The sequence below is a fragment of the Chelon labrosus genome (assembly GCF_963514085.1).
Source record: "Chelon labrosus genome assembly, chromosome: 5".
Lineage (NCBI taxonomy): Eukaryota > Metazoa > Chordata > Actinopteri > Mugiliformes > Mugilidae > Chelon > Chelon labrosus.
In genome coordinates this window covers 20,633,551-20,696,445 of record NC_140341.1, presented here as the reverse complement: position 1 = coordinate 20,696,445, position 62,895 = coordinate 20,633,551, and the positions used below count along the sequence as shown (strand labels likewise).

Sequence of the window (62,895 nt, the reverse complement as noted above, 5' to 3'; positions counted from 1 at the left end):
TAGTGACGAAGGAACTGCATAAATTCCTTCACCCGGCAGCCCCCCACCCACTTGCTTTTGCTGACCCCATCTCCACGAGGGTAAGCCAGAGAAAGCCTCAGTCCCTCAGCTGTCATCTAGGCTCACCCCCAGCGCTCCACTGCACCTTCTCAGAGTCTGACTTCCCCTTTCTCCCTCCCCCTATAGAAACCCTGCCCCAGTCCTTGCACCTGTGCTGCAGTCCGATCTGAGCTCCACTATAGAAACTTAATGAATCCAGCAGCATGGTGGAGATGGGCTTTATTAAGATGTGATGGCAGGTCAATTTATGAACGGAAGAAAAAAAGGCACAGAGTCTCACATTTTATTGTGCGAATCACATACAGCACTGCATTACACACCAAATAACTATTTTCTGACAATTATTAGAGATTAAAATACAGTGTTTGTTGTTATATTGTCTTTTTTTTTTTATCTAACCCTACAATATTGTAATTATAGGGCTAATTTCAAGTTTGCAACCACATCAAATATTTTCAAATGTTTAAAGTTACAGTTAGTTCTGTGTCATTTGCTCCAGCACTCTGAACAAACGGGTTTCTAAATATGTTTTGGTATACTGTTACGGAGTCTTTCAGTGTATCACATTAGTGAAGATATACAATCTTCTCCCGACTAACCCTTTACTTATCCATCATCAGAGTCCAGCTCCTTTGAAAGAGCCATACAGTCAATGTGAGGTCAGATCTTTAAGGAGAAGAAGTGGCTTCAGCTGTACGGCACAGGGCACAGCCTTGGACATCTGAAGGTCAAATTCAACTACTTTTCTTGGTGAGCACCACTGCTGTCCATGATGGCAGAATGGGAGGAAATGGGAGGCAGTAATCTTTCTTTTGTTTCCATTCAGCAATGCTGCTGCAGGTCTTCTCAGAAATATTGTCTTCAGAAACTGGTGTTTTATCTATGCATCTTCTCAGGGGTACATATATTACAATGAAAATAGCTGTATATTTTATTATGCGCTGTGCTTCATCCAGCCTTCCTTTAGCACAGCTGAAGTCATATTAAATCCTACATCTTTACAAGCTACACAAAATACGGCCGAGGCAGAAGCACGAGAAATATATCTACCATTTATTTGTTTTTGCAGCAAGCTGTAGCAGCTTTTTAAAGCTGATATTTCACCATATGAACAGGAGAACAACTGCTCTTTAGTGCAGGAAAATCACAAAGAAAGGAGATGAAAAACAAGTCCATTCTGGTGGCTTTATAAGGCTGTATTTATGGAGTGCTAAATATGTGCTAAACTATAAGGTCAGGTTACTAACATACGCACGATGACAGTGCTAACATGATGATGCTAAACAGGTATAAGCCATACCACCGTGGGGTGCTTGAATGCTAACATTTGCTAGTTAGCACTACACACAGAGTACAGCAGAGGCTGATGGGAATGTCTTTAATTTTATTGATGTAACATTTTGACCAATAAGTTAATGCAATTAATCCTCAAAGCAACATGGCTGTGTGTGCCACATTTCGCAACAATCTAATAAACTGTTGCTGCAACAGCTTACTACAAACCAGGAAAACCTCCTCATGGAGCTACATCAAAAGTGTGGAGTTTTCCAGAATGAGTTTGCTGGGCACCATTAATGTCCAGTAATGGTTGAGTTATTTTAGGCTGGTGGGCGGAGCAAAGGGTTGTCACTGCCATCCTTGGCTCAAGTTGTACCTTAAACTAAGCAACTTAGTGTTATGTCCTCAATTCTCATCCTATAATGCATGCAAAATATGACATCTAGTATAACTTATCAGCCTCTAGTAATGGAAGAGGGGATGCTACAACCACAGAACATTCATTTAAATGAAACAGAGAGAGCCACAGACCCAGTTTTTATGGATCAGTAAACTAAAGATCAGTGAAAAAGACAGGACAAAGAAAATAGGCTGTTTTTTTTATTTTTATTAGTCCATAAGGTATGCAAGGTGCCAAGCTAGTCTGCCTTCTTCTTCCAAAGCTCAAACAATACTGATCTATAAATATCGTTCTTAGGTACATGGATGAGAGCAGTCAGCGCCACCAGTGACCCCTGTTCCTTCTTTGGTAGTCTGGTCTTCCAGTTGGCCAACACATGCTATAAAACTGGTTCTTTAGCTCATGTCTAATTCCAGCAGTTCTATATTTTTTATTCGTCGCGCAGCTGTGGATGGGTGGATTTTATTTTGAGTCAGCTAATACTACGACATGACGATGACAAGTACAAAATGTTGTAATGCTGTGGGCCACAAGATCTAACACACAAAAATAAAAAATTTGTTAGTCAAATGTAGTAGGGAGGATACTAGGGTTGACTTTCATCAACTAAGACAAAGGAGAATTTTTGGATTGCGTCGGTTTAGAATGAGGAATTGATGGTTGTGAGAGGAAGGCTTTTTGGGGGATATTCTTTCACAAACTAGCTTTGATCTGTCGTTTCCTCACCCTCTGGCGTTGCCCTTCGAGGGACATGCAGGGCATTTCACTATATCAACGCCAAGTTTGTTTCAGGCGGGGCGCTATAACGGTCTCCTCTCAGGAATGCCCGTGTGATGTGAAGCTTCGATGCCCGTTTGCTACGGTACGTTCGTAGGAATCGCTCACATTCTGTAGTTCACAGTATGTTCACAACACTACTACAAAACATTAAACTGTGAATTGTGCAGTTAAGATTATGTGAGGGAGTAATGACTGAGTATTTAATTTCAAGACACGGCACCTGTCCTAGACTTGAAGTTCTCTTGCGTTGTGAGTAGTGTGGCGGAAGATTCAGAAGATGGCTGAAGCTTGCTGGTCACTGACATTTCGCCTCTGTGGCAAGCTGAAGCGTCAAGACGGTTGATGTAGGGAAGGAAATGACTGAGAGCACCCATGGACTTCCTTTGCCACAAACCATGCGACTGAGGTCACCCAGTTAGCCATCTGTGATGACTAGAGAGTGGATTTTAGACTACGGTTCTAACCACTCCACCCCCTTTTCAAACCCTGAATGCTTCCTTCCCTTGCAGTCCATCCATGCCAAAAGGAATGAGGCTGTAACTGAGCCTGGGGGGACAGATGGCGCCTATTTATAGTCCCTACAGAGAGGTGTGAAGTTTCTTGGGATTTCTAAGAGCGGGGGCCATGGCTCCTTAAGGGGGCTGATGAGCCTCTGTGGCCCGCATGTTCTCTTTCCCTCCCTCGCTGTCTCTTAAGTCCACTGGCCACACAGGGATTAGATGGGGCAGGCTAAACAAAGCTACTCAATGCCCTTTTTACTGGAGGCACTACATCACTACAGAGGATGGAAATCCGATACCAGCCAAAAGGGACAGTCCCCTCCTTCTTTTTCTCAAGCAGATGACTTGGTCTTCCTTTAAGAATCTGGAGGCTAAAGTTGCTGTCGCAGGAGGACACTGTCCTGATCTCAGGAAGCCACCTAAAACAAGAATAGTGACGCTGTGTGTGGTTTTGACATAACATGATGTAGCACTGTATTGGAAGGGACAAAATCCAATCCAATTCATCCAATTCCAGTAACTGTTCACATCACAGTTAAAAATGAACCAATGAACCTGGGAAAGATCTACATTATGAATAATGTAGTACATTTCCAGGAATCTATGGAACTTTTCCTTGACATCGAGGCAGTTTTGCAAGATCTTGGGAATTTTTTGAAAGATTTTGAGAAACTTTTGCGAAATCTTGAGTTGTGTTTGCAAGAAAGTGTAAAGAGTTTGCATAATCTCAAGAAACTTTGCTTAGATTGGGAATTACTTTTGCAAAATCTCAAAAAATCCTGGCTAGATCTCAAGAAAGTTTTGCTTGATCTCAAGTTACCTTTTGAGTTAATTTTCCAGATATTGAAAAAGTTACCAAGATCACAAGTTATGTTTTGCAAGATCTCAAGAAACTGTTGTTGAGCTACAAGATTACGAGTTTCTTCATCAACTTTTGCTAGATGTTTTGCAAGATCCCAAGAAACTTTTACTTAGATTTGAGGAGCATTTGCAAGGGTTTGAGTTACTTTTGCATTATCTTGGGTTAAACTTGCAAGATTTAAGTTTTGCAAGACACTGGAAACTTTTGCTCGACATTGAGTTGACAAGATGTCAAGAAACTCAGAAGAAACTTTTGGAAGATCTTGAGTGACTTTTCCAAGGGATTTCAAAACTTTTGCTAGATTTTGAGAAACTTTTGCAATAGCTTGAGTTAATTTTGCAAGACATTGGAGATTTTTGGGAGATCTTTAGACCCCTATGTCGAAACTATTTTTCAACACACACATTAAAAAGTTTAGCTAAAACAAATGCATATTTGTATTCATATTTTTGCTTTGGCTTCTTGCATGCTACGACCTGTAACTGGCTCATATTAAGCATTTAAAGAGTACATCTGACCAGCTGCTGCTTTACGAAGCTAGTGGACCTCTAAAGTTTCCTATATCGTCACTCTGGTGATTCTAATCGGTCCTGCCCTTCACTGAACAACCATCATCATGCATCCTTGAAACAAACCATCTATTATTCCTGTCATCTCATGGCCAAGACTGTGCTTGGAAACCTGGCAAACAGAGTGACGAGGGAGCCTGCCTGTCTATTTACGTCCTCTCTTAAGCTTGGTCACCATCTGAAACTCAGACTTGGAACCGCAGACAATGTGGGATCCCTGCATCGAGGACAGACACTAGGGCTCATTAGGCTGCACACCAGCCAATCAGTGAAGGAATTTAGAAAGCATCTAATGACAACCCTCCAAGCAAAAAACGGTCCATACAGTACATAGCCCAGCCTTCACAGTCGTCGCGTTACACTTTTCCAGTAGATATTATTCTGACATTACTGACAGCAAACAGCCGTGGTTGTAGATTGATGGCATACCCTTAAAGAAAAGCCTGGGGCAGAGAAAAAGAAAGCACTAAATTATTTAAAGAAGAAAACCTTTAAAAAATTATTTGACTGCTAAAATTAGCTTATGTGTTGAGCTTGATGGCATGGCAGTATTGTGTGAAATAGTCTATGAAACAGTGATAAAACATCCATTCCACTTTGTGCACAGTTGACATGTGTACATTTGATTTAAATGACATTTTCTTTTCATCTGTGTCCATATACTGCTATATATTCTGTTCTTACAATGCTCTGTGTTTAATGGTGACAGAAATGATAGCCTAGTTACAGTGAGTGTTGAGTGGCTTTATGTTCTCGCTGTCTAAAAATATTTACACACTGCAGTTCCAGTAATAATTTTCATAGACTTACGGATCTACTGTTGACTCAAGGACAACTTCAGATACGAAGATAAATTACTAAGGGATCAGGAAGAAATTTACGTGGTGCAGTCTATCTTTTGACACATTTCAAATCAAAATTAAGTGCCCAGCTGAATTGTCCTATATTACCGCTCCAGCAGAAGCCAAATGTGTTCATAGCCTTGTTTAGCATATCATCATTATCTCTTTTTATTTTTTTTTTTGCATGTTTGTGAGGTACAGCCTCACAGCGAGAAGGTCCCAGGTTCGAATCCATGGGCCGACAGGGCCTTTCTGTGTGGAGTTTGCATGTTCTCCCTGTGTCTGCATGGGTTCTCTCTGGGTACTCCGGCTTCCTCCCACCATCCAAAGACATGCTCATTAGGTTCATTGGTGATTCTAAATTGGCCGTAGGTGTGCGTGTGAATGGTTGTCTGTCTCTCTGTGTTGGCCCTGCGATAGACTGGTGACCTGTCCAGGTTGTACCCCCGCCTCTCGCCCGATGACAGCTGGGATAGGCTCCAGCAGACCCCTGCGACCCTTAACAGGAATAAGCGGGTACAGAAGATGAATGAATGAATGAATGTGAGCTATAGCACCATCACATACAGTAGATGAAATGAACAAATATTTCCAGACATCATCATATTGTATCTTGAATTCTATATAAGTCGCAAGAGACTAGAGATGGACAGAAAATGCTTCAGTTAGAGCCCAGCACAGGTTGAGTTGGAATTTCAGCTTGTTTAATAGATTTGTAATCGTATTAAGAGAGGAATAAATATCATGTTCAGACAGTAGTATAGCTAAAAACTGTTAATGCATCACTTCCTCCATTACATAAATATATACTCTACACATACAAGTCTTAAGTGTTGGTGTCATGGCAACTGTAAAGCCGTTATAGCTTCGACTAAATGCTGGCAGCAAGTAGAAGCCTCTCAGTTGTTACTATAGCCCATATGTATATATAGAGCTGCACCGTCATCTACACATCACACCACAACATTGATTACTGAGTCCTCCAAAGCCTTGTAGCTCAAGCTGCCACTGGATGTCAGCAGTGTTCCACAGATCTGCAGGAGGAGGAAACCTGAATTGTGGTCAGCAAGGTGGCGGTTATTTCAGTCAAATGTTAAGAATTTACAAAAAATTAGAGAAAATATGAAAATAGTTAGTTATAAAAATGTGGCATTTAAGTCAATACTGCATAAATATCTGGTCATTCAGTGAAATTTTGTAGCCGTTTCTAATTTTTTTTTTTTTTTTTTTTAAATGCTGAAAATGGCTTCCTGCAAAGTTACCTATCAGAGAGCACAGTCTATTAAGACCAATTTCTGGTGTGTGTGTGGAGGAATTTCCTGATCTACACGGCTCCTAATACCCACACCCACTTTGTTCAGAGTGCTGAACACAGCAGAGTGCCAGTCAGACGTCCTTCTCCACAGAGGGCCAGTCTTGCAGCGATCAGCAAATACACGGGCTGCTCTAATCCCACCACCATGCACGGTCAGTTTGCCTTTCTTTGCGGGCAATTGGCCTCAGAGAAAAGGCTGTAAAGAGTTTGCTGCACAGATAGCACTTTACACGTGTTTGCCATAAGCAACATTTATTGCCAGGGGCATATTCTCTTGGTTCCTTTTCCAGGTTCTAAAACGCAAAGTACTTCCATGTGCACATTTTTAAAATGAGTTAGGGTAGCATTTTTTTTTTTTCTTTTATGAAATCAAAGCAGAATGCAAGACGTTAGTTTGACATGTTGAAAAAAACGATGATTTAGTGCAAAGTTCTGCATGCATGGTCGACTAATATTAATGAATTAATAGGTTACTATGCCTATAATTAATTATAGGCATAGTAACCTATTAACCCATAGTAACCTATTAACCCCAAAATTGAACACCTGTATAAAATTTTTATACAGGTGTTCAATCAATCAATTTTAGTGGTAAAACATGTTACTTTGGTGTGCAGAAAATTGTTGTTCACACCTACAGCGTGTTTCGGATTATAAACCGATGTGAATCCGATTGTAGCCGACTTTATTTGACATTAAATACAAAAAATGGGCGTTTTCCCGGTGGATTAACCTCAACACTTCCTGCCCGGCGGCCAATCCAGGTCGACGTTTCAAGCGCCCTCTTTAACTACCAGCGAGGACACGAGGGGCAGTTCCAAGCGAATTCATAGAAGAAAACTCGTAGTTTCTCAACTTTTATTTTATCATTTTTATATCGGGTGCCTTCTCGTCCAGGTCCCTGTCGAATTCCTGAAAAAGTATCTTCAGGCTAACATGACAAAAATCTTGTTAGCTTACAGCCTTGTTAAATCTCTGAGGCAAGGATGCGTGGTTGGCAGGAAAGTGGGAAACACGTCGGGCTGGCTGAGGCTGCAAACTGCAAAACTTTTTAGCGTGAAGGTAAGAAAACCACGCGTTCGTTAAACGAGTTGGTGTCAGTGACAGATGCGCGCGACGCACTTTTTATAGACTTTCTGAAGCGCTGCAAACTGAGGACTGACGTCGCAGTAAGCCGAACCCCGTAGACAAATCAACGAATTATGCGTTTCTTTGCTTGTACACACACTTCAAACATGTTAAAAGTCAGTGAGACCTCTTTTTAGAAACAGCAGGAGCTAGTCTTATATTCGGCATAGAACCTGGTCAAAAAACTGTTCTCTTTTGAACATAAACTACTCATGTGCCATAATTTACAAGTTGGGGCTGGTCAGTGTTGCATCAGAATGCCGGTTGTTTTTAAGTTGTGTTCGGTGGAGTGACAGTGCGCCGAATGAACAGATGAAAATATTTCAGTAAATGAAACACGAAAAGTAATTTGTCTGATATACGTGTTTGTGTCATGACGACATTTTTTCGTTATATCTCGATATTTGGATTGAATTTGGAACGGCGAAGGAAGATGTGAATTTACTGTGCACAGTGAAAACGTTTTAAAAGGACAGTGTTAGTTAAGGGACATACAGCTGCTGGATGTGTGCATCATGTGTGAAAATCACAGGGAGCGTTGCATCACCCGTAAACACCCAGACTGCCACATCCACAGAAAAGGACACATTTTTTATGAAACTGCACCTTGGAAGTCTCAGGTGCAATATTGGTCACTGGTTTGGCGAGGGAAGCTGCAACCATTATATTTATCTCACTCTCTCTCTCACACACACACACACATATATACACTCTGTCACTCACACACCACAGAAGAACAGATTTGTCTGTCTCAGCATTCTTGACACAATTCACAGTGGCTTGCAGTTTCAGCAGCAAGTCCCAGAGGCTCACCGGTTGCCATCACCCCTGAGCTCAAAATCTACAACATACGTGTTTCAGTGTTTTTGCCTTTGGTTTTCCCAAGCCCGCTTTATGAAAAGGAGAATGCATTATTCTTGGGTGAGGTTACACTTGTCATCCGCCTGCTCTCCTTTAACTCCCAGGCCCAGACAGCCCACCTGGTCTTGGAGGATGGCACCAGGATGACAGGGTTTTCCTTTGGGCACGACTCCTCTGTGTCTGGGGAGCTGGTCTTCAATACAGGCCTGGTGGGGTAAGAAAGAGATGAGATGAGTTATAACTCTGCTAGATGTAGGTCAGATTTTAAGAAACTGGAATCTGTCAATCTACCTATCATGTATTAATGTGACGTAAAACATTCTTTGAGTCAGACAACATTGTGAGTGTATCAGAAGTTTTAGGTTGACAGCACAACAACAGTACACTTCAGCGTCACCTCTTTTTAAAGACCTGGCCTGTCTGCCCTGCTTCAGTTATCCCGAGGCCCTGACTGACCCTAGCTACAGAGGTCAGATCCTGACCTTAACCTACCCAATTGTTGGCAACTATGGGGTACCCAACACCCACGAGCTGGATGAGTTGGGCCTGAGGAAACACGTGGAGTCAGAGCGCATCCAGGTAGGACCGGTTTCAGGCTTTGTGGAGGCTTCTGTCCTGCTCTGTATTTATTACCAATACTTGTTTTGCTATTGTCAACGCTCTGACCTGAGCTATTAGCAAAGAATATTTGATCAATTGATAAATTGACCGAATTATTATTGTTATTATTAATTCATCTTCCTTAACTCAACTTTCTTAATCTTAACTGATGTTTTCTTATTTTTCTGTGATATCAAACTAAACACCAAGTTCTGCTTTGGTGTATTAGAGCATTGTATCCGTTATATTTACAATCTTAAGTATTCATAAAATCAGACTTCATCTTTGATACAGTGTCAGTAATCAGCTTTTTTTACAATAGTCTTTATTAGCTGTGACTGGGTCTGCCATTCCTACTGAATTCAGATTGTCTACACATGAAGGATTCACGGGATATGATGTAATCTAGTGCAATTTTCTCTCACTGATAGACTTTTCAAAGGTTTTCAACTGGCAACACACAGAGGGACCTTTGAGCCATAGGAAAGGCTGTTACCACAATTCACTCTGACTTCGTTATTGATCTAAATTGCATCTTAAAACAAGACATGATCATTTATACGAGGCTTACTATATTAAAGAAGGCAAGATAAAACAAAGTTGCTGTTAAGATTATTATTGGCTAACCTAGAGCCCGGCTCAGACTTCCTGCGCCCACAACATTTTTGTCAAGAAAAAGTTGGTCTGGAGTCACTCCGTTGGGAGCTGATTGTGCTCTGGTAAAGATCTGTTGGGTAAATCAAATCAGTTGGGCTCGCTTTATACGGTGATGGACATATGAGTAACAGCAACATAGTCAAACGCCTCATTTGAGCGTCATTGAGTTGAATATGTTGACAACAAAACATCTCGGATTGGTTGTAGGACTATCCAATTGCGTGCAACAGTATTGTTTTCCTCTGTATTGGTTGAAACACACTCGAAATCCCAATGGTGTGTTACCAGACTCTTGTTCTGATAAGAATTGAGACTGGCTAAATATGTACTGCCTGTGCTTTGCTGCCTATAGGTGTCTGGTCTTCTGGTTCAGGACTACAGCCACGAGTATAGCCACTGGAACTCGGTCAAGTCTCTGGGTCAATGGCTACAAGAGGAGAAGGTTGGGTTTCAAATTACAGTGCTTGGTGCCATGTCAGAGAAATAACTAGGACACATCTGTGAATTTCCATTTTCCTTTCTTTTAAAGGTTCCTGCACTGTTTGGGATAGACACCAGAATGCTGACCAAGGTCATCAGAGACAAGGTATGGTACAAACAAAGGTCTAATAGGCTGCATCTTTCATGAAAGGATTTGCTGATCGACAACTGATGTATTTTGCTTTATTCCTCAGGGCACAGTTTTGGGAAAGATTGAATTTGATGGCCAGCCTGTTGAGATATCTGACCCCAACCAGATAAACCTGGTAGCAGAGGTCTCAACCAAGGTAACAGCTGCTAAACTGACTTTGCGTCTGTTAAAACTAGACTCTTTGTGAACAAATGGCCTTAATGAGTGCTAATCTTTCCTTGCTGTCTCCCTCCACCCGCTAGGAAATCAGAGTTTTTGGAAAAGGCAACCCAATCAAAGTAGTGGCTGTTGATTGTGGTATTAAACATAACATCATTCGGCTGCTGGTGAAGGTGAGAATGGAGAATTGGTTCATCCTGTTTAGATTACACACTAGGGTGTGTTTTTTGAGCCCCAAACGGATCTTCTCTGCACAAACATAGAAATGGAAGAACACGCTGTTACATGTTTTCTGACCTAGAAACTTTAGAGAGAGAGATTTAACATCTAACAAGCTCCAGAATTAAATATTTGAGCTATGAGAGGAAGTGGATTTCTTATGTTTTTACGTTCCAACTTAAGGATTTGTATGTAATTGGTTTTAATGGTAAGTCTGGAAAAGAAGCTAGTAGAATTTTAATGCTGTTCTCAGTTTATCTGATGTTTTTTCTTTGCCTTTGAATTGTTCTGTTGGTTGGTATCTGGCTGTTCAATTTTAATCATTTGTTAAATAATTAATAATAATAATAATAATAATAATAATAATAGTAACAGATAAATAATATTAGAGATGATTGTCACTTAAAATGTGATGATAATGTGATGATTCTTTATTGGTTGAAGTTAGTTTGTGACACAAATTAAGATCATTTTTTAGCTGTAAATGTAAAGGAAATTATAGTTTTCAGAATTTCAGAGATCTTAAGTCATAGTAACTGTTAACTATACTGATCAGCGATAATAATTACTCACAGGTAAAGTGTATTACACTGATTATTTAATTATAATGGCACCTGTCAGTGTGTGAGATATGTTAGGCAGCTAGTCAACATGTTTTTCTCAAAAGTGATGTTGGAAACAGGAATAATGGTCAAGCTGAAGGATTTGACAGACTTGTACACGTAGCATCTACCTACGCGTCGTTTTCATACAGTTTTCTTTCATGGAAACTGTATGAAAACAGACCTTTCCACAAAGCATAAATGTTTCAGAGATGGTTTGGGGAACACAACAACGGGTTCAAGGTGTTGACATAGCCTCTAAATTCCCCAGATCTCAATCCAGTCAAGCACCTGTGGGATGTTGAGGACAAATCTGACATAAGGAGGCCCACCTCTCCCAACTTGCAGGATTTAAAGGATCTGCCGATAATGCCATACATTCCATATTCCTGCTTACCATAGCACACATTCAGAGGTTTAGAAGAGTACATGTCTCAGTGGGTTTTGTTTGAATGGGGGGCTACACGATACACGATGGTCATAATGTTATGGCTGATCAGTGTACGTTTAGAGAAAATATGAATATTTCAATGTACCAAAAAGGGTAAATTCTATTTTGACTTCACATTAGTGTCAGAGTTGTTAAGCTATACTTTAATGTTAATAATGGCTGTCTAATGTCTCTGGGTGCAGCGAGGTGCAGAGGTCCACCTGGTGCCATGGGACCAGGACCTGCTGAGTTTAGACTATGACGGCCTGTTCATATCCAATGGACCTGGAGATCCATCTCTGGCTCAGTCACTCATCCACAACGTGCGCCAGGTAAGACTGTGCTGTTAAACTACTCTGAGCTTGAGTTGGTTTTAAATTGTATTTCTTGTATGTGCAACACATGATTTCTTTTTTAACCTTTGACCTGTAACTGTTGTAACTGCAGTAATTTTAAGAAAGGCTTGAAGGAATAATTTTGTGTCTCTTAAGTGAGGTTGTGTGAGGTACTCATCCATAGTCGGTGTGTGTCGGTGCAAATCAGCGGCCAAATTAAACAAAACTTATTTTAATAGATCAATATTACATTAACCCTTTATAGGGCGAGGAACCATATATGGTAACTTCCACACACATTTTAAATTGTGTCCCGTGCCTCTCAGTGAGGTCGAGAAGCATGTGGTTTTCATCCAGCCAATCAGTGAAGATCAAGACAACATTCTCAAGTCAAATGTGGTCTGCAAGGTCCACCTCTGCTTGTAACTGAGTGTAACTGTTTTATTAGGTACCATGAAGAAGTGGCCTAATGTTGGCTAATGTGGTAAGGTGTATGTTGACAAGTGCCTGATTCAGCAGTGATTACATGCACTTATGTTCTAATGGTCTAAATACACATTTACATTTGTTTACCACTTAAGGGCAAGGAACCATATAGGGTAACTTCATTGGCCTTGATATTTGACATGAAAATGGAAATTTAAAAAAAGTAAAAAGTCTTCTTATGCCCTACAATACTCAACACTCTAGGGTTATTAAGTATTTTAATGAGTGCCCTATAAAGGGTTGAGAGTACACTATATTTAGACCTTTGTCACTGCTCTAGCTTTCTTTCAGAAAGCATTTTCTGTCATCATCTTTGCACTGACCAGTAGCTCCTGTATTCTCCATGAGGTACAATTACTGTTTTTGTCTTTGAAGACTGAGATAGAAATAGTTCTTGGAGAAGGTTTTTCCATACTGGTTGCCACCATCTACTGTAGACATACAACCTCATACAACCATCAAAGAAACCTTCCAGTGTAGTTGGAAAACAAGATACCCATAAGCAACATTTAAACTTGATTATAACAACACTAACAACACTTGCTGAGACTAATTACACTCAAGATTATTTTTCTATCCTGATCTCGTATATCTTGTGCTGTGAAGGTGCTGGAGAAGGATCGTCCCCAGCCGGTGTTTGGGATCTGCATGGGCAACCAGATCACTGCTCTGGCTGCTGGAGCAAAGTCATACAAACTACCTATGGGCAACAGGTGACCTCTTTAATGGCTAGGCAGAGTTAAGACGCAATATGCATGCTCTTAAAGCGACCTCATAGAGATTGAAGTCACTGTGGACACACATACAGTTGGGTTGGTTATTGTTGGTTGTCTGGTTTCAGCAATTTTAAAATGTCACCTGCTCTAATGAAATAATTAAGAAAGCCCGTGGTTTTCCAGGGGTCAGAACCAGCCGGTGCTGAACGTGATGACGAGCCAGGCCTTTATTACAGCACAAAACCACGGTTACGGCATAGACAGCGCGTCCCTTCCCCCCGAGTGGAGCCCGCTTTTCATCAACGCCAATGATGGCACCAATGAGGTTAATTCCACTCTGCTTGACATGACATTTTGACATTTTGGATTAAAAAAGCACCAGCTTGTCGTACAAAATAAATGTTGTCAAGAAAATGAAGGCCTTATGGAGTCTGTTATAGGAAATAACACAGTGGAAAGACTTGCTTGTTTCTGAAATGTTAATGGTGTCTTTTTATTTCCATTTATGAACTGTGCATAATTTCCAGGGCATCATGCACAACACTAAGCCTGTTTTCACGGCCCAGTTCCACCCGGAGGCCAAAGGCGGTCCCACTGACACAGAGGTAATTAAAGACTGTGATGGTAATGCGTAAAGTACCTGAATACTATACTACAGCTAATTAAAGGTATATTCACTGGCTACAACTTACATAAAAGTCAACATCTTCCACTGAAATAGAACTCGGGTAAATGTGGCCTGGAAAAGTGATGTGATGTTCAGGTAGCAGCAAGAAAAGGAAATGTGGATGCAAAATAGGGAATAACTAATAATAAATACAAAGTAGGATGTGCAGAGTGGGAATAAGTATTGAATAAAAATGTGTAATTATGTAAATTAGCAAACTGAGGCAATTAACGTTTGAATTCGCTGGCATTAACATTTAAATTTATTTGTTCTTCAATTGTTGTAGGGAATGTATTTACTTTCACAGCCGTAGACCATCAACAGTTCAAGGTTTTATCTGTAGACAAAACAATAATACTCTTAATGCCTTTTGTACAAAACTGTGTCGCAGCAAAAATACCAATATCTAAACCAGAGATAACAGGAGAAAAGGAATATAACCACATTAGGAGGAGTGACAGGTATTAAGAACTACATGTGTATCAGGGACACAGGTGTTTAGGAAGGCTGCTTATAGTGCCTGTCGCTTTCACTGCAATAAAACATCAATGGCTTTGTGCCACAGATTTCTTTCACTCCGGCAAGCAAGATCTGTAGTTCAAGTCTCGGTCAAAGTATGCTGTAACATCTGTCATATGAAGGCAGAATAATAACATGTAGCTAGCGGCTCACAAGGTTATTCTCCTTGGACATAATTTCTTTCCTAAGTAACACAAATCACTGAAAGTTTGCCTGTCGGCCAATAAACAGTTTAAATGTGTTATAAAAGAAACACACCACGGCCGATTCATTGTATTGCAGTTTAACTTGTGACTTAGTTTACAGTATCTCTTCCTCTGGACAAATCGTCCAGGAACATAAAATAGTACACGTGTCCATTAAACCCAAAATGAAAATGATTTAAATACGCAAGTAATACAAAAGTACAATTTACAGTTAATTTTCCAGTGTAAGTGAAATTGTAATATGTTATGCTTTTTAATGTTGTCAAAAGATTTATTTGTTGGACAGACACAAAAGTTTCCTAAAATCATGTCAGAAGCAACTGTTCACAAAAGTAATGTTAGGACTCTGCTTTAGATATGTCTGCTCCAAACCCACAGTCTTGTACCTTTAGGCTGAGCATGGTCTCTCTTTATCAGCATAGTGAAAAGTGTCAGTGCAACAGTGGCAACAGAAGAGAAGCTCCTCCTAATAATGCTTTACATGCTGTTCAAACTGTGGCTGTATTGGTGACTTTTATTAACCTTCTCTGTTTCTATAGTTCCTCTTTGATGCTTTCATATCCCTGATCAAGAAAGGAAAGAATTCCAACATAGTCTCAGTCATGCCCACAAAACCCCTCATCCCTCCCAGAGCCAAGGTACAGTATTTGTGCGTTCACATGGTGTCGGAATAATTGGAAAGTTTTGTTTGCGGATTTGGTCACTCAATGTGAAATTCGGACAACAAGTAAATGTCGACTCGCTGAGTTGTTGACGTCATATACGCAGAAACATGGTGGACATATTTAACCCTTGACAGATGTTCCAGGTTTGCCACTTGCAAGCTGCACATCGATTTCCTGCAAAACCGTACTTCATGATTAACATGCGTACTTTTGAAATGAATCATATGTCATTGCTCTCCTGATCTCTTCAACAACTATCAGTGTGTTGGAACACAGCAAAAACACCCTGTGTGGCAAGTTGATGAACAGGTTCTGTAGGTTTGCAGCAGATGAGAGTAGGTGTGGCTCACATGGAGGAAGTGCAGGATATTAATTAACTCTCGTGGAGTGTTAAACTTAGAGAATGTGTCAGATGTGTCACTTCACAGAAAAATACCAGAGTATCTTAATGTTCTGCACAGATACTGAGTGAATGCTATTAATCACTATGTTCCACGTCTTTATTTGACTTGATGCAGGTGTCAAAGGTGCTGGTGCTGGGCTCTGGTGGTCTGTCCATCGGTCAGGCCGGAGAGTTTGACTACTCTGGATCTCAGGCCGTCAAGGCCATGAAGGTAAGATCATCCCGATGCAGCAGCTTGGATATTTCCTGTTGGCAAAACTGTAACCTACTCAAATATGGTTGTGACTAAAGATACAGAAGTTTGTTTTATATAACTTTACGTTGAAGGGCATATCAACCAGCATCTGTGTAACTACAGAAGAGTTTTGAAGAGACAGCTAATATGACACATCTTGTTCAATCACTTGTAATGAGCTAATTTGTCAGCATTTTGGTTAATGGACTTTTAAATGTGTCATTTATCCTGCTATACTGTACTGTATCAGGTATACTCTAGCTTATTCCTATGTCCCACGATCCTTCTTTGTTTTCCACACACTATTAAAAACACATCAGTGAAAATTATTATAAAAACATTGATGCACTGACATTTTCCTTGATTACAGTCAACACTGGCTCTCTAGTTTATGTAGGAGATAATTTAAACACCAAGTTAAACATCCTCTCAGACATGTCAGTGGGTTCTTCTCCACCTTCATCCATTATGGTCTAACGTGGAGCAGGCCACAAAACTAAGTGTAACTAAAAGTTTATCCACACCTTTTAACTGTCCAGGATCATGCAATACTTTGAGTGAATCCCATGTTTCTCACACGAATGCTGCTTTAAATACTGGCTAGTGAACCATTGTCTGATATAAATAGGTCCCAGTAAATGGTAAATGTACCATTTAGAACAGACTTTTCTGAAATCTTTCATACATAAAGGTGTGAGTAACTTGATGGGGCTCATTCTAGTCTCTTAATGGACCTTTTTTACAGAAAACATTCTGACATGTCTCATATGGAAAAACACAGGCTGAATTTTATTTAACTGGTGTGGTTTCAGGACGGTGCTATTGTGCATGCAGGTTCATGGTCATACTGTCACAGAGCTGTTGTTAATGTTATTAGTAACTCCTGTTTTTTTTTTGTTTTTTTTTTTACTACCGTGATAAGTCAACATGTCTTGTGTTAAAAAGGTTGTCCACAGTAGCGCAAATGACTTACTGTACATGATGTAAAGCGACCCTGAATATTACTCCTCATTCTTGAGTTTTACCAATTAAGCAATAATTACCCTTGTGGGTATGTCGTTGTAGGAAGAAAACCTAAAGACAGTGCTTATGAACCCGAACATAGCCTCAGTTCAGACCAACGAAGTGGGCTCCAAGCAGGCAGACTCTGTCTACTTCCTGCCTGTTACGCCCCAATTTGTAACCGAAGTCATCAAGACCGAGCGTCCAGATGGCATCCTGCTGTCCATGGGTGGACAGACTGCGCTCAACTGTGGTAAGATCTGTTCAGCTCTTTGATGGATGTGTGTGATGGATCAGTAAGTGTGGAGAACACGGATTGTCCTTGTAGAGTCAAAGTAAAAAATCTGTCATGATTAGAAATTCTGTTTTTATTTTATAGTAATGGCAACTGGAATACAGTATTTTTTTTACAGTATATTTTGCATGGTTAACCATACACCTGGATGTGTATTTGTGTTCAGGAGTAGAATTATTCCAGAGTGGTGTGTTGGAGCAGTACGGGGTCAAAGTACTTGGAACCCCAGTGGAGTCCATCATGGCCACAGAGGACCGGCAGCTTTTTGCTGATAAACTGATGGAGATCAATGAGAAGATCGCACCCAGTTTCGCCGTACAGTCGGTAAGGATCCAAGTCCAGTAACCAAAAAAGATACTCCATCTGTAACTATAGTGGCACATTTCCATATCCAGTTATGTCTGTGAAGGTTCTCAGTCATCCAGGTCATGGTATATCCAGTTACTTTTTTAGAAACCATATTTCGAGGGCTCAACATTTTATTTTTCTGGGTCTACTTGACTACATTCCTAAATCATAAATTTACGAAAACCAACATATTTGTCATACTGTACACTGCTTCGTCACCTATTTTCTAACCTGATGCGCCAGATGGTTTATTACACAGGACCATCTGGGAAGTTGTCCAGAAAAAAAGACTTGGCAAGTGATTGGACTATCGCTGTCTATCACGGGCTAACTTCAAACAATCAACAGCAAACCATATAACGTAGTAGGAAACCACAGTCTGAGGAGTGGCTGTGTAGTTGGCGTGTTGGACGACAATTCTTGGCATCTTTTTAAGAAAAATTTGCTCATTAAAGGCACTTTTGAAGTGGCAGTCCTTATTACATCTAAAACACACATGTAGCTGCTAGGGTCTCTCTAAAAGGCCTATTGGTTTAAATCTCTGAATCAGCTGCAAAGACAAAAGTTGAAGCCTGTCAAGAAGGATGTCCTGGGATATTTTGTATTTGGCAGCTATCTACCTGCTATCCAACTGCGATGAGCATGTAACTTTGCATTTACATAAAAAAAAAAATAAAAAATAAAACACAAAAAGACACAATGAAGAAAAGGGGGACAAAGTGTATTATGGCCCTTTTAGTTTTTTGTTGGGAATATTAAACACACCATGCATGATAAAATAAATGCAGTACATTTATTCTATCATGCATGGGTTCTGTTGGGTTTTAATGCATCTATTGGCTGTTTATGTTATGGGGGATTAATAAATGTGTGCATCCTTCAGGTGGCTGATGCCTTGAAAGCGGCAGAACACATAGGCTACCCGGTGATGTTACGCTCGGCCTACGCTCTGGGAGGTCTGGGCTCCGGTCTGTGCGCTAACAAAGAGAAGCTGGAGGAGACTGCCCACAAGGTCAGAATAAATGGTGCGGGGTGGGGATGACAGGCATCTGTGTACAATTATTCATGGTTATTTTCAGTTTTCTTTTCTCTTTGACATCAGTCTTCTGGAGTGGTGACTGATAAATGGGATTGTCATCACCACTGTGACATGAACATTTGCAATACACACATAGCACATGACGTCCTGAATCATGTTGATGGCTGCATTCACACAGAATCTGTCCATTTTTTCCTACATTGACGTATTCTCAAAAATCACTTTATTTATGGGTCATTCACAGTCATCAGATGAGGCCCCATCTAGCAAGCTACCTTAATATTTATGCATTTCCATTACTTGTCTTTCCTTGTTGCAGTAGAGGAAGCACAGGTGTATTAATGATGGCTGAGTTCAGTTAAGTGTACCGGTGAGACATGACAGTGAACCAGTACGCACAAAAATGGGGAGCTCCCTTAAGTGGAATGCAGCCACCTTTATCCACTCCTACCTGAATGAACAATTCTCCAACCTACCTGTGATTCCTCTTACATTTTCAAACTGTCATGTAACATCATCAGTTTGTATCATAAGATTCCACATGTACGCTTTAGTCAGATATGTGTATCTATGACAGATGTATGTTTATCTTGCTGTTCTCTTCTCTCTTTCTTCTGTCTGTACCCGGCTGGCCTTAGGCAGATGGGTCCCTCCATATGAGCTGGGTTCTGCTCAAGGTTTCTTCCTGTTAAAAGGGAGTTTTTCCTTGCCACCGTCGCCTTCAGGCTTGCTCTGTGGGTTTCAGGCCGGGTTTTTGTAAAGCGTCTTGAGACGATTTGTATTGTTATTGACGCTATATAAATAAAATTGAATTGAATTGAATTGAATTAATAACATGTGTTGCCCCTACTGTGACAGGTCATAACGTCTGCCATGAAAAAGTTCTATTGATGCCAGCTCTGTGGCGTTATCGCACATCATAATTTTTCCCTCACATTGCAGGCCTAATTCCATGTCATCACTCTGAATCCATCCAAATCATCAACCAGTCAAGAATACAGTTTTTTTCTCATTTTGTATCTTTACCCATGTGTACAGTATTCACCTGCACACACATTAAACCTTAAACAATTGTTAAGATTTATTTATTTGGTCCTATGCCAATATAGGAATAGTTTGCTGTCGCTAAGCAACAGCCTTCTGTGCTCGTCCCATTTCCAGCATTATATCTGACAGCTCAATTGGTTCTAATCTGTGATCGCAGGCTCCAGATCGAACTGTCTGTGCCAGCCTGTTTTAGGTTGACGCATACTTTTTATGTCAAGCTGAGTGTTAACACTGGTTCATTCAAGTGTTTATTTGTTTCATTTGGAAGTTTCAGTGGCAAATGTTTCTTTGCTGGAAGCTAGTCTGCATCCAGGCTGATACATACTGCAGACTGTCAAAAATACAAAGTAAAAGCCCAAGGACAGAATTTCTTTAACAGTTTATCCTTGTCTGTTATCAAAAAGAGGATAACGTTTATTTCTGTGTGTGGCATACAGAATGTACCACTTCAGACTGTCCTTGTATTGGGTTTCATTTACTTCAACAAAGCATTTTGAGCCCTCAACGAATTTAAAAAAAAATAAATCTGTGTTGTCACTTGCCTTGTACCTTACAGTAATTGGACTATTTCTGCACTGTAGACAGAATAATATTTAAGGAAGCTGCAAGCATGTCTTTTTGTTAGTTAATAGTTTATCGATATGGACGCAGTTACAAAGACCAATCATTGGGAAAAGTATACTCTTTATAAATAGGCCCAATACCACTCAAAATGCCTGTGTAAGTTTGATGCAGTTGTATACAAATATCATATAATAAATGCTTGTGTACTAACTCTTCAACCTGTGATGAATCCAATACTGAGAATTATGAAGGAATTCCTCTGTTTGTGGGTGTGTGTTCATTTCACGGTATTGTTAAGCATGTTCAAGTTATTCATACCGTATTTGTTGTACAGAATTGAACAATGGTTAAAGATTTGAAGTGGTCAGTGGATTGATTTCATACTGAAGCCTGCACATACTAAGTACAGTGGGAGTAAGTACTGCATCGTGAGCTAGTGCTAAAACATTTCATTTCATAGGGTAGTATTTACATAACAGAGCGTTGTTGTTATATTAAATGGATCTTGGTGCGTTGTGTCTACACATAAACTAAACTGATAAAATTGTGTGACTATTGCAGGCTCTGGCCATGAGCAGCCAGATCCTTGTGGAGAAGTCTTTGCTGGGCTGGAAGGAGGTAGAATATGAGGTGGTGAGAGACGTAGCTGATAACTGTGTCACCGTGTGCAACATGGAGAACTTTGACCCGCTGGGCATTCACACAGGTACCAAATGTACAAACCGTTAGATACTAATATGTCCTTCAAGCTACAACATGCTGTTTTGTTACATTGTTCACTGTTATCCTTTGCTTTTGTAATCTGCTGTCCTCATAAAATAAATGAATAAATAAAAAATCTTTTTATCTGAGTGAAGTTGCTCAAGGTGGTTGCTTAAGGTTATTTCTGTTGCCCAGACTTGTTGCGGGTAGCTGTTATCCTTCTCTAGGTGGAAAAAAAGCACTAATAATCAATACTTGAGTAGGAAACTTCCACGTCTGGGTTTAGTTCAGTTCTTGCTGCCAACATTAAATCTGATTTGAGAGCTCCTCGCAACCTCCAGAATATACCAAGAAAAGTATGTTTTTGCACTGATGAAATACCATCTGGCCTCAGAGCTTCTCTACAGTAACTGTGCAACGCTGGCATTCAGATGAGACAAGTTTTAATGGCTCTTTTTGTTTGTATACAATATTCCTGCCACTTTTGCATTAGCCAAAACCAGATCCAGAGACACCCAACCCTAACCCCCCCTTTTCCTCTTCTACAGGTGACTCAATAGTGGTGGCACCAAGCCAGACATTGTCCAACGAGGAGTATCACATGCTCCGTGAGACGGCTATCAAGGTGGTACGTCACCTTGGGATTGTTGGCGAATGCAACATCCAGTATGCTCTGCACCCTTCATCGCTGGAGTACTGCATCATTGAGGTTAATGCTCGACTTTCAAGAAGCTCAGCTCTGGCTTCCAAAGCTACCGGGTGAGAGAATATGTAGATATGGACATACTGTTGAAGTTCTGTTGAAAAAGTACTCCCATAACCAGTACGACCAGTACACCACAGCAATATGTGGGATTATTATTGAAGCTTTTACAGATCAGGTCATAAATAAAACCTTTTGTGTTACATTTTGTATCATATATTATTAAATGTATCATGCATTAATTCTCTACAGTTTTTAGGAATATCCGTGTCAGGTAGTCAGAAACCTACAGGCTGTGGCCTTGTAAAAATGTTTTTTTAATGCACATCACTGACAGTAAAATGTAAAATTTAAAGAACATTCTCAATCAGTTCAAAAAGCTTTTCCAATCAGCAGTATTAGATTCCAGCATTTTTACAATATCAAGAAAATGTTGGACCCTTCAGGTAGGACAGAACATAAAACAACATCCATTATACGACATACTGTTTTAATGAGGGTCATTACTCATTGAGGATTATAGCAAGTGTTTATTTAATGCAGAAACTATTTTTTGGTTGAACTGTAGTTGATTTTGGTTTCCCTGTCCTCTGGCCTGTATGTCACAGGTACCCCCTGGCATTTGTAGCTGCTAAGCTGGCTCTGGGAATCCCTCTGCCAGAAATCAAGAACGCTGTATCAGAGAAGACCACAGCCTGCTTTGAGCCTAGTTTAGACTACATTGTCACAAAGATTCCCCGCTGGGATCTCGACCGCTTCCAGGGCATGTCCCGTGAAATAGGCAGTGCCATGAAGAGTGTCGGAGAGGTGGGGGAGATCCATGGATAAACATTCTGCCACTCAGCAATTCACTCACTCACTTATTTATTATACCGTCACTCATTTCTCTCCTCTGGATTCAGGTGATGGCTGTGGGCCGGACCTTTGAGGAGAGCGTGCAGAAGGCCCTGAGGATGTGTCATCCATCAGTGGACGGCTTCATGCCCCGGCTGCCACTCAAGAAAGCCTGGGCTGACACCCAGGACCTGCAACAGGAGCTGGCTGTTCCTTCCAGCACCCGCATCTTCTCCCTTGCCAAGGTATACCAATCCTCCATAATGTTAATAATGAATGGAAATGTCTACAGTCAGTTTTCTGATGAAAGTCACATTTTGAAGTGTTACTGAAAAGCTGTCTCTGCATGCCTTGCTGTGAATGTGTACTTATGTGGAAAAGCTTGTCTTTCAAACTTAAACAGAAACCACGTATAACCTGTGTTAGATTATTTAAATGACTATATGGCAGTTCAAATGTCAGGGAGGATGAATGAAAATCATATCATCTAAAATACGGTTTTGCTTTATCCATTTCTGTGCTTCCCCAGTGGATGATTGCTGTTAGGCTTTAATTTTCCTCCTAGAATTAGATGAAGGTGAGACAGCATTTAATACAACCAGACACAGGGTCAAGCCCCGTGATTCAAACACATCCTGCATGGACTATAGCAAGGTGAAAAACATCTACAGCTCTGGCACTTCAACATGTTTTTACCACCAGCCGAGAGCAGAGCAGAATGAGGTCGAGTCGGTGTCAAAGCATCCAACTGTGTGAGCTTTGTGTGCCGACAGCGGAGATAGATCTATTTCCTTCAGTGCGGAGTGAGATCATTGGCGATGGCATTAGGGATTAATGATCCACATCTTATCTCCAGGCTATCAAGCAGCAGCTAGAATGCTGCTCGCCGGTCAGCACGGTCACTGTCACTTCAAGATAACCTCTCTGCTCTTGGTTACCCTGTCCATTGCTGTGGTGGATAAAGAATAATAAATTAAATAGCCACAACCATAAGGCAGACTTGCCTTCATAGACTGGTATTAAGACGTCATCTATGTAAAGATACTGGATAGTGGAGAGAATACCAAGAATACCAACACATGCACCAACATAAGCATGTTTCTTGCTTGCACATTGGATTGTTTGGAGCATATTTAATATTACTGAAAGCCACAGTAATCACTTGCAGTTTGATCAGCTGTTTCTTATGGCAGAACCAGGTATGTTTCACTGCTAGATTCAAAGACTGTAGACTAAACTCCTCCCACACTGAAATCATTTATCTGGTCAGACATTTAATATGAGTACAATAAAATATATTTACTAGCTGTTGTCAGGCCAGAACCTCTGTCCTATTTCAGGTTGATGACAGACTGGCTTTGACACTGATTTTTAATAAAATGTCAACGTAATATACTGTTCCTGTAATAGATTTTAGTTGAAATGGTCCTTGAAGAAGGAATGGAGTCACGGCTCACTGAAGGATTTTAATCTTAAGTAAACAGCCATAGACTCAGTTTAAACTTTGTGAAAGCTGTTGCATGTCTGCGTTCACAATGCTCCAATAAGGGGCGCGAATGATGATGATGAAGATGATGATGATGATGAATGATGAATTCTTTACCTTGGCAGGCCCTCCATAGTGGTATGAGTGTCGATCAGATCCATAAGCTGACGTTCATAGACAAGTGGTTCCTCTACAAACTCCAAAGGATAACACAGCTGGAGCAGCACCTTTCAAACTTCAAGAGGTAACGCAGTACATACACACTGGTCAGAGTAATTCATTTAACAGCACATGATGGAAATGTTACAGATTATTCAACTCTGGTGTAATGGTAATAATATAATGATCTAGGTCATTTAGAGCTACTGACTCTGCCCCTGTTTGATGGTTGAAAATACTGAACTATATTTGTAGATAACAATAATAATAATAATCATACAACCATCTGTTCTTCCACTCATCCACACGGTTGCTGCAGCATGACATGTTGTACCTCATTATTTCATGGACTCTTATTCCTGACATAGTCCCAGGGTATGTTTACATGGACAATATTTCTTAACTGTTTGCATGGCTACCATATAAAAGTGGTTGTGCGAGCAGTGGAATATAAAATCCACCACCCTTTTATTTATTTATTAAAACGACTGATTCCTTCAACAGAAATACATGGCTGAGACAGACTCGTGTTTGAACAACGCTGTGCTGCCTCTTTCTCTCCCTCTGGGAAACTCACCACATCACCTGGCAGTAAATGCCACACACGTGAAGCAAAAATGCGCAGAAAGAATGCATTTATTCTGCCCAGACAGAAACAATCTGACCATATTTTACTATTAAACAGATTATAAAAGGTTTACACCACACCTCTGAATCTGAGTTAAACTTCCTCACAAGCAGGCCAGTCTGTTCTGATTGAGATACTTTCGTGAGGCATCTTTGTTCTGATTGGGCTATCTTTCTGATTATTAATGGGATAGTAGTTTTTTTTTTTTGTTTTTGTTTTTTAGAACAACTTTTTTGAAATTTGCAACAGTTTACAAATTATTTTTCTTATTTTCTTCTTATTAACACGATAGAATATTATAAAATAGTAACATACTCAAATTGTACAGATGTAAATCTTATAAGTCACACCTCCTGCGAACCATCTATAAAAATAAAAAGACAGCTTTTATTTAATGTACATGACAAGAGAGAATAACTTAGATTGACAGAACAATATAAAAAACAAATGAAAAATAAAATAAAATAAAATAAATAACAGAAAATAAACCAAATACCAGGGACTCAGCTCATCTGAAGTGTTATCATAAGTGTATGCAGTTTTTTAGCCTGGGCATTCCCTTAATGGGATACTGGTGTCCATGTAAACATAGCTACTGTCATCCTGCTGCCCCCTCTCCTGGTTGTCCCTCTGTTGTTCTCGCTATGGAGAGTTCAGATTAGCATTTGCCCTTGCGTGGCTATGTCCTGCAGGCTTTCTGAACAAATGTCACACAATTATAACTTCAATATTTCAGTATGGTGTGTCTGACTCTTTGTATGATGTGTATTTTCTGCCCACTACTTTTAGGAAATCTCAAAAAATTTGTCTTAAGTATAAACAAGAGTATTTTTCCTATGTTTCATCCTATTGCATTCCAAGAGCATTATGACTTAGATGCTTTGTCGAATGCACCACATACCTGCCGTCCTTCTGTCACACTTACAAGCTTCAGGTGGTGGCTGTGGGAAATAGAAATGGGCAAACATGATAAAATCCAGGATAAAACATCGGGGAATTTGTTCTTACTGAATATTCGTCACTCTGAAAATGTTGGTCCACGCATATTAGATGAGCCCCAGTCTCTTCACGTCTCAGTTTCTCTCTCTCTCTCAGGGTTCACTTCCTCTAAGCTGCCCCCTCTCCCTCTTTCTCTCACACCCTTCTCTGCCCTGCGGCTCTTACCTGGACAGCTCAAATCAAAGCCTCTGTGAATTACCATGGCTCAGCCACAGGTTTCCTGCTGCTTTCTTCTGACTCTGCTGTTTAATAATTAATGGCTGGCCGTCTGGTGGGCGCCCACCGCAACACGCTGACACATGGAAGGTTGTTGCAGTCTCCACTGCCTCTGAAGCAGGGGATGGGCACAGAACATTAAGCTGCTGCCAGACTGATGGAGCATAGAGCAGAGTACAGGTGGGCTTCAGGCTCTACTAGTCAGTAGACTCTTTGTGTGCATAAGAATATTACTATAGTGAGGACTGACGCACGATTTTGGCTAAAATGTGAGGAAAAGAAATTTAGGACATTTCTTCATTTGTATAGATTTTCTTTTTCTCTTGTGACTTGTTTCTTATTGTATTTTACCTCAAAGTAGCAGTTTTAGTTGAAAGCGTTCAATATTGAAATTGTGCCATGATGCATTATCTTTATGCATAAAATGGGATTTATACTGAACACATAGTTTGAAATGGTGATTTCTTTGCTAGATGTATTACTTAAAAGAAGATGGTAACTGAATTGTGCTTAACATTCAGCCAACCAAAACACAGAGTCCATACTGATAATTAACTGAGCATTATAAAGACATACTGCAGAAAATTGGGAAAGTAAGCCTTTTGTGAAACATGAATTGCACTTAATTGACTCAATTAGTAAAAACAGCCACTGTAAAAGTTTTTTTTACGCAAGTGAATAATTAAGGACAACTTGAAAATTGGTTCAACTTTCCGCTGTGTGAATATCTGCCAGCACCCTTTGCCTCACTCCCATGTACAAACACAGAAACACCACAAGTCTTTGGTGTACTTCATGTTTTATCCGTGTGTGATGTTGTATGCACATGAGCTCACGACGTGCGAAGGATTTCCCTCTCATTTTAGACTGATTTTTCAGACATGATAATTGCACAACCGAGCTCTCGGATCAGACGCCTTCCCTTCCTTTGATTCTGACTCGCTGCTCTCCCTTCGTTGTTTCTGGGGTTTGTTATTTCTCAGCAAAGCCGTGTGCAGTGGAAGTTAAAACACACTTGACATTTACAATATAGCTACGCTATGAGGTCATAAATAATTCAGATAAGGAGAAGGGAGAGCAAGTTGTGGTTTACCAGTGGGGGAAAAAAGAATTCCTTCCTTTTGTCTTAAGCTAGGGTTAAAGGAATACTACTACATTATTAGATAGATAGTCTGGGTGCTGTGTTTGTGGGTGTTAGATGATAAGATCAATATAAATTTCATCACTGTGCATTCATGTGTTCAGCTTGGCAGTGAAACAAAGAGGGAGCTTGCCTAGCTCTATTGAAGGAGCCATTTCAACAGCTCCATAGCTGTTAAGTTTCTACACTGTATCACGTGTCTTTAATGTGTGTATGAATCTGAAATATAGTGGTTTCAATAATATGTTATGCATTGTAACTCTTTTTTGACGAAAGGTGTCCCACTCTCCCATTCTCTTCCCTTATCCGTCTCTTTTGGATGTACTGTTGGCTACCTTGCTAGGAAACAGGACAGAACATTTTTAATGGCAGAAGTTATTTCGCACTATTCCCTCCATCTTGTGACAAACTAGGTTTAACATTGGACAAATCAAGTAGAGTTGATCCTTCAATCAAAATGCTTGTAAAAGAGCAAACTAAAATATTTCCTAAAATGTGAGTGTCTTTGTTTAAGAATGTCCTGCTTACCATTGAGGTTTAGCCCTAAGACATAAAGAAAACAACAACAATAAAAACAATCTTGCGATAAGCTGATCTGTCTACACTGCAAAAGTAAATTGTTGCTTTAATGAATAAAAATGTAAAATAGACCAAAATATATTATTACTAGTGTTGGGTAACGATTAAAATCTTTTAATCGTGGTTAATCGCATGACTTTCTGCAATTAGTCGTCATGCACAAAATTAGAAACCAACTTAAACTGACTGTATATTGTCTGGAATTAAAAATGCAGGATGATTTTTTCTTATCGTTCTCTCATATTTCTCTCTTTTTTTCTTAGCTGCTGTCATCTACAGAAGAGGCCTTGTGTCTCTAATCATTATACCTATACAGGGTGTCCCATTAGTCTGGACCCATGGGGAAAAAACAATAGTAGATATCCCTATGGGTCCAGTCTTATGGGACACCCCGTATAGGTACTGTATATACATTGATATGGTAATGGCCAGTGTGCATGTACGCGTTTCCTTCTTTTTTATAAATTAGACCCAATTCCAGCTCAAAATACCCTCTGAGACCTAGCTTTTTTCGCTGCTATTTTTCTGTTCAGAGCACACATTAGAGTTTTATTGATTTTAAATGGGGTTTAAATGGCTGCACTTGGCTCACCTGGTGGTGTGGCAACTTTGCACTTTTTTTTTTTCAATTTTTCATTGATCACTCTGAGGTGGGCTGTTCCCTGCTGTCCATGCAACAGGATTAAGTGAGCCAGTCATGAGCCACCGTGTTAGTTCAGTGGACTTGAAAAACACACAGATATGTGAGAGGATTCCAGGGACAGAAAACAACGTCCAATGAAAATCACTTCATCTTTGTGTCTACCTCAGCAGGCTTCTTGCTCTCTCACTATCACATCCATGTCAGACATGCGCGTCTTTAAACGTTAGCCAACCTGTGTGTCTGAACCAGAATGAACCTAACTATAAATCTTGTAATTTTCATTCTTCTTAAATAATGATTTGTGCTTCTGTTGGATCAGCTGCACTCTCCAATCCAGTGCAAGTGAAATATTTTTACCAGTGATGTCTAATTTAGTCAAACACCTTCCCTCAATGTGCACATTACTGAAACCTGAGTAACCATTAGACTCCATTGACTATTAAACCAGATATTAACAGCATATGTTTCTGTGCTGACAGCTGGGATAGGCTCCAGCAGACCCCTCGACCCTTAACAGGAATAAGTGGTTACAGAAGATGAATGAATGAATGTTTCTGTGCTGTATCAATACCATTATACACCAGTGATGCATAGCATTATGACCACCTTCCTAATATTGTGTAGGTCTCCTTTGTGCCTCCAATACAGTTGTGACTCATTAGAGAATGGACATTGGCCTTCTGAGGGTGTCCTGTGGTGTCTGGCAACAGAATGTTGTTAGTGGGGGCCTTTGGGTCCTATGGGTTGAGAGGAGGGGCCTCTGTAGATCAGGCTTGTTCCAGTGCATCCCACAGATACTTAATCAGTTTGGGATCTAGTGACTTTGGAGGCCAGGTGAACACCTTGTTCTGTTTTTCATGTTTTTTTGGGTTGTTCCTAAACCGGTTTTGTGTGTATGCCTGTGTCTTCCTGCTGGGGATGGCTGCTGCCATCAAGGAGTGTCATTGCTATGGGGTGGGGGGCCCAGGCCCGAAAGTTTCTCAGCAGAACGTTGTATTGTCACAAGTATTGTTACAATGTTATTAACTTCTCCTGTTCGTGGTTTTAATGTTGTGGCTGATTGGTGTGTCTTGTCTTGTCTAACAGCAACACAGTACCCAAGGAGCTGCTGCTCAAGGTCAAGCAGGACGGCTTCTCAGACAAGCAGGTTGGTCAGATTCTGGGTTCGAATGAGACGGCATCCAGAGACCTGAGGCTCACTCATGGCATCAGACCTTGGGTCAAGCAGGTGAGTATCACTGGGCTTCGGGTTTGAACAGGAATGATGTAGTGTAGCCTTTTTAATAAGGACCCACTATAACTGCTGTTTCCTCTTTTTGTAGATCGACACTTTGGCAGCAGAGTACCCCGCAATGACCAACTACTTATATTGTACTTATCACGGTCAGGTATGTGGTCTCTAACAGGGCAAAAAAACATTTATCCAAGACTATGGAATAAAACTACCAAAGGATATTTCAAATGAGGAGTGACATTAATGCTATGAGTGTGTCTTTTTTTCTGTGTTAAAGAATTACTGAAGTCTCCAAAAGGTTATCATTAACATAGTTTTTTCAATGTGTCCACTTGACCAGGAACACGATCTGGACTTTACGGACCAGGGAATTATGGTTCTTGGTTGTGGACCCTACCACATCGGTGAGTAAGGTTTTTCCAGTTGCATTTCTGGGCATTAGTTTTATTTCTTTATTACTGAAAATAAGATAATTTTACCACATTTGTAAGTGTTTTTATTAAGTAATTATATAACCTCACTGTAACCGTTTCACGTACAAAATGTTGTTTATTCTGCCTTACTCACTTATGTTTCCCAAGTTGTAAAAAGGTTCACAGAAAACTGGGTTTCAGTCCACACCTGCTAAGTTAAAAGTTAATGGAAGACACAAAATCATCTCCAGATGTAACAGCTATTTACTTGCGCAGTCATTACGGTGAAATCGTAGACTCTTGTTTATGGCCAGCATACTTACACTCGTAAATTGGTTCGATCCCGCAGGCAGCAGCGTTGAGTTCGACTGGTGTGCGGTGTCCAGCATTAGAGCCTTGAGACAAATGGGCAAGAAGACGGTGGTAGTAAACCACAACCCCGAGACGGTCAGCACGGACTTTGATGAGTGTGATCGCCTTTACTTTGAAGAGCTGACCCTGGAACGCATCCTGGACATCACCCAGCAGGAGGTTAGGACACTATCATTATGACACTCTGCCATTTTTCATTCCACAACAAATCATACAAATCTGGTATTTTTTCTTCTTTATTTATTATGTAAAATTTCATGCATAGGTACACAATAGATTAAACTATCCACTGAAACCAACTATACCAGTAATATCAAGAATTAATGTTCCTGTCCCACTTACATAATGCTGATCCAGATCACTGGGCCTGTCCCTGCATGCATTGAGAATGAGGCAGTTCATTCTGGAGAGGTCACCAGTCTGTCACATGTGTCATTATATCAATGATAATAGCTATATTCATGTGTATTGAGTGGAATCTGATTGAAATATTGCACTGCAATCATTTTATGGTGTCCCATAGGAACACAGTACACATATTTAAAATAAATCAATCTTGGGAGCTATATAAAAGATGGACAACTCTAGTGGACTTCAAAGCAAAATGTCTGCCCGATATTACTGGCGGTTAGATTTATTGCTCCAACACTGTCACACAAGCATGCACATAATGGGGTAATATTTACTCTGACTTTCTGACATGTTTTGACTTGACTGTGCTGTTCAATATGAGTTCTTTATTCAGACATAAGCAGTATGATTGTGACTTATTACCATGGACTTAGCACAGAGTTAAAAAAAAAAAAAAAAAATATCCTGTGCTCAGTGGCACGGATGAAACATATCCAGCCCCCGAAATTCACCACTTACTCACATTTAGATATAAATTCAGAAACTGGTTAAGCATGCAGCTTTCTCTGCCTTGTGCTCCAGGATGATATTGGCCACAAAATTCACATGTCTAACTTGAAAAACTTTGAATGCGTTGTTAATTGGGACATTTATTATGCAGTGCTAGAGGCTCATCCAAGATTTAAGAGCTTCTGTACTTAACAGGTGTGCTGATTTCTCCTCTCGCTTTTTCAGGGTTTTTGACCTCTCTGTAACACTCATAGTTTATGCATGTCTACTCGCAAATTTTTTATTTTTTTTTGGGGGGGGGGGGTATATTCTTAGTTGGCCATTTAACATGCTTGTGACGCTTTTGGGCTATTTCATAAGGTTAATTGTTTTGAAAAAAATATGAGGAGAGTTTATTTTATTTGCAGAAACTGAGGTGAAGCTTCACGTGTACCTTCACAAAAATAATTATTTTGTCATTTTGAAATTAAAGGTCTTTTGTACCCAGCGCTTCAAGTCCCATTAAATCCAGTTCTGTGTCTTAAATGTTTTAATTTAAGACAGTATCTTACGATATCTTGTCCAGTGCATGTTGTCATTTCCCAGAAAATGATTTACAACTGACGATGACTCACCCTGCACATGTGGGAAACTTTTTTGTCATTTTTTGTGTCCAGTGAAATTCTTCCTCAAATTGTCATGTCCCTCTTGGAGTCTGTCTGTGGGAGACAGGAAGGAAACATGTAAATCACTCTCCAACAGTGCATACTTTCCTCCTTATTGCCCAGTGCTGTGGTGTGTACGGATCCCAGCTGATGATGTCAAGGGCACTATGTTCCTCATACTTTCTGTGACTACGCGACCATGTTTGTTGTCGCCTGTGTATTTATGTCGTGTTGTGTGCTTGTGTACTAATGCCCACTGACTTTCCCTTGCAGAGCAATCGTAATCCAGTTAAAAGTTGTGATGGGATCTGAGGGTGATTAAGTGTTTGTTTGTTCGGGGAGATAACATTACCATCAATACCTCTCTCACAGCTACAGTCCCCTCTTGCTTTGTATACATGTGTGTATGTGATAAATACAGCATTAGAGCATGGAGATAAACCCTGGACAGGAGCAAGAGACCAGGCCCATGAATAATGAAGAGATACAACCTGGCATCGCCATGGAAACAGCATCCCCCTTGGATCAGCTAGACAGGAAAAGAGGCTCCATGCTGTTATTAAAAGGAGCACACACACTTATTCACTCTCTGTCTCTCGCTCTCTCACACACACACCTCTTCCCTGGTGATAACTAAACCCATGACACGACCGAGATCGACTGTTTGTGTTTGTCTCATATTTCCACTGTGTGATCAGCGGGCAGAATGATTGGAAGTAGCTACAGGTTTCAGACTTTAAATCTGGTCTCTCCATCTGCATCTGTCTTCTCTCTTCTCATTCTGTTCTACCTCATGTTATATCTTCTTTACCTTGCACGTTCTTTATTTTCTCTCCTCTCCTATGCAGGGTTGCTCTGGTAGCATTGTGTCAGTGGGAGGTCAGATTCCTAACAACCTGGCCGTCCCCCTGCACCTGAGCGGGGTGAAGATTCTGGGTACGAGCCCCCTCCAGATTGACCGAGCTGAGGAACGCTCCGTCTTCTCCAGTATCCTAGATGACCTCGAGGTGGCCCAGGCCCCATGGAGGGCGCTGAGTTCCCTGGTGAGAAGGAACATAACGAATAATCAAAAGTTACTGATTCAAAAGCTCAACTGTTTTCTGCCTCCATCTAAAATAAGTAATGTCAGACTCCTCTGTGGAACATGTGGAGCGCAGAAATATGTCTGCGGTCCGTGTTAAAATACGTCTCCTCTATTACCGTTGCTCGTGCACTCAGTTACCTCTGAAGAGCGTAAATTACTTCATACATACGCTGGTACGGTTCTGTCTCTCCAGAGTCTACCTACATATTCTATTTCTGTTCGCTTTTTAATGGGCTGGAGTTGGGGAGTTGGCTCTTCGTCTCCGAGAAGCTATTTTGTGTTTGTAAATGGTACTTCACCTGGCGGGTGAACAGTAGGTTATGGTAGAGAGGAAGGATAAGGAGTACTGATGATGAAGTGGAGGACATGCAACCTCTCAATGCTAGACTGTGTCCACAACTCCTACACTTTTTTCATTGATTCCTCATGTAAACGGAATGGGGTAAAAAAAAATAATATATCAAAGGGGAAATGAATTCTCCCTCTTCCTTAAAAATCCTTTTGTTCGTGAAGTCTTTTAAAATGTTGAACAAGGTAAATTGTGGATTTCTCTATGAAAGGGTTGCTGCTACAAGGACGAGGCTGAGCACAAACACGCCTTTGATTTGATATTGAGTCTTTGATTTCCATTTAGTGTCTCTAATAATGTAGCTTCCCAATATTATACGTACTGTACATGCATCCATGATGGAACATGAAAAGATTGGTCGTGGCCCATGAACAACTGATCAATCGGGATTTTTTTTTTAACTAGAGTTTAATTTCTTGCTTCACTGCTGTTTCTTCTTTGTCTGCCTCAAAACAACACTGCAACAGCACTGTAACTCTCAGAACAATGGATGCGTCGAAACTATGCAATTTAGTTGGTGCAAGCAGTTATATTACATGCATAGTGATTATGTGTTTTTTTTGTCTTAAAACCTCTAAACTATCACGTCTAAACCATATGTCCTCCACAACTGACACGTTCTTACATGGTGGACACTTACTGTACGACATGGCTATGGTAACGTTTGTCCTATAGTTTAGACTGAAAACATTAACCTGGAAGCCAGCCCGAAGTTTTGTCGGCCACAAAGTTTTAATGGAGGATTATCAGCCTGGCCAGACTAATGAAATCGTTTGGATGAGCTTCATGCAGTGATGGACATATGAGTAACAGCGACATAGTCATACATGTCATCTGAGCAACAAAGTATATAGAGATGGGAGAGGTCTAGATTACCCCATTGCATCTGTTGTAAAAGATCCAGTGAAATAACTTTGAAGGATCAACAGTAATGAAGGCTTCTGTCAAGAAACATGTGTCATTAAATCTGTTGCTCTGATTGGTTGTAGGACTATCCAGCTTATTTTTCTCTGAATTAGTTGAAATTTTCCCCATAATGAAATCATGATGGCATGGTACCACACTCAAATTCTGGTAAGAATTGAGGGCCATGAAAATATCCCAGTGAAACCTAAAGAAACAAATTCACGACACAGAAAAAATATGAATTTTCTTAAATATACCAAAATAACATTAAAAGTAAATTTTTGTTATTTATGGTGACATGAAAAATGTATTACCACCAGTCAGGAGTCATTTATTTATTTGTGTGCATCCCAGCTTTACGTTAATAATTATGTATTTAAACAGGAAACACTTTTGTGTAAAGCTTGCTTTATGCTTCATTGGCTGATATAACATGACACCTCTGCTGTGGGCTTTTCTTCCTTCACAGGAAGATGCATTTTCCTTCGCCAACCAGGTGGGTTATCCCTGTCTGCTGAGGCCCTCATATGTTCTCAGGTAAGTTAAAAACCAACACCTATCTGCACTTCTCATCATTCAAGTTGCAGTAGGTGACAAAGATTTTTACAATCAGCAGTCCCCTAACCATAAATATACTCCTTAATCAACAACTGATTGACGATTGAACATATTTTATGTAACTTGTCTGAATGGTTTCAGACCTATAATATGCAAGGACAAATAATCTACTTGGTTTTCTTGTCACACTTCCTGCCAATAAAGTATATTAAGAAATGCTGGGGAGAAAACGGTGCAGTCCTGGTTGGCTGAAGCATGAAGGGAAAATGTTCTAAATAAACTGAATAATAATACCTTTGTAGTAATAATGATTAATGAACTTAACAAACAGAAATACTCCTTCAGTCTTGCAGTGACACTTTTGTCCAGCAGGTGTCATGACGACACCCTGGATTCAGCAGGTGCCACCGAAAACTAATTTAGGATGGAGTTTGGGACTTTTTGTGTCATTGAATTCAGGCCTTCATGTTTTTTTTTTTTTTTTTTTGTTGTTTTTAAGGAATCTGTTTATGCACTGCAGTAAACTATGGGAAATACTTAGAGTTGGAGATTAGGTGACAAACAAACATCAAAGTAATTTAATACAGTGAAAGGATACGTGCCAGTATTGAAGTCTACTAGATGTTAAATAACTACAATCATACCATTAATCTAATCTAATCATTTATAATCTTGTATTTATATTCACTTTTGTTGAATGTTGTTGAAGACGAGGCTCTTCTTCTCTCTTCTCTCTCCAGCATCAGGGTGAACTCTGTCTGATCTTTACTGTACTCAAAGCTTTTTCACTTTTTCTCTCTGGCATACTTGGAAATATTTTTTTAATGTTCCTCTCTGCCTTAGGACATAAGCGCAGTTACACACACATTTACGCACCCAACACTTCTCTTCCTTGTCAGATTCATGTGTCATATTATTTTTATTTAATGGTAAAACGCACTTACACAACGTGTACGCAACAAAACTGCATCTTATTTTGGTACTCACACCCTGTTTGGTTATGGACACATTTACTTAAAGGATTATTATCGCTGTGACGCACCAACACTGCTAGACACAGCTCTCCAGTGATGGGCACTCATATCCAGACAGCTTTATAGCTAGTCTCTAGTTTTACCATTATACCGCGACTGTTTCTTTATAAGTAAATGTGCTTTCAAGATGTCAGCCAAGAGCTGCAGACAGCTGTGTGAAAGCAGAACTGTGTGGGTGAGCAGTGTTTGCCGACCTGAGTAATAAAGCTAAGAAGGAAAATAATCAGAACCAGCTTGTATATTTATACTTTTTTCATTTTATATATACATTTTAGACAAAAAAAAAAAAAACTTTATATTTTATTTTAGATTAAGAATTAGATTGGCCATCGGGTAATATTATATGACTTTCTTTTTGCACTTGAACAAGTGCTCAGTTTTTTTTCTTAAAGGTTTACTCTTTGTTGGTTACTGTCAGTAAACACAGCATTTAAAGCTGGTCATTCCTCCTCAGAGAAAGAGAGCCAATCGCCGAGTGAGAGTTACAGAACAGAGGGAGTGGCGATACCGAGAAGAGAGCAGTAAATCAAATAAGACAGAATTTGCTGCATGTTTACACAAATAAACACATGCACACCTCTGCAAAACCAAACCAACCAAGGAAATACACGAAGAGAAAGACAATGCCAGAGTCATAGCGAGTCATGTTGCACAGTTTACTTTTAAGACTGCAACATTACTTGTGATTGCCAGTAAAAAAAAAAATATAACACAGTACTACTGCTATAAGTCCACCATGACTACCATCACTACTAGCACTCTGATACTACTGGAAGTGGACTGACACAGGCGTACATACTACTGTGTTTATATGCTGAATAGTTTTACAGAATTAATTTTTTTCTAAATGACTGTATGTGTTCGAAAATTAAGAAAACAGAGATGTAAGAACTAGACGGCATCTGAGTCAATGATACGCCTTAATTTAAATGCGTTATGAAGCTTCCACTGCTCGTACTCAAATGAAAGGTCAGTATTCATCCGGGCGTTGGACATATGTCTGCCTCTGAGCTACAGACCGCTAAGGAAGAAAGCTCTGACCCAAGCCTGTGGCCTTTCTCTGTCCTGTTTTTCGCAAGCCCTCGTCTTCAAACAGGAGGACAGCCCGACTAGCAGTCTAAAATCAAAAACAACAAGCACAACAAAACTAGCCTAAATCTGTTGTTTTTTTAATGATGAAGTTCTGAACTCATTTTCAAGAGCCTAGAGTGCTTTTCGACCTAAATAGCTGTTCTTCTCCCTCTCTCCCCCTCTCTACTCCTTATTTTGACTGTTTCCAGACCCTGTTCCCGATGGTAACAGTGATGCAATGGAGAGATAATGAGTGTTTTGAACAATCATTTGAAGCTTGTATGTTCTCCTGTTTGCTTGCTTCTCTTCCTCTCCTCTGCCCTGTTTTCCCTCCCCCACTCATTCTCTCTCTCTGCTGCTCGTGCCTCAACAGTGGCTCTGCAATGAACGTTGCGTACGGAGAAGAGGAGATGAAACGCTTCTTGGAGGAGGCGACACTCGTGTCCCAGGTGAGATCAGTCTTGACTCTGTGTGTACATGCCTGCACATGTGAGAGACACGTATTGCCACAGATCTCCTTGATAATGTCTCACCTTCCCCTTTCATTTCCCAATGTCTTAAATTAAATTGAATTAACATGTTGGGACATATGATATCGCTCTCCCCAACTCACACAGACACACGCTCAGACTACATTTGTGTAGTGTTTCCCCTCTGTGTTCAATTAACTAACGGTACCAGCTGGCAAAATTGTTGGCTCGGGTTGTGTGCCCATCTCTACTTAATGTGTGATGTGTCCAGGTGGCTTGGGAGGGGGCCCAGCCGCCTCAAGTCCTCTACCTGGGGCTAGCATTTGCACACACCTTTCTGAGCTTCAGATCACCAAAGCAACCCTGACCTAACCTCATGGTTTAACAATCTTATACTAACAATACTGATATATTCTTGTTTTACTCTTAGCATATGCATGTTTTATAGGTATATAAGCAGTGGCACTTCGTGTATTTAAGTTTTAACAGTCTCAAAACTAACCCAATATTGATGATTAAAGTCATTTGACAAATCTGACCATAAACCTAAACGTATGAGAGGTTAATGACAGGTGTTTGGAAGAAACCAAATAAACATCTACAGAATGCACCTAGTCTAGTTCAAGTAACAAACCTGGTTCCTTGAGCTGTTTTACAGGTCTGTAGGTATTTTAAGCATTGCTTGAATCTGAACAGAAAAGACATTTCTTCATACATGTGAACACCCTGAATGTGAAGCTAAACGTTTACTTGAAGCAGTTTAATTTTTTATGGCAGCAATGCAAAAAATTTGAAACACAGTGCTTGTAGTTGTGAAGCTATAGAGAATTTTCGCCCACATCTGCAGCTCACCTTGGCTTCCCTCATCTCTCTTACTGATTCTAATTGTTCAGCGCTCCAACCAGCCACTTTACTCTTTTGTTTCACTGTGGGTGCTCTAATAAGCTCTATAACACTGTATACATCTACTTTACCTGGCTGGAGAACAAAGTGGAGTATTTAACAGCTAAAACGCAATATGTTTCCCCTGGTAGAGACCAAAAGCAGAGCTATAAGACAGCAGAATGATTGTTCTGTTAATAAATACGAACTGTCTGTTCTTCAGGAGCATCCAGTCGTCATCACCAAGTTCATACGTGGTGCCAGGGAGGTGGAAGTGGATGCTGTGGCCAAGAATGGCAAGGTGACGCACTACTCTAACCACTTACATACCATGTTGTCTTTGTGGGTACTGTGTGTGAATCGACCTGGCAGCGCAGCCTCATTGCCTTATCAATGCATGTAAAAATAAACATATACTAGACGTATTATTACAATGTCCTGCCTGAGGTAATCACACAAAGCGCCTGAACTTAGGTTAGGCCTTTCTGTGCTTTCATTTAATTACAACTATTCATAACAATATACAGCCAGTACACAATGAAATGTATGGTTCCATTTGACCATATTTTCATTTAAAACTGTATCATTATTCATCACCGTAGCCCAGCATTATTCATTCCTCCCTGATGTTATAGTTTAAATGGAGAGGTAGGACAGATATTGAGCCCCGTTAAGAATAAAGTGGATGTAATCTCATTCATCTTCCGTGAAAAAATATCACAGCCCGGACAGATCTGATGGGGAGAATGGAATACATTAAAACCAAAACGGTGGTACTAAATTAATTTTTCTTTTTAGATTGTATCAGTTAAGGCATATTGAAATGATTCTTGCTCAACAAACTGATTTTGTATCTGACTGACAGGCACCACAGACTTGTTTTCTTTGTATTGCTTTTGTATTCTCCTGTTGTGTATATTGCTCTATTATGTGCTATGCGTGCATACATATTATCAAAATGTACAGCTGTGCAGTTGATGGATAAACTTACGATGTTTTTTCAAAAAGTAAATTTGAAAACTTGATCTTAAAGCCTCCGTGTGGAACTTTTGACTGCCCCCTTCTGGCAGAGACAGTAACTACACAAGCACCACTGAAGTGTTATGCCTATAGTCCCTCACTCCTTCAGTTCTATTTCGTAGATCAGCTTTCTCCATCAAGGAAAACTCACACCAACGATTATCCATGTTTGTCCTTGCTGTTGATTGCGTTCAGAGGAATTATTACATTTCATTATTCCTAGACTCCTCGAGATGGTGAAATCACAGAACTCAGTTTACATAGGTAACTCTCTTTTCTGTGTAAGTAGGTGGGGCTTACTCATTCTCCTTCCCTAGGGTTGCCACTTTCTTTACTCTGCAAACACAGACAACTGATTTAAAACTGTGGTATACTACCAAATACAAGATTGTAGGTTTATCTGGTGTTGATTAGCTTAATCAGTATTGTATGAACTCATTTGGCAAGGGCTTAAATGTAACCAACGCTCAGTCATACTCTTAAGTCCCACACTACAGCTTTAACATGGAAAATCATGGAATTTCATAGCACATGCTACACTAGCGATTACTTAAGAGTAAGGTGGCATACAAAAACTTCTTTAACCTAACAACTAGCTGCAGTATAAGGTGCAGTAGGAGACAGAGCCACCGGGGTGCTTGTCCTAAACGTCCTGCCGGATTTTCTATAGTTTAGAATGTGAGAGTCATTTCAAGGGTGTCAGTTTGAACGTGAGCTATCCAGTTGTACGGTAGATTTTCTCGCTCTGCCTTCTCTGAATACAGCCCCTCCTTTATCTTCAGTATCACATTAACAAGCTGTCCATTCATTGAATACCAAACAGGCCTCATTACTCGTAGCCAGGCTTTGTGTGTGTGTGTGTGTGTGTGTGTATATATGTGTGGGAGAGGGAAAAAGTCAGAGATAATACGTATTAATTACAGGCTCTATCTGAAGAGTGCTAATGAATGCTGTGGTTAGCAGCAGTTTAAATGAGCTAATGACACGGCAGCTCATTTACAGACACAGTCACACAGAGTTGCTTGGTGATACACATCTCTTTTCCTTTGGGTGAAATGTTGGAAGTTATTCTTTTGACACTCCATATCCGCACACATTGTGTCTTACTAGGTTTGTCAACAAATACTGGACCTGTTTCTCAAACTAACTGTTGCCCTGACTGAATTTTTGTGTTTGCTCCAAATGCACAATACAGCTCTCAGTGTTTTTAAACTGGTTCACCGAGTTGACAGTGCGTTTTTGTATACTTCTTTCACTGTGACACATTGTAGACTGGAGGCTGCTCTGAAAAAAAGAAAAAGAAACGACTGCCTTGAGAAGGAATTTCTGTCACCTACTGAATATGTGATCTGCATGTAAATATTTTCACTGTGTAACAATCACGTTTGTCTGTCCAGGTTCTGGTCCATGCGATAACAGAGCATGTGGAAGATGCTGGGGTTCACTCAGGGGATGCTACCTTAATGCTGCCGACCCAGAGCATCAGCCAGGGGGCGCTAGAAAGGGTCAGTTAAGTCTTCTTAAAAAAAAAAAATAAAAATCATAGTGTGCATTTCATTTAGCTAACATGGCTCCATGCTTTTCTCACATGTGTCTCTTTGTTGGGCCTTATGCTACATCAACACCACTGGCGATAGAGCAACAAGCTACAATTTGTCTTCAATAGGAGGTAGCAATATGAAGCAACAAACTGACGCTTGTAATGGCTGGGAAATGTTTTTTCAGCGCTCCCATGATGCGCTCATCCAATCAAATGAGCTTGAGCAACTAGAATTGGTATCCCACACACGTATTGCTTTTTTTTAAACGTTTGGTCAGCTTAGGGTTGACAACATGACACATATCCCAGTAAGAAATGGTCAATGGTAACAATCATGATGGTAACAGAGAAACCACAACGTTAATTCAGAGAGAATAAAGAGAAATGAACTGTCAAAATCATGCAGTTTACTTGTTGTACAATTTAGGGACACTTTCACACTCACTCTGGTTGTTGTATTTGTAATATTAACATGAATAGAAATCCTTCTAATTTCTCAAAATGTACCAGACACTGGGTGCGTGCCAGAAACAGAAACAGACAAAGCTTCACTCCTGGAGCTGTTCCATACAGGATTTAATCAGTGTTATTGATCAGCCACACAGGATCACAAAAAGAGTCTGTATGCCCATTTAACAACGTGATGCATTTTTCTTACAAAGCAGTCAGCCTGCTCCTCTCTGCTGTCACCAATTCTCAAACAGAAAGGTTTAACATGATAAACCTCAGCAATATTTTTGGTAATGGGTTTCGTGCAAAAACCATCCACCTTCATAAAATCCATGTCTGACCACAGCTAGACCAAAGCCAGTTACACACTCTGAGCTGGGATAATTTCCCATCCCTTACTTTTTTGAATTCCTGAAGTTTAAGGCAAAAAGAGCAGTTATTTTCTGTTCTTATAAAGCCAATGCTTGTATTCCCATTCCTGTGTGTGTATTTTTCCTACAGTATTATAAATCATACAGTATTGTTATAGCATGGTTGTTTCCACAACAGCCTAATTAACCAGAGCAGGCAACCAGTCAAAACACTGGTTCCAATCAAAGGTTGTGGGTATACAGCGTGCTTCCCTGCTCAAAGCTCCTCCAGGAATCTCCTCATTCCTGACACTAATGACTGGAACATCCTCAATGATAGCAGAGGAGGAACAATTTCTGGACAAAAAAGAGGAAAATATAAATAAATTCAAAGACTCAATTGATAATTCATGGGAAACGAACGGGAAACATGGGTCATATCATATGTTAGACCAAAAATGTTGTCATTTGTGTGTGTATAGAGATCTTTGTATGTTAAGACAGATTCATATTTATTCTAAGTGTGTGTTCCTTTTCCATTGCTTTCAGGTTAAAATTGCCACCCGGAAAATTGCACAAGCATTTGAAATTTCGGGGCCCTTTAACACTCAATTTCTGGTTAAAGGCAACGATGTCATGGTAGGTAATATTTCCCAGGGCATGACTAAATGACAGATTGACATTTTCATACCTGGTCGCAGCAAATGCAATTCACTCACAAATTGAAATCACCTTGTGTTCAGAATAACTTTCAGAGCTAGATGGATTCTATAATCACTGTTACCTTCAGTTTTGATTTTTCCAGCTACAGTACGGCAGTATTCCTTTATGCACTGGTAGATCTGTAGCGTATTCATTCTCTAATTAGCCTCATTTGTGTTGTGTACGTCCGTAGGTGATAGAGTGTAATCTGCGGGCATCACGCTCATTTCCTTTCGTATCAAAAACAATTGGTGTGGACTTTATCAATGTGGCAACCAAAGTGATGGTGGGAGAGCATTTGGATGAGGCCAGCCTGCCCTCGCTGGAGAAACCCATCATTCCTGTGGACTACGTTGGAATCAAGGTAAGAAGTATAGCTGTTTATATTGGAAAATGCTTGACTGGCTTTCTTCAATCTCATCTGTTTTATTTTTATGAATTTCTATAGAGGTTGGATAAATGCAAAAAGATATTCTTTGATGAATGTTGGCGCTTCACTTCTTACCCTCACTTTGACACCAAATTCTCAGGGATCTCATTGTTGGTCAACCCTCGTTAATCTTTTCATGTGACAAGTGAAATTAGACTCCTGCCAGTATGCAGCATTAACATTTAGTATATAATTGTAACACTCATCCTCAGACTGAGTACTGACAACATGGTTAGTTTTTCATAAATGAGGATTTAAATTTTTTTTCCCATATGCACTGATATGTAAAGATGAATGAAAACATTACATTGCTGTAATCGTTATTCCCGTCACTGGTCGCACTGACTACTGCGACAAGCTTAACACAAGCGTATGTGTTAAGCGTCATGGGTTCAACACAAGCATGCTCTATAGTTTATTAACCTGTCTGAAGATGTGTACCAGGGGCAGGCAGGGCTTTGATGCAGCTACAAGTTAGAAGAAAGTCAGCAGAAAGGCACAGTTCACAGGATTTTCACAATTTAACATTCATCCACGCATCCACAAGCTTTGTATAATAAGTTGCAGCAAAGTTTACTCATTCCTCCTGACAGAACAGGGCTCTTTGATGGTCCCTCCAATATCCAATATCCTACTTGTGTTGTAGCCTGGAAGCCAGCCAGGGACAGTTGGGGGGGGACAGTTGGTCTGGAGTTGCTCTGTTAGGAACTGCTTATGTCCCAGCAAAGACCTGCTGGCCAATCAAATAAAATCTGTGATGATGGACAGAAGAGTAACAGTGATGTAGTCATACTTGTCATCTGAGCGCACAATGGCTTTAATTGGTTGTAGGACTATCCAATTGTGTGAAGAGATGGAACCCCATGACGATATTAGTAAATTACTACTGGGATTGGAAACCATTTACACACTCACACAGCAGTTTCTCGTCAGATTTTTTTTATAATGGCACTGTTCAGTGTTGCGCTATTCTCATGACAGAGCAGTTTGAGTACCACAAGTACACTTCTCATCTAACCAATGGCCACAGAGGAGCCGCTGTGATCAGCCAAAATGCTCCCAACGTGCTGCTTTGGTCAGAACAAGTGCCTGCGTTATAATGTCCTTTGGTCTGCCAAGTTACTGTTGGTCATCAAGTGCCCATGTAAGGAGTCAAGCTGCCATATTTTCAGCCCATGTGCCTTCGTTGCAAGTCTGTGTTTTCTTCAATCAGCCAAGTACTCATCAAGCGTCACTCTTTGTATCCCGTGACCCTGTTCTGCCAAAGGGGACAAGTGCTGTCTTATTGACCAAACTGTTTCTCTGAGTGGTGCAAATGTTGTTGTGCTCAAGATAAAAATGAAGCCACACACACACACTGGACAAGAGGCAGTCTCTGTTTTAATTATTTCATCCATTGTTTATGAGCCATTTGTGTACACCACCGCAAACGCAGATTAAACTATGGCTTCTTCATTTGCTTGGATCAAATTGTTTCCCAACACTTGTTGTAACACTAGCTGTCTTCTGTTCTCACCAAACCCATTAGTAAGTTAGAGGAAATGCCTGCTTGTTGTGACAAAGTGATTTCAGACTTTCCTCTGTGGTCTGAAACAGCCATAGCTCTGCTGTTCTTCCTGCTTCATGCGTTGTGTTGTATGGCTGGGAAATGAATTCCTATGTTAACAGCTTAACATGTATGATGTTAATAGGCACTGCAGGATTCACTAATGCAGCTTCCATTGGACCACATAACAAAGACAGCAATTACTGCTCCATCCCTCTACCTAGGCATGATGAGTGGGAGTAGTAGGTGGATCTCGCATACCGACTGGGAGGCTTACTTCTTAGATTGGGTATGAGAGAGTTTACGTGTCGCCAGCTGTTCCAACGCTATTTTTTTCCAAAGTAATTTCTCTCTCTAATTACAACAGAGCTGCTGTAACAATGGTTGTAGTTTAAAACCAATCACGCAGGTATAATCCCCCACTCTTCCCTGCCACCTAAAGTTTTCAATTTCTAGTCTGCTCAGTGGTGAGGAATATTAATCAGAGCTCTGAATTCTCCGGGCGGCGGGCTTAAAAGACTTCCAGAGTTTACTTGGAGTATATGATACAGACTTCAAACCCCCTGACTGGTGCAGGCCATGCTGAAACCCCTGCCAGGTTTGGTACAGCAGTTGATTAACAAAGGAGTGATCATTTCTGTTTTTCCTGTTAATGTCTTTATTTTGATTCACTGCATATATTCAGTGGGTATCATTAGAGAGAGGCTGTATCCTTGCTAGAAACCAAGCGATGGTAATGTTTGTGATAACTTGTGTTTGTAGCTGATGTGCTGGTTCTTAGTGTTGTTGCCTTGGCAATGTGTCCATCAATACAGGGGTCCAAGCTCCTGAAGGAGTATGTGTTTGGCAGTTGATTCAAATGTCAACATTTCTTCCCAAAGTGCCAACTCTGCCTTTAAACGCCATATTTCTGCCGCAACATTAAGACCATTCTGTAAATATACTGTGATGTTTGAAACCATTATCCAGAGTAACTACCCTCAAGTGTGGTTGATCAATATACTGTATTCTCTCTCGCTCTCTCTCGCTCTCTCTCTCTCTCTCTCTCTCTCAGCTTTCAGCATCACTGTCCTCACTGTATCATCACAAGGCACATTGGCATCCAGAGCGGCCGTCTTCATTTATCTGTCTTATTCCCTCATAGCCTCACTGTGCCGCCGTCTGTTTTGTATCTGACAGTCCCTCGTTTGAAGCCATGTTGTTTTCTTTGCACTAACAAGTCCCTGTTGTGTAATTTCTATCTCCATATATAAACTCAGAGGAACAATAACACTGTTGTATTTATGATACCAAGAAGAGAAAAGACATGAAAACAACATTTGAGGAAGCGGAAGCTCGTATGGTGGTTTGGTGTTGCTCCCAATTGCAACGTTATAGGCTGAAGAAAAATACCTTGCAGCCGCTCAGTGTTTTGTCCCATTGACCATGGCTTTATGGCTGAAAGACACATTCTTCTGAGGACAGTGACCCAAGAGAAAAACTATGCTAGAAATATCATACTGGACTAGCTAATCCTACCAATGCTATCTGAACCTAAGCATGATGAATAGCTTATGTGTTTTTCATTGATGTATGGCCAACTTTACAGTGAGGTCATCTTAACTGTAACATAAAATTCTGCAAAAACACTTTAAATTCCTTCAGTGTCTTCACTGCATGCATCTCAACAAACATAGACATAGACATAAGAGGCAGTGTGTTAGGGTTTGTTAATGTCAAAATGAATGTCATTTACAACACCAGTAAGACACCTAAGAATTGTCATTAGTGGTGAAAATACATTTAGACAGGTGCCACTTTGGGTTTAAACAAGGCTCACATTGAACCACAGTGTTATGAGAAAACATCTTACTTTATTCATTCCCTTCTCCGCTGGAGCTCAGCTGGTGCCCCAAGATAAGATTGTTCATGTTGTGGAGCCTCACAGTTGTACTGTCTCTTAGGAGTGGGTGGGATAGGGACATGGGAAAGGAGTGTTTGTGTGCGTTGGCAGGATGTTCGTGAGAGAGACACACCACTGCAACTGAAGGACAAACCATTATAATTCTGATTATAAAGGCTTGTTTATGGTTTCTTCCCAATCTAGAGCAGTTGCAGGTGTTGCGGTTCCCTTTCCTTACCTGCTTTCTGTCTCTTTTTTGTCCCTTTGATGTATTTACACTTTCATTTATTCTTCATAGTTTTAATGATTAAGAAGCGACTCAGTAAAATTGACAGTTCTGGTTTTACTCTTACCTGCGAGCTAGGTGTCACTCTTTCTGTTTCTGTCCTTTCATTAAAAGTTCTCTCTGATTGTTATTCTCTCTCTATACATGTCCCTCTGCCTGTTTCATTTTCTTTCTTGGTTTCATTCTGTCATTTTATCTCTGCGTACTTCCCAGTCTTTCTCTGACTCTTTGAACAAAGGCATGATAAGCGATGCTGTTTCCCTGTCTGCGTTCCCTTCTCTCCGTCCCTCCTTATATTAGTATGCTAACATTACATTCACTGATTAGATAGCCTGCTTCAAGGATGAATCCCCCCTAGTGGCCCTTGCCTCTAAGAGTGTGTGTGTCTGTGTGTGTGTGTGGATGTAAAAAACACACCACACCATCTCGTGTACGTGTCAAGGTAACAATGTTTCTGCTTTTAAATAGAGGAATAAGAATGTTATCCCACTGTTATTCATTTGTTTATAATACAATAATGTAACGAAGCTGTCTTCTCTGCATTTTTACTGAACTTTTCCTTTATTTTATCATTCTATCCCAAATTTTAATTTTCATCATTTTATCTTCTCCTTTCCCTCTCCTTGCATTTTTATACTCTTCCCCCGTTCCCTTGCCTTTTCAATCTCCATTTAACTGTCCCTTAATTTAATCCCTCTTACTCACTCCTGCCAATCTTTCAGTTTTATTAATTTTCCTTTGTCTTTTTGTTTCTCCTGCCCTCTCTTTCTCCTTTCAGTGTCTCTCTCCTCCATGCTTCTTCTCCTCTTCTTGCTTACCCTGTTTTTCACATTTTTCAGTAATGTACCGTTTATTTATATGACCCTTTATGATTAAGCTGACATTGATATTAAATGTGTTTCTGTATTCCATAAACCTGTTCAGCTGCCACTTCGTTGGTTCACATATTACTCTTCATGCAAGGTTTCTTTAGCCTGTAGGTGGCAGCAGTGTCACAGAATCTTTTTGGGCCGTAAACATTTTTTATGATATTTGCCTTTTATGTTGGAAATTGTTTGTCACCTTCTTCACAGCATTTATGAAAACTGACAGTTGTAGCAGGCAAATGCCAACAGGTATTAGCCAGTGGTTAACTACCAAGAAGAGTCTAGTCTTTTTGGTAAACTTGCTTCCAGCTAAACTGAAACACATTTCGAAAGATGTGACAAAGATCAATCGCTCTTCTCTTCTGTCACCAGGCACCCATGTTCTCCTGGCCACGCCTAAGGGATGCAGACCCTGTGCTTCGTTGTGAGATGGCTTCCACTGGAGAAGTAAGACGCTTGCAAACACAAACTAATTCTAGTTTAATCCTTATTATGATCTAATTTGGAGATAAGACGAGGTCTCTTTCTCATCTGTGTCCATTCATATGTTTTATTGTAGGTGGCTTGTTTTGGACCAAACATTTATTCAGCCTTCCTGAAGGCAATGCTCTCCACAGGCTTTAAGCTGCCACAGAAGGGCATCCTGATTGGAATTCAGGTAAGACTACAGCCATCTGGAGGTCCACTTGCCTCCTGCTTCCGTTTCCTTTTGGTGCCTTCTGCCCACAAGACATCAAATATGAGGTGTCCATTGAACAGGTGGTCCAAATCTTTTAGGCTATCTGCTTCTTACAATGCCAGGCAGGAACTCCTCAGCTAGCTTCAAACCAAATCACACCTCGATTCGTGCAACTCTAAAAACTCTCACGTGACGTGGCTATGATCAGCTCTCAAGTGGCAATGTGTGAATGAACCAGCAGGGCTGAAATACAGTTTGCAGAACTGATAATGCCCGTTAGTCTAGTGGGACCGATGCCTTTATACCAGAATGAATCTGCAACAACACCTCTCTGCTCTTTCCAGTCCACAGTCACAGAAAAGAGCTAAACACTGCACAGTTTAATGACACCGCATTACATGATTTTTGGTAATTAAGCCTTGTTGCTGCCCTGAGTTGCCAAACTGCACGTTTGACTAATACAGCTTTAACAAAGCACACACAATAACAGGTGGTTCAAGGCAAGTGCCTGGGGCCACATACACGCTGTAGAATGGCTGACGAGAAGTAACACTTAAGGGCAAGAAATTGAGGGGATTTAAAAACACTGAGTTTTGCTTGTAATACTTTTAAGAAAGGTTGTGGTAGGGGGATTAAAGCTGCCTTTGTGAATGCACAATCTAGTGAGAAAGTCTGGTGAAAAACCTACTAGCTTGAGGGCTATATGCTCAACTGTTTCACACAGGCAATACTGATTTGTTGTACACATATTTAGACCAAAATGGACTGATGGAATGCTCCTTCTTTTTAATGAGCAGTCTACAATATACAAATTACTGTGGTTGTCCCGTGTCATAGACAGCTGTAAGGAGAAGAATAGAGGTGTGGTGTATGTGCTACTAGTGCTATACTTACTTCCTTTAACTGTGTCCTATTGTGCCCTATCCCCCTGTGTTCTAGCCGACCATTTGGTAAATCCTTAGCCAATTGTTTGATTGATTGTCCAGTCACAGCTAAGCAATCAGTTTCTAGCCTTGTTTATTAAACTCTGGAGTCTGGAGTCAGTGAGTATAATGATGCGTTTCACTTTTCTAAGGCAACAAAAATATGGTTAAATTGTCAACACTAAGGTAAATAGCTAACATTAGCTTCTTACCTCCTCCGTTGAGGAATCATAACATTATCCATTTTCCTCTTTGTTGAGTCACAGATTACATTAGTTTTATTTGGGACATTCATTATTAGATGTCGGCTACCTCGTCACCCCAAACTGGAAGACAAAGTTGGATACTAGCCGGTGAACAAAGTGACACATTAAGCAAGCAAAGTGAGGGTTTGGTGACGAGCAAACGGAGCTAAAGGAAAATTGAATATTAGGGTGTTTGTTGTAAAGAAAACCTAGACAGGGTTGTTTGGGCAAGTGTGAACACATTAATCGCACTCCCTTCTGGAACCAATCAACCGAGTTGAGACCAGTTAGAGAGGGCTGTCTCAGCTGGCTTGCAATCACTCCCCGGAGAGATTTGTTTGCAGTGGGAACGCACGGTAATCACGGACTGATGCCACTACGCTACATTATACATAGCAGAATGCATGTTCTCCATAAAAAATAAAAAAAAAGAGTCTGGTAGCAGCGGTGCAGCTTCTTAGCATATACATTAAAATGCTCTCTTCTGCATGTGGCCAAGATGCTTGATCAAACTGAACATGTTGTTCATATATGATCATATGCATTTGTATATGATGTTCCAACCCCCACAATCGTGAGACATATTGTTTACCTTGAAACATCTGACTCTGTTCACTAGTGTGAGTTATCCTTAAATATTTACAGAATGCCCAGCAGAAACCATATACTGAGAAAAGTATACATTGTATTATTTATCATTGTGTTTATAGTATTAGGACACGGCTGCAGTTTCTTCAGTTGTTGTTTCTCAAACTCTGCACTTTCTCTTCCTGTGTCTCCAAGTCTCACCCTGTGCATCAGTCTTTTGAATTTGCTCCATTTCTTTTGTACGAAGTCTCCAGCTGTGTGTCAGAACTACCCACCAAATTAGAAACCTGTAAGCTATATAGAGCAGAGTGAGGTTGGCTGTAAAATGTGAGAATTATATCAAACCATATTGCAGTCCTTTTGGTAAGAACGTAGTAATTTTAGCAAGCATATTGTTTATGAAGCTGAAGGGCACCCAGTTTGAGCATAATCAGTTGCAAATCAGCAGCAAAAACTCACAAAGGAGTTTTCAGCACTTTCAGTGTGCATGGTAGATTCCTTTAAGTGGGTCATTTGAAGCAGATGTCGAACAGCATAAATGCATTACAAAATGATTTTAATATTCTTCTTATATAACATGACTGTGTTGGGGGTTTGGAAAAAATATGACTCTTGAAAATCATTTAGACTCTGAAATAACTTGATCTGTTTTTGTATTTTAATTTTTTACCCAGGGTGCTGTATATATACACGATCTGCCTGTATTACAGACCTCACAGATCTCCCGACACACAATAAAGGATAAACCGACGATGGAATCATCACCACAATTATATGCACTGATGAACAGATATCTGTACAACCCAATTAAAGTAAAGAAGAACAACATAACAAAAGTCATAAATGTCCCTAAACGCTAACAACTGTAACGATGCGTTTAATCCTTTAATGCATCCCAGATGTATTTATCAAGAAAATCTGAAGCTGAACTCCCAAAAATAGACAGTAAAACAAATCTGAAAATTAAAAATGATGTGACCTTAGCGCACCATACTGTCATGTCAGAGTGGCTTCAGGGTCAATTTTCAAAGCCCTTGGATGGTCAAGTGAAAGGCCGCCCTTGAACAGAGCTCACTTCAGCCTGGGAGATTGCTTTTCACCTGTGCTCCTCATCAAGTTGTACCACTTAATCAACCACAAATAAGCAAGACAGAGTTAGATGAACACAGATAAGTGCTGTTGTGCAATGCTCTCAGCATCATACCTTATAAGAAAAACACCTCTAATATTTTAAGTGATGCTCCACATCAAGTATTTATTGTAGTGGGCTCTAAGGGGTTTTATTTTTTTAACAACAGATTTTAAATCTGTTGTTAAAACAGATGATGAGTGAGCTCACAGTGAGCTCATAGTTTGAACAATGCCAGGTTCACTAGGAAACCCTATAGTCCAGTGAATGTCAACAGGCGGCCCACGGGCCACCTCCGGCCCGCCAGAGCTTTCCATCCCCCAGAATATTACAGGCGTAATGATCATCATAATCATTTTTAAAGAGTTCATTTTTGAGAATGTACCTTTACAGGTTTATGTTGATCAGAGCATGGTGAGTAAATACATGACCAAATCTTCAGAGTGCCAAAAAATGCAATGTTGCACATAATGGACCGATTGACAGCCTCAGTATTGCTATCGCCCCCTAGTGGACACACAGATAATGAGTCTGAGAACACTGACACTGAAAAAGAACAGAAATTTAGAAGGAAACTTAACATATCAAATAATAATATTTTACTGAGGATACAATATTTATTTTATCTTATTTTATGAAAGTATCTGGCCCTCACAGTGTCTGCTGAGAAAAATTCTGGCCCTTGGACAAATATAGTTGATAACTCCTGCTGTAGTCCTCTAGTTCATTTCATTATCAACTTGTAATGTTTTATTTTTATTTTGAAGCAGCAGTAGTGAGAAGCTACTGCTGCTTCACACTGGATTCACTGACTGTGTCTTAAGTTCAGACTCACAGCACAGCAACTGGATGGCATACATGGCAATCCAGCGGAAATCATTCATATTCAACAAAGGGAATAAAGTTGACGTTATGTCAGCGTCTGTGAAAGAAGAAGTGGGTGGACCAGCGCTAGGCAGCTGGAGCACAGACAAAGACACGTCTTTTTCCTCTTTTGGTTTCTCAGACTTTCATCTGAGTGGAATTTTTGGACACACACACACACACACACACACATGAATAACAACTGGAGTTCCTGGTTAGCTTGGAATAAATTCAGTCTGAAATGTAATACAGTGACCGTTTGTTGTCACCGCAAAGGCATGTACTGTCAGAGAACTCTTCCATTGGCTGACTATGACCAAAAGACAGATGGCGAAACCATCACAGCACAGTGAGAAAGTAAATAGACTGTCACACTTAAAAAAGGCTTCTCCCACCACTCATACTCTGGGAACCTGTCGATTAGATTGACTCAATACTGTGAGTCCTTTTTTTTTTGGGCTTCAAAATGGCTGTCGCTGCAGATTGGCATATATATGTGTGTAAGAAAATGGATTGAAAGGGTGTGCATTTTTTTGCACATGTTGCAATGAGCTATACCTGATAGACGACATAATTATGATGTTAAATTACCCCTTTAATGCCTTTTTAATTATTACAACTACTGGGCCAGTCTGATACACTAATACATTATTACTATAACGTTGTAGTCAATGTTGCAGGTTTAAGAGCTCTTTCATTTTCCAGTGCTATTATTTTGTATTGGCTGATCTGACACGTGTTAAACAGTTACATGTCTATAGTCATTTGTGGTGAAGCACCACAGGATGAATTTGATTTGAAAGTGGGACCATGATAAAAATGAATTTTGAACAAACTTTCAGTGATGAACAGTACAAACTTTGAATCCTACAGTTTCTGTAAACCGTAATGAATGAACAAAGAAATCTGCATGAAAGCACTCCTTCTGTTTGTTGTTTATATTGTCCTTAAGTCAGTTGGTTTTTCAACACTCTGCCTCCTTCCCTTCCTCCCAGCATTCGTTCCGACCCAATTTCCTGGCCACAGCACACCAGCTGAAGGAGGAAGGCTTCAAGGTGAGTGCTCAAAGTTTGTGCAGATCGTACAGGCAGACATCTCACTGAAAGTCACACATATTTTCCATTATGATTTCAATCCTGGCTGATGAAGGTTCTGTTATTGAAGAGATTTAGAATGACCTTCCTCAGTCCTTAACATTTTTTGACATTTTGTTGTATTTTTGTCTTCTAGCTCTATGCTACTGAAGCCACGTCTGCCTGGTTGAGTGCCAACGATGTGCCTGCTATTCCAGTAGCCTGGCCCACTGAGAATGGTGCAGACACCAGCCTGCCCGGTATTCAGAGGTTGGGAAATGTTTATTTAGAACACTAAAGTTCTGTTTAACTCTTTGATGCATTCATGGAAACAGTTACTGTGAAACTTTCAGCCTAAACTTTGAGGTTAAAACTTGCCTGTGATTTCCAGAGGAAGTAATACACAAATTGGAATTCATTAGATTCAAAATTGGGATATCTAATCTGCATAGGATACTGCCTAAGATCTAAAGCCATAGCCCCTTCATTATCTCTGTAAGATGTGGATAAGATCAAAGAAGATGGAGCAGACTCTGAAGTCCAGAGTCATTGCATTGACCAGAATGAGGCCTGAATAGCGAGGATGAGGAAATTCTGAAGTCAGAGGAATGTAAAGCCAAGTTTGGGGGAAATTAAAAAAAAAAAAAAAAAAGAGAGAGAGAAACCAACAATAAAGAAAAAATAGAACTTACACTTTTTAATATTCAACAACTTTGCAGACTGCACTTGGCAGATATCTGACTGCACTTCATCCGGTTTTTGTTGAAATTAAACTTATTATGTCATTGGTTTCTTGAGCTTTAGGCTACATTCAAATCAACCATAATATGGGTGGTATGTCAGCTATTAAAAACAGTTTATGCAGAATATGAAATGTCTGCACATAAAATAAGAGCATGCGTTTTGTATCAGTCCGTCTTTAAATTCCTGTATACGCGGATATTCGATTTAGCGACAAATATCAGCAGACTGTACAGTTCACATACAGGAATACTAAACATAATGCTGTTTAGACATGGTATTCTATGGACAAATGTATGTAAGATTAAATAAGGTATCAGCGGATAAATCGAGTTTACATTAAACAGCTGACTTTCAATCTAACTAGGCTAGCTAGCGCTTATAAAATTAAGCTAGTTCATGTTAAGTCTAGAGTCTTTTCTTCCAGGTTTTGACCAATTCTATTTAAATAATTATAAATCTCCATGGTCTAAAAAAAAAAATAAAAATCAAGAGATACATTTTGGAGCGATAGGAAAAATAATGTAAGCACAACATTGTTTGAAACATGCAAAAAGAGACCACAGCAAAGTAAATTAGACCCTGGTGGGCTGCCGTAGTATGAACATCTGAGTATTGTAAACTGATGTGTACACTTTTGGTGATAATCCTTTAAATATATTTAAATTTCCCAGTACCTCAAGCAAGATGCGTTTTAAAGCAGGGATGTTTTTGGTCTGAACCCTCACTCATGAGATTGTTCACTTGTCAGAAGTGCAAGCTTTTTCAAAGTTTGTACCTATATTCAACAGTTGTAGCACGTGGATTGTGATGGCAGTTTTCAGGTAATGATTCAACAAACAAGTTGTGATCATGCGACAGTGGAGCCATCTGGACCATATGTTTGGAAATGAGCTGATGAACAAGAGGATGTAAAAAAAATTAAATAGACCTAGATAAAAACAATGAGACTCACACACATAAGTATGGCTGGCATCAGCTGTGTGCAGTTGCGTAGAGGCCAGTTTTTTATAGAGAGGAACATGACCTTTGTTGCCACTGTATTCCGGCCCCCCCATATTTTTTCAATTAGAATTTATCCCTATTTCTAAGCTTTCTATCAAAGCCTTCAAATGGCAATAGAAGCCAGAGCTACTCTCTGTATGAGTGTGTTTTAAGTGGGAGAGAGGTAAGCACTTGTTCTATGCTTTCATTTGTCAGAACATTTTATCAGATCTTCCTCCAAGTCACAAGTGGGCCAAGGTTAATAACAGTTTTGTTAGTTTTTGTTTTTACTGGATACATGGATTAAACGTTGCAACCTCCTTTATTGGTAACAATAACCACCAATGAGCACATGGTTCAGGAGGAACTCTGGATGTTTATCTTTAGGCTCCCTAGCAAACTGAAGCCTTTTTCTCCAGTCAGCTGCACTGATTAGTGAGCTACTCATTTCATCAGTTGGGGTTAAATAACTTGTTGCTAGCTGAAAGATAATCGCCCATGCAGTAATTATCCAATAAGAGGCTCATATTTGCTTAGTTAAATCCAGGTGGCGACTTTTTTTTTTTTTTTTGGCCAGGCAGTGTAGTGTCTCTGTTGTATTAAGGCCTGGCCTCTGACTGGGCCAGAAGGCAGATTGTCTTTGTTTGGAGCCATTCAGTGGTAGATGAACTTCACTACAGGGTTCATGGGTCATTGTCCTGCTACACTGCCAAATTCTACAGAGCTTCAGCTGGTGAACAGTCACACTAACATTATTATGTAAAATGCCTTAATGAACCCCTCAGCCAGGGTTTAAGTTAGCCAGTTAGCCACTTGTATGTTTGTATTTTTTTTCCCCTAAAAAATGCTACACCTAGATGTAGTGGCAGGGATGAGGGAGCTTCATCATTATGAGGGTTTAACCTTTGCGACAGCAGTTTGCATAGTGCTTATTGATATAGTGAGCTGTATCCCTACTGGTTCAAATGTCCTATGTTCTGTCCTCATCAAGAGGAAAGGGGCTTCTCTCTGCACAATTAAGACTGTATTGTGAAATTGTTGGTCTAGTTTATTTGTAAAGAGCCTGCAGATGTTACAGGTATTTTGTAATACTTTCTATTTTAATGACTTTTGACTCGCTGCATCATTACTGTTTATTTTGCTTGATTGTTTATGAAATAGTCAACTCATGTGAGGTTTCTTTCATCACCCTCACAGTATATTACATTGATGTCTCTGCGTCAATAATGTAGAATTGAAATGTTACTCGTGAGATTCAAGTTTGGGACCATGTTTCCATGTTAGAAAACAGCACCTCTATCTAGACCGGGGTAGAGAAGAGGTCTTTATTAGCTCCAGTGATTCCCTTCATACTTGAGTTGCTTTTCCGGGGGTTTTTCACCTCATTGAAAATTCTGAATTGTGACTCATCTTAGCAGGGAGCGCTTCTTGGAGAGAGAGTAGCCACAGCACTAAATTGTCTCAATTTAAAGGCATTTAGTCCAACTGCGCGCTGATGAATTTTTAAACTCTTTTAGATTACTTTGTTTCCAGCTTTTCAGAAATCAACACGTGTTGCTAAGTCTCCCAAGCTCCCTAATGCACTTTCAATCTTGTTGTATTGATTGTGCTCTGTGTTTGCTGACTCCGGTTAACTTGCGTTGAGGTCAGTAGCTTTAAGGTTCACATATTTGAACAGATTTGTAAAATGCTACAATATAACTCCTCATGGATGGCAGCACTTATGAAGTTGCAGAGTTTTAATTGTCTGTCAATATGATTAATTAAGGTCAAATGTGCTCTGTACACCCCAGTTTACCCTAGTTCTGTTAGATGTATAGCAATATCAATTGTGTTAATTGAAGAAAAAAAAAGTGCTTTTAGGGCCAATGTGTAGAACTACCCTAGTTTCTTGGTCAACTAAAAATATCTGTTTATCTATATACCTGTGTATTTGCATTACTGCGTAATAATGAAAATTACTCTTATACACTAATTTAACAGTCCTGCAAATATGTTATAATATTCAGTTCATGTTGAAACAGTGTGAGAAAAATGGTAATTTAACTGCATGATCATTTTGGAATATGTAGTTTTTGGGGCAGTTAAACTGGATTGAATTCAACACCAAAACGTGGTTGTCAAAATAATAGAAACACGGGAACAACACAAGATAATTCAGTAATACTACAAATCACAGCCTCAAAAATTAAAACTCAGTTGAATCCACTGCTCTCTCTGTTATTTTGAACACCTGCTAAATACCATAACCTTTATGAAACTAACATATAGAGCTGAACTGTCATGTTAGAATGCATTTGTATTCACTACTATACCTGATGTAATAAGTGCATATTAATAAAAGTTTTAGACAGAGTATGTAAATTGATTCATGAAACATTAGGTCATCCACAGCAACTGGGTCAATCTTAATAAAAGCTTCTTCTAGTAACTTTCTTGTCGGTCACCTTTGGATAGGTGTTATTTTGTGCTCAGGAAGTAACTTGTCTTGGACAATGCTGCCTACATGTAATGTCATCCTAGTCAATGACAGGCGTTTATGGACTCCAGAAGACACAGAGCTGAATACTGTAGTGTTGATTCTGAATGGGACCTATAGTACAAGTATAAGGATGTCACAAACACATTTTGTTTGCATGTTGTTGTTTCATGTTTTTGGTGTGATTATGTTTCACAGACTGATCAGTGAGGGACATATTGACCTGGTGGTCAACCTGCCCAATAACAACACTCGCCACATAAAGGATAACTTCATCATCCGCAGAATGGCCATTGACCACGGTGTTCCCCTCATTACCAATTACCAGGTCGGTACACTTCATGCTACCAAAGCAGGTGGTTACATTAACATACTGACCCTTTGTCTCATTCTGCTGACCTTTGTCTGTGTGTTTCAGGTGGTGAAGCTGTTTGCTGAGGCTATCCGCTATGCCAGTGATCTTGACACTACCAGCCTCTTCCACTACCGGCAGAAAGAAAACCAAAAGAGAGGAACCGGCCAGCAGGGCTAGAGCCTCCCTGTCCCGTCTGTCCCTGTGATTCCAGTTGTAAAACAGCAGTATTAAGTGGGAGCAAAATTTTTGCACTACTGTTTTTAAAAGATACTTCTGTTTTCCTATGCCCTAATGTCAGGAAGGTGGTCCGATTACATTAGTGGCAGGAGTTGCAGTCTAGACCAAAGCAGTTCTGTTTGTTTACTTTATCCCAGGCTTCTTTGCCTCACAGCATCTTGTCTGATGCTGCGTATACACTGAGATCATAACAGGAAAACAGAAAGTCATTTTCTCTCAATGAGAAACATAGTCTCCTCAAAGTTTAGGACAAACTACCAAAAACAACAAAAGATAGCTTACATAGTCTACTTCAACAACAAGAGAGAATCGTGGCTGCTAGCGATGGAGACAGAAAACAAATGTGAACAGAGAAAGGACAGTGGCTGAAGCCATTTTGTAACATCAACCATTTTGGTTGGTTGTCCGGTCACATAATGCTGCCCCCTTAATGGGACTCTTGGTTCATTACATAATAGTCATGTGACAAATATGCAAATATTAAGGGACGATATTCATCAGCAGCAGCAAAGAAAAACATCAGTAATAATAATCATCCACGTATAGGGTGTTTCTCAGTATGTGTTCTTGTGGAGTGGAGACTCGCTGCCCAAGTACGGTTCCAATTCAAAGTATGCAGACAGAGTACAGTCCAAATGCCCAAATGTGTTCTTGCCCCGCCTGTTTTATAGCGGACCCATTTGGAGATAACTGGATTTGGGACAGTCAATCCAGAATGCATTTTGTGGGTGTTGTCAAGTCCTCTAGTGCTGCATCCTCCCGTCTGAACTACTAGTCATTAGTTTGTATACTTGGTATTGATAAATGCACAAAGTGATCAAATTGGCACAGACTGCAATATTCACTTTGTTTTACTTCCTGCCAATCTGTTGTTCTTAATGGCTAATTAGCAATAAATAACAAATTATAGAGTGAATTACTGGTGAATAAAGACCGTACAGCATTTATAAAGGGAGACTTATCATAAAGGGTTACCATCTACATCCCTAAGGATGACTTCTATCCTCTGTTTTATGTTTCATTGATGGGCCTTTCTGAACGTGATAACATGTAAAAATGCATTTGCTAAGCTCTTCCTGAGTCCATTTTAATATCAGTGGTTTGGCCAAAGGACATTTTGCTCATTTCTCATTTATGAATATTTGTTTTAGACTTAAATAGTGCATCAGTGTACTATATGGTAAACATGTACTATATGCATAGCGTTTTAAAGGGATGTAGATAAGGTAGCTGTAATAAAGTAGTTCTTATGCATTTTTTTTTTTGTCAAGAAAGAACTTTTTTTCTCCAACCATTTTCAAAGGCTTCAGGCTGGAACACTAACTTTGAAGTTTTAAGTTGACGATAACTGCTCTGTTTATATATTTGCATTTATCTTTGTATATACTGTATGTTTCAAACAGCATCTGCATTTGAACCTGCTCTGCATTTTAATTCACCACACTTCAAGTACACTTAACCACACTCTGTACAGAAATAATAATACCCCACTCGCATGGATTTGATCTTTGTTACATTGACAAATCCACTGCAACACAATAAAGTGTTCTCTCACATCATGTCTGATCTCTGTGTTCATGTGACTGTATGTTCAAGGTGTATGCTTGGGACAGGCATTAAGATCAAAGTACTATACCTCCCAAACCAGGTTGTCTGCTTTAAAGAGCCCATTCACGCAACACAGTATGAGTGGACAGGAACATGGAGTGGTGTTTCACTTCAATTCAATTTAGTTCTTCTGTTTTATGTGGCACATTCACATAGGATACATTTTATTTTATTTATTTTTTTTTACAACAAATCTACTATCCCTGGTTATGATGCATCAACACTTCACTACACGTCGAGGTAATATTACACATTTTATATGTCTACATTTTTGACAGCTTTGGTTACTTTGCAAATTCGAATTATGAATAAAAAATATATTTTTAAAAAAAACCCATAATGTGAGAATGCATTAATGCCTGGGGAGAATTTACGAACCAGCCGGCGGTATTTAAATCAGCTCCAACTTTACTGATGTGATGAACACATTAATGCACCACGACATAAAATCTAACACATCAAAATATTGCTGCCAGGCATGTCATCCATCTCGACACCCTTCACTATTTTGTTCTTTTGAGCTTGTTTTTTTTTTCCTGTGAAAGTTTTTTTTTTTCTGTGTTTTGACATTGCACCCAAACAGCTGTCCAAACTTTGATTTATACCATAGCGAATGGGGCTTTTTTGCATTTTCAATCGTTTCCTGATTTTACATGGGATAAGATTTCCCAAAAAGGTGATTCATTGGTTGTTTTGGCAAATGTACTGTATATGTGTAGTTCTAGTTATAGCATCTGTGGCCCACCTGCAGTAACCACCTATGGAGCCTTGCCGGTTGTCTCCCACACAGCCAATTACACGGCCTGTAAAAGTTGAAACAAGTCTAAACACAGGAAAAGACTACAAATTGTTTCCTATCCACTACTCAGCTAATGCTATTATAAGGTCCATACGCTTATTTTCTACCCATGCCTGCTTAAATGCTCCAGGTGTCTTTTACAGACTCAACTCTCCAAAGAGTGCCAATATTGATCTGCCCACGAATGCTTGGCAACTTTCCTCCTCCAGCTATGACCCAGCCTCCCCGGCTTCTCTCCTCTGCCTCAGCTTCTACAGGTAACTCGGGATAACTCACCACTTTCCTTTGATTAAGCAACAGCCATTTCATGTGCCTTTAGCACAGTAATGTCCACAAATAGCATGGTCCACCGGGACTCTGTCAATGAGATTAAAAAGCCAGAAGGGCAGGTCCTGGCTACACTGCAAATGTGGTCTCATTTGTCCAAGACAGAACAAAACGGCTTCTTCCTCACCTGATACAATTGTGAACTCATTACTACTACTCAGTGGGGGTAGTTACAACTTCATCAATGTAATAAACCTTAAAGTGGTCACCATTAGGACAATGAGCCATCATATCATTTACTCCATACTAACTTTAAGGACACAGGTCTGCTGTCTGGAAGGACTTTACAGAACTGAGAAGAGATTTCTGTTGTATCAACTTTTACACGCTGGTCAATGCAGACTTTTGATTTAGTATTTGTTGTGAATGTTCATGTTAAGCTATGCACAAATATCCACACAGATCAGGCATAACATTATGAACTATGACAGGAGTAGTAAATAACATCTTGTGTGGATGTTATTAAGACCATGTACCACACACCGAGCAATAACACTCCTTGATGGCAGCAGCCATCCCCAGCAGGATGCAGCCTGACACAGACACACACACAAAAACAGTTTAGGAACAACTAAAAAAACACGAAGAACAGCACAAGATGTTGACCTGGTCTCCAAATTCACTAGATCCCAAACTGATCAAGTATCTGTGGGATGATCCACAGAGACCCCTCCCCTCAACCCATAGGACCCAAAGGCCCCCACTAACAACATTCTGTATCCAGACACCACAGGACACCCTCAGAAGGCCCATGTCCATTCTCTGATGAGTCACAATGGTTCTGGAGACACAAGGGAGACCTACACAATATTAGTAAGGTGGTCATAATGTTAAGCCTGATCAGTGTATAAAGATATTTAAGTTATACTCTTAATTTCTTTTCTGTTATTTATTTAGCATAAGAACGAAGGATCAACTGATAAATTAAAAAACAAAATCTTTTTGGAATATACTGAAGGGAGTTTTTTTTCTGAATACACTGCAAAGCTATTCAATGATCAAACCAACAGGAGTACATTCAATTGATTTAGATGTTTATTTTACATAAAACAGCTGCACAGTGTACTGCACGTTAACTAGGTGAAGGAAAACACATGAATTACCAGGGGAGGGAAATTTGCTTAATAACAAAACATGGCAAAAAATAAGAATTAAAAAACACTCTGATCAGGATTCGGACTGGAAGATCAGACCAGGGACAAAACAACTCCATTGGGGCATCCCTTGGTTGTAGTCTTAAAGTGCCAAGAGTGACATGAGATTAATTAAAATGTGTGACTACATATGCCTGACTGGACATAAGCCTTACTGTTTCACCCTGAATGTTGCTACCCTTTATAGACTACAATTTCACTTTTTATTTTTTTAACTTTAAGCCAAAGCTATGATAGAAAAAATGAGTGAGGATGATAAATATATAATATATTTATGATCCAGCTGTAAAAAATTCCACTTTTTGCTTTCTTTCACACGCTTCCCTCGCACAGAAAAGATCAAATTCTGCATAAGCAGAAAGTCTCAGTTCCTGTTCAGTTGAGCTAATTCTACCTCAGCAGCCCAGGGCCATCAGAGTCACGATTCACTGCAGGCACAGTAACCAAGCAACAGGGCTGCATGTGGTGTTCATTGCTCACAATAACTCCCAGGTAGACCTCTGTGTCTTGAGCAGTATGTCTGCAAATCCCGCTTTGATTAGAGTGTAGGGTTGTTAAATTTAACCTTACTCTGTTATTATGAAAAACTGATGTTTTGTTTTGGGTCTGCTGGCTTTGAACCCTCCAGGAGCTCACCAAGGTGTTAGTTCCTGTATGAGAGCAAGCTCTTCCTTTGGGTGAGCAACGACTGCAAACTGAAAATCAACAATACATCTCTATTTTTGGTAGGATTAACATGTAGTGAAAAAAATCGGGCTTTGTCTGGGTTGTATGATTGGATATAAAAGAAAATGAGAGGATCTGGGGAGAAACCGAAGCTTGGGAACATTTGAAATCCCCAAATAAAGAAGTGAAAATGAGTCTTAGCTGGGGGCTGCAGTTAGGATACAAGAAGAAGAGATTCTGGGTTTATTGTACAATAAAAAAAATACAAAAATACAGTAAACCAAGTAGCGTGGAGCACAATGTTGACTCACACTCAGTTATGGCTGCTCTTGTTGCCACACATGCTGATAATTTAGACTTTATCCAAAAAAGCTAGAACTCAAAAAGTATGTCAGTAGTATGGCGATCTTTAAACAGAGACCACGAAAATGATAATGCCTATGAGAAAATGAGAATGCACAACAGCTTAGCACGACCATCTCAAGAAAAACAACGCCATGGAGCAGATGCTAATAATTTATAAATAGCAGTTTCTTTTCTTTTTTTTTTTGATAAATTGCAGTTAATGTCTTCTAATTTTCACA

General features: G+C 40.0%; 1 protein-coding gene across 1 annotated transcript; it reads left to right on the top strand.

Moving 5' to 3' along the window:
• The first annotated feature begins 7,389 nt into the window (after positions 1-7,389).
• On the top strand, positions 7,390-59,313 carry cps1 (carbamoyl-phosphate synthase 1, mitochondrial). Its single transcript, XM_084544055.1, has 38 exons — positions 7,390-7,668; positions 8,700-8,809; positions 9,030-9,174; positions 10,205-10,294; positions 10,382-10,438; positions 10,527-10,619; positions 10,726-10,815; positions 12,097-12,225; positions 13,321-13,427; positions 13,614-13,755; positions 13,958-14,035; positions 15,362-15,460; positions 16,006-16,101; positions 17,191-17,380; positions 17,589-17,746; positions 18,654-18,782; positions 20,982-21,126; positions 21,671-21,881; positions 22,434-22,632; positions 22,728-22,904; positions 24,271-24,389; positions 29,597-29,738; positions 29,833-29,898; positions 30,085-30,148; positions 30,507-30,688; positions 32,883-33,077; positions 34,843-34,910; positions 37,410-37,485; positions 38,612-38,689; positions 40,806-40,913; positions 42,298-42,387; positions 42,644-42,814; positions 47,833-47,907; positions 48,020-48,118; positions 52,884-52,943; positions 53,119-53,231; positions 57,364-57,493; positions 57,584-59,313. The coding sequence occupies exons 1-38, from the start codon at positions 7,543-7,545 to the stop codon at positions 57,695-57,697; spliced, it is 4,521 nt and encodes a 1,506-aa protein (XP_084400181.1). The 5' UTR covers positions 7,390-7,542; the 3' UTR covers positions 57,698-59,313.
• The last annotated feature ends 3,582 nt before the right edge of the window (positions 59,314-62,895 follow it).

Excerpts from the sequence above, each read along its gene's own strand:
- cps1 (XM_084544055.1), top strand. The coding sequence starts at position 7,543 with ATGACAAAAATCTTGTTAGCTTACAGCCTTGTTAAATCTCTGAGGCAA. Across the intron at positions 21,882-22,433 it reads CTGGCTTCCAAAGCTACCGG|GTACCCCCTGGCATTTGTAG; the intron begins GTGAGAGAATAT and ends TGTATGTCACAG. Across the intron at positions 47,908-48,019 it reads AGATGGCTTCCACTGGAGAA|GTGGCTTGTTTTGGACCAAA; the intron begins GTAAGACGCTTG and ends GTTTTATTGTAG.